The 60,221-nt window shown below is 38.5% G+C and overlaps 1 protein-coding gene across 1 annotated transcript; it reads right to left on the reverse strand.

Moving 5' to 3' along the window:
- Window positions 1-17,107: 17,107 nt before the first annotated feature.
- LOC104617215 (calcium-dependent secretion activator 2-like) lies at window positions 17,108-55,053 on the reverse strand (the record flags this gene model as incomplete). Its single annotated transcript, XM_010282469.1, has 6 exons — window positions 54,973-55,053; window positions 54,090-54,194; window positions 49,247-49,483; window positions 44,987-45,108; window positions 27,296-27,407; window positions 17,108-17,247 (listed from the first exon to the last, which is right to left on the reverse strand). Coding segments are annotated over exons 1-6 (797 nt in total), but the record flags the coding sequence as incomplete, so codon positions are not given.
- Between the last annotated feature and the right edge of the window lie 5,168 nt (window positions 55,054-60,221).

Genomic DNA, 60,221 nt, shown 5'->3' on the forward strand with positions numbered 1-60,221 from the left:
GAAATATATAAAATTACATAGAGATATAAATATAAATAAAAGATTTACATAAATATATATCTTTTTTGATCAGCTACATTTCCATAAAGTCTCTGTTCTAATATGCTCTGTGACTATTTAACTGGAAGTTAATATTATACGCTAAAAGATTTATATAATTTGAGCTCATCTGTACTGTTACAGTTGTCAGATTTGTAAATCATTGGTTTAAAACAGATCAGTAAGGAACAGATACCAAACCCAGAAAGGTACAATAGCTGAGTGACACAACATTGCTGTTTTAATTCTAGGCTAAATTTGTAAATGCTGAGAAGTTATGTCTACAGTCCTAATGATTAAGAATGCTTAAAAATACACTTCTCATTCTGAGGAACGACCGAAATTTCTAAATGTTACAAAAAGTAGAGTGATGCTTTCTGATTCTAAAATATAAGGTTAAGAAGTAAACACTTCAGAATCTTTTTTGTCTTTAACTTGGAAATAAAAATGAAAAGTGAAATGCTAAATTTTAAATCAAGCCACCCCCTGCCAAAATATTTTATATATTCTTGAAAAGACTGTGAAGTAAATAAAAAGTCTCAGGGAGTGAAAAACTGTAGAGAAATTATTTTGGACAAGATAAGACATTTAGTACAGTCACATGCTATTTTGTGCCAATTAGTGAAGTTGCTAACATGCCATATCAATAAAAAATAATTGACCTAAGTAGTGGGGCTAATTAAATGAAATAAGATAATTAAATGCTTCTCAATAAATAATAAGAAATTATGGCTGAAAGTGTTTCATAATGTTGTCTTTTTGTTTTCCTATTATCTGCTTTTTGGTCGAGTTTTAATCAGTGTATCCATATGCACAGAAGACAGATAGTGTCCAGATGTTAATGTGTTGGTGGCAGGAATCAGGTGTTCAATTAAAATTTATTGAATGTGCAAGGAAAAAACCTAAGCCTTCCATTAAGTAGAATACATACAGCTCAATTAAAAATGAATGTAGCAGTTGTGAGTAAATTGAACACTCACATTCTATAACGCCAATAAAATTTTACATGACATATGAATACTTTATTAATTTAATCTTAATCATGCAATACTAATCTAAGGATGAGAGTTATCTTGTTTGTAAATGGATCCCTTGCTTCTCAATATACAAAATAATGGTAAAGCTGCATTTACACAAATTGTTTGTTCCTCTCCTCTGATGCATTTTTTTTGGGCATAAGTAGTGAATGAAAGAAAAGCAACTGCAATGGTTTTGGTGATTTTAGTCTAGCACATGTTTGCAGCTACTGGCAATATTTGTTATACTTAATACCAGCCCTGGTTGTGTTGCTTGCACAACAACTCCAGTTTTGTTTGCATGCATTCATTACTCAGAATGTGTTTCTAAATGGTTTGACTGAAAGACCCTTAAGATGACATCTCATGCCCACATAACGTGGTACCGGTTTCCAGCCTACCGCCCTTAACCTAAAATTATTCCGTAGTCTAAGTCTTCAGACCCTTGCTTCAGACTCCAGCTTGCCCTTCAAAGCTAAGACTTAGGCCAGATGAAAAGGGCTAGAGAGCCGCAAACATTCAGTTTTAGAAAGGAGACTGGCTGTCAGGAGTCCAGCTGTGAGGGGAGCGCACCCTCAGGTAGACTGCTCCATGCCAGCACTAGAACGCAGCCAGCCAAGTTTCTTATTCTCTTCTACTTGTTCAACGGCATGGTGCATTCCACTTAAAACACTGAAGTTAAAATGATTTCAAAATTGAAATCAGTGGCCAAAATCACAAATGGAGGAACACGATAAAAACAGTAACTTCTAAGCCCCCAATTTACTGAGCAAGGTTTACTAGTTTTGTATTTAGGATTGTGTTCACTTCTCGCACCAGAACCATACAGCTTTTCATGTTTGGAACAAACTTTGAAGAAACGCAGATGGCAGTTTTGGGTTGGCAATCTTCTAACGTTATCAGAGGAGCTCTCCATCTGCTACAGCAAGGGAAGTTGGTCTGATCCTGATGGAGATTTAGCAATGGAACTCAAACCTACACCTACCAGAGCACCTCTCCTGCCAATTTGTCCCCAGTTTACAAGCAGCATGATAGATAATCTAACAGGTCTTTTCTGTCTCTTGCTCCAAAGATAAACCAGCACAGGATTTAACAGACATACATTTTTCACTTACCTGCTCTTTTTTACCATTTATGCATAAATTGAAAAAAAAAAATCCCACACATTATGAAAAGACAAAGCGATACTACATTCCTGAACAGACACAAAGTTAATTGAGATGGGATTAGATTAAAACAGATTTGTGACAGTAAGCACACTAAAAAATTATTTGTATTGCAGGCTGAACTCTTCATTACAGTTTTTATTTAAATAAAAAGAAAGAGTGAGCTAATCGTGCAGAACTCTGTGTGAAAACACTGCTACACTGACGACATCGCAGAAACCACCAGCCTACTAAGGTGATGCTGTCATGTGTGAGGTGTACTCAAGGACCCTGTACAGTATGGAACTGCCAACACAATTGTGTTGACATTTAAGAGGTTGTTTACTATTTAAAGGGAGCTGGCTGTGATGAATATAATATTTGGGCAAAACAACAGTACTGCAGAGCCATGGGGACTCTGTTACTATGCCAAAATTAAATGCAATATTGTAATAATTTAAATTATACTACCGTGGAAAAAAACCCAAAACACTGAATTTAATTTATAAAGTTATCTACCTCTGCCTCTAAGCCTCATGTATACTAATATAAAGTTGCAGATAAGAAATTTATTAGTCACATGCAGTATTGTGTTAAAATTATTTTTGCCATACAGAATAGTGTATTATGAATTGAAATCCACCCTCAGACACAGTGCAGCACAACTGACCCTACAGTATCTGAGACAGCATTCTGGCACACAGAGAAGATTAGATTTGCTGTCGGAAGTGCCTTTAATTTTGTAAGAGTTCATATTCCAAAAGACAAAAATTAGGTGAATTTTACCTTCCTACAAGTAACAGATGGACAGCACAAGTGACGGAAGGACATAACAGGCAGGTGGCATGCCCCCATCCTTGCAGTTAATAGTACTGGCACACTCTGTATAGAAATAATGCCAGGCCATGCCAGACCACATGCAATGTCAATGTATGTCAGGTGGAAATAACTCCTTCTTAAATTCCATGTCACGGCTTAGAGTACGGTACCAAGAAACAAGTCAGATCACCTGACGAGAAAGGCTAATAAATAAACCGCATCTTTCACCTGCATGATACGTGTGCTATGCCGATTTATAGTAGAATAAAGCAATATAAACAAAATCTAAAACAATTACTTCAATGATGCTTGGTCCTGCAGTCTGGAAAAATAAGAATATTGCTTAGGCGACTATGTACAGTAATGTTACGAATATCACAATCAGCTACATCTTCATTACTACAGACTCACGCACATAGGGGAAGTTTCCAGACAACTTTCAAAAGGAACTTAGATAGCAAAAATGTTAAAAAGTATAATAAAAAATAAGTAAAAAAAATTACAAAATACATACATATACTCTACTATATATAATTCAGGAATAGGTTATGAAGCAGGGATATTTGCATGCGATTTCATGCTATGCTCAGCAATATTTTGGGTGTATTTATAGAGCAATATTTTTTTTTCTCAAGTTTTAAGCAAAACTAAGAGTGAGATGTTGTTCTGAATGATACTTTTCCAAAGCTATAGGAACTGTGTAACAAAAGCTTAAAGAAAATTAAGCTAAAGAAGCCAATCTGAATATTCCAGTCAGACCAGAGTCTCCTCAATTCGAATGTAGCATTTACTGGGAAGTTCCCACTACTCTGAACTTAGCACTGCAAATTTTAGAACACCTCTCATGTGACAAATTTTTTTTAACTGTTCATTATTTATTGTAGTAAAAATAAGCAGCCTACTCTATGCTTTCATTTTAATAAGGCACAGGAAAAAAACCTGACCTGTCTATATTTCACTTCATGTACATGTAGTTGACTAAACAGTTCAGATTATTATCTTCGGTGTGAGGACCTAATAAGACACATATTGTGCTACAACATAACAACATTTTTTTTTTTTAAAACTACCTTCAATCCACATAGCACTGAATGTCAACCCATCCATTCTTCCTGTCTCATATATGAAAACACCTATATGCAAATTAAACTTAAAAGAAGTTATTACTCAGTGATTTAGAACAAAAGTCAGTTACAAATCACAATAAACTTTAGATTTTCTCAATTCCTCACCTACAGTTTTATGAACTTAAGGTCTATTTTCAGTTAAATATTAGACCATTGTTTGGCTGCCTTAGTTACTAGCAACTTTGTTATTTTAGTGAAAATATAGAAAAATTCATTTTTACACATTAATAGCTTTCTGAAGTTGTGATTTGAGCTTTAGCAATAACAGGCAAAGCTCTGTTTATAAACATTTTGTATTTTTAAAAAATCCAACAAAGCAAACGTTTACAAACATGTGTAAGGTTTCAGAGGAGCATGTAATTAACATATTTTCAGGATTGAACCTTCCCTTCTATACTTGCAGTAGTTCTGCAAGGAAGAACTTCAACCATTCATCTGCTTCCATTTCTGAGGAGATGCAGACTGTGAGGATGGACTCTGACAGGATGGGCACCTCTGCAGACACCTCCTTGACTTGGGCATCAATAGAAGCTATTGCCCAGTTTTGCCCACCTGCTTTTAGGTACTTAAATGAAGTACCTAAACAAAAAAAGATGCCTCTACGTTGGTAACTTAGTTTGAATAAGGAGTGTGCTTTTGAAGAAAATCTCTCCATTGCTTCCAGTTGCAGCACTTGGTTTACGTTGAGGAATGGATTCTGAGCATGTGAACTGGACCTGTCTTGCATGAAATGGAATCAGATGCGGTGCTCAGCTAGTGCATCTCACATATTCTACCCACTAAAGGGCAGTCAGTCTAGGACAAGACCAGGCAGAAACTGAACTAAATCCCCAGAAATGCGTGTAGAGCGATTATCAGGTCCTCAGCAACCACTGAGTCACTTTACAGATCTGTTTGGGCACACTTCACACTTGGCTCCCTTTGTAGTCAAGAAGGAGGCACTGCCAAGCACAGTTCAGGTCTTCCAGATTTCCATCTCTTTCTATTGCATAGTATTATTTTGGTAGCCATCAGTGGTTAAAAATACTTCATAGGTACCTCAGTTACACAAGTCTGGATTACTGCTCTTTGTACCATTCATCCTTTAATTCTTCTCTCTCCATGGTAGGACCATGACATGCAATCTGCCATCTGGGTATAGGTTTTAATCTCATCCCACTGCTGCAACAAGTGGCTGTTGCTAGGAGGTACTCAGTCAACCACTCTTTCTCATGCAGTGATGCTGCATTCAAATATGCTCAAGTGGAGTAGCCACAAATTAGGAGTCAGCCACATAAACGACGATGACAAGTCCTCAGTGATGCTGCAGCACAGCTCACCACCGTATTTATGGTCTGAAAGTAACCTCTTCTCTAACATGAGAAACTGAAAGTTGCTGCCGAGCCTTTTTTCCACTTTTTTCCTCACACATGCACCCAAAGACCAGGAAGGTTAGATGGGGAGAGATTTAAAGTTGAGAAATGCTGACAGAAATCTGATAGTATAGACTAGAGAAGTCTACCTAGCTGTTCTATGGGTCAGTTATAGGTCCTGAGATCTCACATGGTAAGAAGAAAAAATTGGCATTTATATCTGAATACAAGGCACCATTAAGGTAAGCCATAAGAGATAATCCATGCTGAAAGAATAAGAGTTTAGGACCCAGTGAGACTGCAACATAACTGCATTAAAGAATGCTGAGGAGAGAACATACAAAAACCAGTACGCAGGAAACGGACCGGTGCCAACACGACCAGCTCACTCCAGTTGACTATTCGGTGAGCCTGAATAAAGATTTTAGCAAAGATGAAACAAAGAAGGATTTGACACACATGCAGTATTGATTATGGGCATTCTCCATACCTAAGCAATGGTGTATACTCAATCCCAGTGAAGGCAGGAAGATATCGAACAAGTGTTGTTAAAGTTATGATCTAAAGACCATAGATATGAAACTGAACTTGCACCACTTTGCTCATCACAGAGCTGAAGAAAACTCAACATTTTCAGAGGCATGTCGCTTTTCAGTGAAACATAAGAAAAAAGAACACTCTATGTAATAAGGCGTTTTAATGATTTTTTAAATGAGAATAGAATCATGATTTAAATATAAATTACATAAAGTTCTGAAACCTATTCTCAGTTATTTTACTTCATGTTTTACAAAGTTATGGGTAAAAACAAAGCAATTTATTTTTAAGAAAAAAAATATATTTTAAGTTTTCTGACTATTAACCTTGATCTTTTTCACATAAAGTCTGCTGTGGTTAAACTAAGTGAGTTTGGATCTAAATTTATATCTCAGCTTTTACAAATATTTCAGATTAATTACTGTGGAATGAATGAAGAATGACACCTTAATTAGTAATGCTTCTCCTGGTAATTAGGACTTTCTTAGCTTCTTTTAGCAATTAAAGTGGCAGTGGCATATCATTAAGGTCTTCAAGATTCCCCATGCCTCCTCAGAAGCAATTACTGTGGGAAGCACTGAAAATCAGGCTCACAGTTATAATCTGTTCTCTAAGGATCTAGCAGCAGGATAAACACTTTTGCTTCTTTCTTCCATAATAATTTTGCATTAACCCATCATCATTATCCAATCAATCATTAATGTAATTTTAACGTGTCATTTTTCATGAAGTTAAATTTTCATTTTTAAAAAGCAACTGATTACACTCAATTGATTTTGCAAAAGTGTATAATATTCTAGTAATTTAAATGAAGACAGTTAACACACTAGCACTTTTCTCCATGGCAAAATGCTAGCATTCATTTAGCACAACGAAATACTAGCATTTAGCACAATTTAAACTAGCATAACAGAAAATACTGCTATGAGACACCTTGGAATAATAATAATAAGGCATCCACACATCACTAAAAGTGAATTAAAATCAAGCCATTCTACCATGTTGCTTATAATGTACACAGGAAATTTTTATCTTAGTACCTACAAGCGCATGTTGCCTTCTGAATGTAAAAATGAGGAGATGTTTGTTAGAATTTAGCAAGAAATATAAGATAAATATAGCTAAATGAATGACACTTTTGACCCTCTGACTAAATAGAAAAATATACACCATTGCTATTGGGTCCAAATTTAAAAATGTTGATTAGTTATGGGCTAAAATTTGACCAATATTTCTGCTGAATATAAATGTAAAGTCACTGTTTTAGTTCTCAAATTTTGTGTTCATTTCTCAGTAGTCTCATTCCTTCAGCTGGACATTCCACGTGTCAGATGTTCTTGAAACACTTGGGTTTACTCTGTGCTGAGTTACATTGTCTTGAGGGTCTTGGATCTCTGGAGTCAGCAACTGCCTGAAAGTTACTCTTGAAAAGAAAGATAAACCCCTCTTCCTACGTTTTAATAAAAGGCTCTTATGATTTCAAAACAATCTGGTAACTTCAGGCAGCAGAAAGAGTAGTTAAGTTACAGATCAACAATGCCAGTCCTTTCCAGTTCAAGGTATTCAGCAATGACTACATTTCATGAAGTATTCTGAAGTTCACAGCCAGGATACTTTTCATAGTAGCTTCTGACATACCCTTCTGCAGGATCATCACTGAAGAGAGGAAACATGCTCTACGCATATAAATATGTGGTGCTGGATGTTTGATGACATTTTGTCACACCTTGGTGTAAAAAGAAGAGCAGACATGTATACCAGCAGTGGTATTTGCTGTGCTGTATACCTCTGTTGCTTCTTACATTTTGTTCTAAAACCCACTTTTTCTTCAACAGTCAACTGTGTGTGAAATTCAAGCAAAGCCTATTTCATCAGCTATACGACACATCTTCTGTAAGAGGTGTTAGGTAAAGCACTGGCATTAATACAGTTTGCTTCATCACTGCAGAACTACATACAGCTACTGCACTTGTCTTAATCAGTCCTAAGATTTTGGATTGTCATGGTAGATCTAGGTTCAATATGGATTGGAAAGTGAAGCTTTGCAGTTCACACCCCTTCTGTCTTCAAAGCCAATGAAATGTGAAACTCTTCTTTATGCCTTCCTGTCAGAGACTACAATGAAACCTTTCATCCAGTGTCTCAAAGATCCTCTGTATATGGCAAGCAAATATGAGGTCACATTGTCCATGCTTTGAGTCTGAGATATGAGCCAACTCTAATGCAAAAATGCTGTGACCATGTTGGTGACCCCAACAATTCTGCAGTGCAGGTGCCAGCAGCACATTGTCAGATGGTTTTTGGTTAGGGTGGAGGGCTGGCCAAGTACAACTTTGCATGCATCTGCCCTCTTACACACACACACATACATGGACATCTCCTTAAATGTATGCACCATGGCATGCAGTACCAACAGCCTTGGTGATCTCAGTGTCTGCTGTCTGCCAAGTCTCATGCTTTGATCTCCTCAAATTTCAAAGTATTTGAAATACTTTGTTAGAATAGGAAGAAATCTCTAATTCACTTTTGCTTGATAAATAAAGTTTCTTTACTAGAGAATCCCCTTTAGATTTCTGTTCATCTTCCATATTACTGACATCCCCATTAGCTTATAATGAACTCTTCGGAAACATCAGTAGACGAGAACGAGGTTCTTCGGACAACTTGGGGACTAATTTTGAGGCCAACTACACTTAGCAAACATTGTCCCATTTGCCAGTAACAGGAGAGGCAGGAAAACCTTGTGCACACTATAACATCATAGCTAGAGGGAGTGACTAAGTTTTGTCCAGACCCATCTGACTTGAATACACACTTGACTCCTGCGATGGGATCCGCTTGCAGCAGACTGCTGCATCCCAGTGTTTCAACATGTTATAGCAAGTTTTCACATGGTAACAACTCAGGAAACAGGAGCATTTTTGGTTATGTGGTTAGCGAATCAAGACTCAGGGGAAGATCAAGGCTCTCCTTCATGGCAGGCACCCTTTACCCACACATGAGGAATGAGTGGCAGAGGATTATCTTGTCATCAATGGCACAAAGGTAGTTTAAAAACCTCTAGTTTGTACATGGATCACAGGTCATCCCAAAATACTGGAAGCCCTGATATTGTAAACGGCAGTGGGCAATCTCTGTCAGATATTTGCAGAAAGATTTAACTTCTAAATTTATTTGAGACTAATTAGGACTAATTGTAATAGAAATTGTAATAGGAATTATAAAGAGTGCTGATATACTCCAGCCATATTTCTTACAACTCTGTTGTTCTTATGTTAGGATAAGAAGGTACTCTGAACAAAACTGCAGATGTTAAAAACACAAATCAAGAATGACTGCTACCAAATAGAACAAGCTATATGTGTCAGAGGATATCACAAACCCTAAACTCACACCAGTGCAAGCAAAAAATCTTCAGAAGAATTAACTGAAGTGACATTTATTTCACATAAAATATCTATTTAATTTCATTCATCTTCATAAGAGTATATACATAGACACTATTTTATCTATAAAGATCAAAATGTATAGCTAGTAAGAAAAACAAGAAGTATCAGTAAAAGTGAAGATACTTCTCTGAACTGTAGGGACATCTGTAGTGAAATTGTCTTACTATCTATCAAAGTACCCTAAGTTTCATTTAAAATAAAAGGAGACTTAGGTTTTAAAAATCACTTAGGCACCTGACATGACTGAAGTCCACCTGTTGCTCTGGTACTTCATCTTTCAAAGCTTTTTTGTTCGGTGATTAGGCATTTATTTTAATTTAGTAGAGAATCTGTACTTCTGAATGCAATATATACAGAGAAAAGTTTACCTTACCAACTCCAGTGTACCTTTCTTTTCTTTTTCCTATAATCAGCATCTTAGCATTGATAAACAACCCTGTCAAGGTATTCCTCCCTACCTAGTGACTTTCGAGAGAACTTAGACAACTCTGACATAGTTTAAATTTCTAAATTTTGGGCTGCAATAGTAAGGTCATATGACTTAACAATGAGAAAACGATTCCAAACTATCTGATGCTAGTTTGCAAAATTCAAAGAAACTCAACAGTTCCTTCCATTTGACTTTGTTTACGCTTCCCAGTCTTGACGTTCACAAACTGAAAAATAAGCCTTCTCTACCAAAGGACAGCGAGAACCTTGCTCTTTGAAGCAGCAGCTGAAGTTGGCACGCTGTTACCCCTTTTTAAGCTGGAAGAAAAAGTGCAATAGCAACAAACAGGAAGCTAGATGGTGCTAATATATTGACTATGGTTTCAGTTAGATGTGCTATGTACCAACTTGGAAAGACAAATTAAATGTTATAAACAGATACAGAAGAGTTTACATATGCTATAGTTAGACAAAAACCTACTTACCTTGCTTCAGGCAATTATGGTGTGTTGATAACAAATTAAAAAGAGGAACTGGAATCTCTCAGATAGCCCCCTCTCCCTTTCATAAGAGAAAAATGTTACAGTCTTCACTAATGAGAAAAGTATTTCCAGTGACTGCTGAAAATTCATGTAGAAAGTTCTTGTTTTTATCTAACGGAAAATACTACTAATTGAAGAAGTCTATGTGCATATCACCATATCATAAAAAGTATTAGGAAGGATTTTCTAAGATGTTGAATACATACAGGTTTCCAATGCTTTTCTTCACTTTGAAGCCACTGTATACCTACTGGTTCTAACAGAAACTAAGCTTGACATTTTAGCTTCGCTGAAATCTGGTTTTATTTCATTTTTTTTCATGTTGGTATAGCAAATTATTTAGAATTATTCTGACGGATCTACGTGTTTTGGCTCAGAGGAAGGTCTGAAACCAGTTGCAAATTCATTATATACAACACAAAGACCTATCTGTGACAGAGATCACGCAGCACTTGCTAAGAGAAGCATGACTGTATTCCTGCACATCTTACTTTCTCTGTAAAAGTAATGCAGAATTGAAACAGACTAATTTCAATGTGGTCACCTTGCAAATTTCTCTGAAATAATGATACTGGGAGCAGATCTCATCTTCAGATAAGCCTTCAGAATACACACCTTGAAGTTACAAAGCTAATTCTGTTCCTGCTCCTGCCCTTCCTTGCCAGGTGACCATGGACAAGCAGCATGTAAGAGGTGGTACTACCATTATTCTGGCTAACTTCAGCGTCCCCCTGGCTCTTCTCGGTTGACTTATGAGCTCACCAGTGGCTATGACGATGGTTTATCCAGGTGACAGTCACACACTGCAACCCTGCCCACTGAGAAGCCAGCAGAGCCCAGTGTATCCTCAGCTCAGTCACTGAACTGCCTGTGACCTTGGGTGATCTCTGCGCATTCCTGTGCTTCACTTCTCTCATCCGTAAAACAGCGATAATCATACTCACCTTCCTCTCCAATGAATTCTTTTGTCAATGGGAGACAAGTGTCACAAAAATGAGAGGGGAAAATTACTTATCCTCTAATTCTGCGTCTTGGAAGGCTGCTAACCAGGGCATTCATCTCACAGACTCCCTTTAGCTCTAAAACTACAGCAGCAGGGGGAGAAATGTGATACTTCAGTCACATACAGGAACCGGTAGCTAGCTATATTGTTTATAAATGCCCTCCTAAGAACATTTCAATCAATTCCAAGTGCATAAGAGAAGATTTTTTTAAAAGGTTAGCAAACTCATGGTGATCTTTATATTCTGAAAATACACCCATAGAAAAATATTAATAATTAAAAGAAGCTGTGAGAGAAAAATTGTATCACACAGATTCCTTACAGTTTTGGAGAGTACAAGTTTGAAAAAGTCACCAAAATAAGTACTTTACAGGGGAGAGACAGATAAAATCTGGGCATGTACTATTCAAGTGCTTGTAGAATGTATATTCCAAACACAAAAGTTCAAGAAATTAAAGGTATAACATTTCTATTTGCAGTATGTTGTAGCAGAAAGCAGAACAGAACTTATAAAAATGAATTTTCCCTTTCACATCTTGGAAACTTTGTGGACAAGAGCTATGCTGAAATGTTTTTCTTCAGAAGCCAAACCCAAATAAGAGTACTTTGTAATATTGTCCTGTTCAGGCTGTTCAGTTTGTAAGAATTTCACTACATTATTATTTATTTTCCTTTTTTTGGTATGACCATTAAACGTTACTCATCCTTTTAAAGCAAGCTGTTTGAAAAAATCTCAGTATTCCTTTTTTATTTCTAGATCAGAAGCAATAGAATAATACCGCTCAGTAACCACTAGGCTATGCTAACAGACAACTCAACTGACACAAAATCTACTGTTAAAAATAATGCATGCTTTAAATGCACACAGATATGCAAAGGCACATTAAAAAAAACACATTAGGTATTTACAGTAACCCACGTATCATGAGTGGATTAACCTGTTCTCCTTGGGTTTTCAACCCTAATTTAATGATGCGTTAAGGAGAGCCAAGTGAGCCTTCCTGAAGCAAACAGTACCTCCCTAACACTGCTATTCTAACTCGACAGAAATCAACAGGCTTTTTGCATTTTATATAGGAAGTTTTTAGGCCAAATTTTGCTTATTTCCTCTGATGATTTGTTTTATATTCAAGATTGCAACAGAAAAAATTGATAGAAATGTTATAAAACTTCCTTTTGTATAGATGTTGGCTTTGCTACCTTAATATTGAAGACAAAAAAAAAATCTTGTATGAGCTCTGCATTTTGTATCAGGAAAAGGTTACCACATTCTATGAGAAGATGACAAATACATTACAAATTATGAGAAACAAATCTGAATTGTCATGAACTATCAGTACTCGGGACCGTTCTACAAATCCCCATTAATGAGTGACATTTATCTTGTCATCACTCGGTATTTCTAGCTGTGCATGATCCTCCTTGTAATCTATTGACAGGGTTTAGATAGCAAAGGATGATTATATATCCTTCAGGTTGTTTCATACTTTGAGAGCCCTTCATGCAAGAATTAAAAAAACCCAACTACAATAAAGAGTAAGATTATGTTTACTATACGACATGCATGAGTATTACTTATTTTTTAAGCACATAACAGAATGCATGGAAAAATCATTGAGTCTTTCCTTGATCAAGTGTTTTTTTTTTTTAAAAATCACATTAGTGGAGTAACGCTATACTAGCTGGATGAAGGTGGCACCATAAACACTAGTGTAAAAATAACGTGGTTAGCAAAGCTACCTCTTTATCACCGAGGTACAGACGAACTCCAATTCATACTCATAGTAGTGTTGTCATAAGGATTTTAATTTCTTGCCCTTACAAAGGTTACAATTTGTATTGAAAAAAATCCCAAGTTTATAATTTTATTTGTAATATAATTATTTGTTATGACTGTGCAAATCCAAAGAAGGAACATAACCTGAAGGTGCTGCAGTCCATACTACTTGTGAATTAAAAATCTCAGTTTAAGTAAAAGACAGTATAATTTGTAAAACTGCATATTCTTGAAGCATAAATGTGAGACAGGTTTTGAAGTCTTTCAGCACATCCCCTGTGTCAATAAGCAAAGCCAGTCTTAAATAGGAGAAACTTTAGTAAAGGAGCGAAATTGTAAACCCACAATTAGCTTGGGCCTGTGGGTTTTGCTGACCCTGCAGAAATTGAAATATTTGAGCATAGCTCCTCTATCTGCAAGAACGGTTTCTTAGTACCAGCATTACTATTTTTAATGATAGATAATTAATCTAATAAACCCGCTCTTTCCGCAGTTTGCTGTGGGGTAAAATTTGAATTCAGCTTTGAATAAATTTTGAGATTCTTAGCTGAAGGGCATTACCCATATGCCAACAGATTGCCTTTTTCTCCTGTGAGACAAATACGAATCTTGTATGTTAGCTTGTTGACACACACCGACCCACAAACCTTGTCTAGTTCAAAGACTGGGCAAAGATAAAGCATGAGATGTTTCTGGAAAATAAACTGAAGAACTAGAACTGGGATAATCACACTAACTACATTAAAAGTCTCTTACTAATATTTTAAAATTCAAGTTGCTAACATGACAAAATTCCAGCAGTAAGGACGATCACATCCTTTCATCCTTTTATTTCCCCTCGTTTTGTGTACTCTGTGACACCCTGCTTAAATATCTGACTACATACTAAAAATAAAATAACATAGAATAAAACAACATAAAACCCCAAAACCTCCCAGCCCTTTTCACTATTCAGGATAGCAGCAGCTGCTTTCCAGCTCCTCAACAATTTATTTTCTCTTGTGCCCTGTTTCGTTGCCTGTTAATGCAAACACTGCTTTGTAGAGAGCACCAAGTTATTTGCTTTTCTACCTTCTGCAGGTTTACCAGGGAGCTGCAGAGCCTGGCACCGCAATAACGCTGCCCGGCAGGGCATAAGCCTTTGGCCACCTGTTAAAGTGACCATGCCCTGCTTCCCCCAGCTCGTGAGGTTCGCAGGAACCTTTTGTACCAGTTGCTTCCCAAAATTTACTTTCAAATCTCTATGACGCTTGGAGGTGGTATTATTCTCACTTCGTAACGGGAGAACTGAAGTACTAAAAATTTCAGGCTGCAGATATTAAGATGAAGATCTAATTTTTAGGATATTCAGACTCTCCAAGCACAATGTATATTTACAGCCCAGTTTCCATTGATTTCAGCTAGTAGCTGTGTCGGGCACCTCTATGAAATCAGGTTCCAGTTTACCAAGCTGGGCACTGGGAACAAATAACATACCAGTGGTTACTATAGGTGGAGAAGCTCGTTGTCAGGCTCTTATTGACAGGTCCTTCTGTGCAGCCCAAACAGGAATAAAAGCCAGGTCTTTGAGGCATCCCTCAACTAACTGCAAAGTACTCCCTTGCCTTCCTGTAACATGGTCCATCATCCACCGCGTGTTTTCAGCCTCTTCACAACTGAGGATTTCTCTGATAACGCAGTATCAGTTCAGAACCAGAACAGCTTTAATCTGTGTGTTGAAGCAGGTGGGAATCCCTCTTGAAAAAATAGCAAATGACCACTGAAAACTTATACTCATCCAGAAAGAAGAGAGAAGGCTGTGGAGAGTGCCTGGACGATGGCTTTTCATAACATTAATGGTTCCTGACTGTACACATTAATAGCAATTCTAGCAGGTGTTTTTTTTCCTCCAAACAAACACACTCCTCCTTCCTCTCACTGCAACTCCAGTGCTATCACACAGTAGTTTGTCAACCTTTTCAAAGGTTATTAGAGGAATTAGCCTTTTATTTAATTTCACATATATTTATGGTGGAGTCCATACAGCCCTCCCTCAATGCTCTAACTTCTCTAGACAAATGTGTAGGTAGTAATCGTTATAGCTACTGGCTATAAAGAAAGGGAAATGATGACGGACCTTGAGCAGTTTTGGTGGGAAGAACAACAATATTTGCCTGGACAATAGTGACAGCAGTGACCCTGAGGTAAATGAAGAAGTAAACAACTGTGCCAGGAGATTAGGATTCAAAATCAGCACGAGGAAGTAACCAGCAGCAGCAGATGAAAGAGATAATGATTGAATTAAATTACTGAAAGTCATATTTGATTGGGCAATCCATTTAATGCTCATACAAGAAGAATAATGACATAAACCAGTATGAAAAAGCAAACTGGGGAGTTAGGAAGACCCTCTGAAGACTGCAGAAAAACAGCTCCCAGCCAAGAAAGCCTCTGGGGAAACCCAGGAGCATGACGGGAAGAAGCATTGGAGCCTTGCCCTTGTTTCCGGACCCAGGTCAAAATAAATTGCATGTTACACCCTAACTGGGGTTGCAGACAGCACAACCCCAGCATTATCAGTGATGGGATGAAAAATGGGGACACAATTACCAAACCATTCCAGAGGTGTTTGGTGAGTGCAAATGAATAGGGCGGGGGGTGGGGACTGGCAGAAAAGCATCATGCTTTAGTCCAGACAAACACTTTTCTCTCCTCCTTTGGTCTTCTCCACCCCAACTTACTCACGTCAGCCCAGTCTTCCTGCTCTCTCCTGCCACATTATCCCATTTCCCTTATGTATTTGCAGCCCTACTTCTTAAGTCTTCTCATTGCAACCCCAGTGTCCAAGCACAGCAGCTCCAGTTCCCCCACTGGCTCCGTGACTGGTTTCCTTCTCTTTCCTCCCAGATCCTGGTCACCAGCCACAGGTCTCCAGCCAGCAAATCTCATTGTTACAGTCCTGATCATTTGTGTCAAATTTTCCCAAAACCAAAATGAGGGCTGAAGTTGATACCTTGGATATTTCAGTCCAACCAATTACAGCTTTGCCAAAACTTAAATAAGTTTGGGGTTTTTTTTAAAGTATTGAATATAGGAAATTTTGGCTATTACTGTCTGTATACAACAAGCAGATATTAACAGGAGATTAAAAAGAAATCTAAATAGTATGGCCACTACATTAATTCTACATTAACATGTTGAAATGTCCTCTTTTTTTGAAATGTACCTGTGCTTAATTTAGAAGAAGTCAGAAGGATGGAAAACAGCCCTGGTGATTGCTTTATAACAACAGATACAGCCTTGCTTACTGCTGGTGACACTACCTGTTTTTGCAGTTGGGATGAGGAATAGTGGTGGCAGCTGGCTACGGGAGCTGTCTTCATGAATAATCTATTCCATATAGTTTCAGTGTTAGACAGAGAAACATCTTTAAACTGGTATCAGTACATAAATTCCCTTCAAGTGAAACACCATACAGCAGACAGAGAAAGAAAAGGGGAGACTACGTTGCACGTACCATCACATTCAGGTATAGAATTAATCCTATTTTAAAGGAAAAATATGTTTCTCCTGGATATCAACTTTGTTTTCCAAAGTGCTATAAATTGTAACATTCAAAACCAGTTTCTAAGTGACACTGTACTCTTAGTTCTGCATTTCAGAGTTAGCTCATCATCTGTCTTTACACATCACTGAACATCTGAAATGAATGTTATTCCTGACTATTCCAAATTTTATGTATAAAGCACGGATATAACACAATGCCATACTATAGGAACTGTTGTACACATTTATAGTATTTTACAAACTTTATGTTTTTAGCTACCTATGGTTAAACATGGGCACAGCGAGACAAAATAATAAACACAGCCAGCCAGAAAATGGACACTTACCCACAGTGCTTCATGTGAGGTGGTTTATCCATTCTCACCGCCAGTTTAATTTTCAAGTCACTGTCCTGGCTGTTTTTGGGGACTATCATTTTATGCAGATCGGGTGACTTTGGGCTATTGGATGTTGGATACAACACTACCTGCAAGTCATAAAATAAAAACTTCAACGAGTTGATACAAAAGAAAATCTGCTAGTCTTCAATGGAAACTTCTAAGCAGTGAAGATTCTTGTTGCAATCTCCTCCAATCTGAAAGATGACTAAAAAAGATTCCATAAATCTAATAAACCAGTTGACTCAATCTTATTGTAATAGACAAATTTCCAAAATGAACTCATTCATTTTCTTACAAATGGGAATCTTCATATTATGAGTTAATAAAATTTCCTCCTGTTAGTTCACTGTGAACTAACAGTTTTAAACAAAAAGGAACAGTGGAGACCTGAAAATGGTCATGTACAATTATGCAAGAACCTAAACTTTTACATTACTCTGTGCTCTGCTGGAAACATCCTGTTGAAACAATTTGCCGTAGTGTTATGTAACAGATTGCCCCTCCAGCAGTGACATTGCTTGAGTGAAGAAAAACAAAATACGCTCTTTCTTACCAACTCCATTTTTTTATCCTTAGCATTAATAAAAGCCAATTATAGTAAACATTGCAGAAACGAGATTAATTCCAAAGCATCTTTGCTGCAAATGGAGTATATTAAATGACATACTATGTCCAGTTCACATGCGACATGACACAAACCTTTTGTTTAATCTACAGTGGTAGACATATAAAAAAATAAGAAATACACTGAATTTTAAATATTTAATTTAAAAAACACTCATATAAATTTCTTGTTCGTTTCACTAGCTAACCATTAATTTTAGATTAATATTAGTCACAAGCTGTTAAATAGTTATTTATTAGCATCCAGAAAGTTTATCCATTTATATCCAGTACAATTAAATATGACTACTTCATGAAATCCTTACCCACAGTCACACATTTAGCAGTTAAATGCTGCTGAAACATAATTTTCTTTCATTCTTATTATAAGCACTACTTTTGAAACAATTTAGGCTCTAAAATACTCTAAACACACTATTTGCGAGACTTCCGTAACATTCAGTGAGTTCTGAATTACCATTATCACGAAGCGGTATTTCAAAATTAACAACACTCTAAAAAGCAGTGTTCTTCACATCTTTCATTTCTTGAAAACTAAAATTAATCAGAATGTTAACCATCAAGTTAATTTGTTATACATAGTACTTGCGCCTTGTGTCACATACATAAAACACAACATATTCTCCTCTGTGTTATTAGGAAAGTTAACTCAAGGATTGCAGTAAATATCTCCAAGCAAGCATAAATCTAACAGATATTATTAAGCCAAAAATATTACAATAGTGTCATTCAGATCTAATCATCTGAAAAATGACGTAAGCTGAAGGCCTTCAGCTTCTCATCTCGGAATTTTGCAGAAACATGTTCCTGCATCCAGTTAATATCAGGAGCTCTAGCGAAGCAGAGAAATATGATGCATCACCCCTAAGCAAGCGTGCAACCTTTATGACACCAGTGGGAGAAATAACCCGTCAGAACTATTGAGTACGTTCAGTACTTTTTAAAGAGCGAGCAGAAGAATCAGTATATTCTGGTGTTAATAAATCAGGAAGCTACTTTTTTTTTTCCTTTTTGCAAATGCATAGCTAACACTATTTATAACAGAACTTATTCCTTCTTTCCCAAGAAACAAGCCAATTTTCATTTTGAGTAAAAGCCATCCCTTAAAAAACACTTAAAAGCATTATGAGTATGGAAACCCTTGTGTTCTGATGCATCAAACAAAGAATGATTTTTAGTTTGTTAATCTTTTTAAGTGTGAGACTGTATAAACAGAATTATTACTCATTCCTTGCATTTAATCACTTGGCATTCACATAGGACTGTAGGTGACGTTACAAATTTTTCCTTTTCTACAGGCTGCAGTTTCTGTTGTCCTGTAACAGCTTATTACAGCTCATGCATCTCAAGTGACATCTTTCTCCTGTCAACTTCTTGAGTTTTTAGAATGCTGATGAAAATATAAGCAGACAAGCGTATAATTAATTCATAACTTCTGTACTGACAATTCCTTTTCTGAATTTTTAAAGAAGTATTTTGGAGCTTCGTTTTCGAAGCTCTCACAATGAATAGTATCTGGCAGAATATTTTAAAGTATGTACTGCGTTGTGTTTCTATTACACTTTGTCATGCTTTCCAGCTTTAAACAATGAGAGCTAAAAGAACTTTGTCATCAAACTTTTTATCATTACATATAAACACAGGTACACACATGCACACAAAGCATTTGACAGGCACAATAAACTTCATACTAATATTGCCCTTCAGGGCAATACTAACCATTGTGTACCATATCATCAGTGGCACAAAGTGTACCATGAAATCTCTGAAACCAAAACATAGGGCAAATGTTCCTTGATAGGAAAAATAAGAAGTTGCTGCAATTTGTATAAAAAGCATTCTCTCCATTATGGCACCCTGAATGCAACGTCATTGCCATCGTCCATGGAGAAACTTTCGAGGCTATTCTGTCTTAGATTTCCTTTCAGCACTGCTTAAGGGATTTTAATCTTTTCGTTGTTGTTCTATAATCTACTTTCAAAAATAAAATGGTATCAATTCATATGTCTTATCTGGTGGATATAAAATTCACCTACAGGATACGATACTCTTTCACTGTGCGTAAAACTTCTAAAGGTTTCATAAAATTCCTACTACATCATACATTTCTGAATTATTTTTAATTTATTTTTATTTTAATTTATCTTATTGTTCTTACACCTGTGAATATCACCGTAGTATATTATTCAGCAGCAGCACAGAGAACTATGAGTTGTTAGTCTAGGACTGTGTTTACGATAAGTAAACTAATAGGTAAGCTGCATGAAAAAGTGTAATGAACTATTACTGACCAGAATGCTACACACCAAACATAGCTGCTGTGCATTGCATTGCTTCAGCTGATTTAAAGCAAATTAATTAGTATCAGAACAGTGTCGGTTGAGATAATTCCATAAATCCAATCATCTCATGATCATTAAAAGTACTTGACTATGTGCCCTGATTATACCTAGTATTCCATTTCCTCAGACCACACTGTAACTGAAAAAGTGGCAAGTTCACTTTATGCCTCTCCTCATTTGGATGTAAAATAAACACAGAATTCTTGAATATTACAGAGCAACACATTTATGGATTTGTGCAAGGTGACGTTCTCAAAACATTGTTTCTTAATGGCTGGAATGGCTGGAAATGTTTCTCTCCTGCACTTAAACTATGACAGGTTGAAAGACAGGAAGCCAATATCATTTCACAACTTAACTAACCATCATTTATTGTGAGTCAGTTGTGTCCAGGTGGATCACAGAGAAGAAGTTATTTGAAGTACACCTGAGCCAAACAGTCAATCCAGCCAAGCAGCTACTAACTCTCCTCTGTCTTTGGCACATTGATCATATCTTCTTTTAAAGGTATGAAAGAAAAGTTGAGTTGTCCAAAATACTCTCAAAGCTTGAACTAACCAAATTTAGAAGAATCTTGCTTTCTCAGAGCAGATAACCAAGCAGAAGGTTCAGAGTCAAAAGCGCTGTGCAGAAATACCTCCTATCGGTATTCCCATGTTTAGATAAAGCTCTCAAGCTAACCACCCCTGGCTGCAGTTGTCCTGTTGTCAAAAGAAAATGCAGCCTTCAAAAGGGACCAGCGAAGCTAAGGGGCAAGCAGACTGGCAAGTCATAAGCACACCTCAGAAAAATCAAAAGCCAAGATAAACTCTACTTTTTCCCCCATCCCACACTTGCAGCTGAGTTCAGTTTCAGCCAACTCATGTCCCTGCATGCCAGCTGCTCCCCCTCACCATTCCCTACTTCCAGCCAAACACAAGATATTCAGCAGTCGAACACAAGTGCTGGAATTACCCACTCTTTTGACCCAAGTATTTGAAATGAGATAGATAGATTTTACAAGTTGGGGTGGTCTAAGACACATTTTGAGATCTCAGACCTTGGGCACTGGACACTGTTCATCATGGTAATTCTGTGCAGACTATGCTGAGTTTTGCCTCACTGTGAAGATGAAAGTGAAAAAGATCTGCAGCTGCTCCTTAATGCCCTGGCTGAGAGGCAGGTGACACTTAACATGCTATTACAGAAAACCCTTATCTCACCTTCAGTACAGCTCACACCACACAACCTTACAGAAAATAAAGATGCAGCCCATCAACAGTCTCTTCTTTGTAACACAGCCTGGGCCACCTTGAAAAAGCAGACCAAACCCTCAACCTCCACCCCAGGGAGGTGCCTGATGCTTGGGGCTGCCCTGGCATCCCCCACCCTGCCCTGCTCCCTGCCAGCCCAGGGAGCCCCTGCTGCTTCTGGCACCCAGCTTCCTGGCCCTTCTTCGAACTGCACGGTCCCCAGCAAGAAAACCAGAAGATTATATGAGACAAAAGAAGTTCTCATGCCTGATGGGCTCTTCCAGAGCACAAATGGTGCTACAAATGATTTGCCGTTAACCAAATTCACATTTTCTTTTCACCTTATTCCATACCTAGGATAAAAAATCTTAGCCTCAACACTTAAGGTCTGACTAAGTTACAAGCCACTGAGAACTGAATCTTATGTCACATGGCCTTAATCATAAGCAGCATGGCCAGCTCTGCTCAGAATAAACAATACACTCGTGGTGATGCAAGAAGCCCCACAATGAACTGGAGAAACCAAGTTCTCTAACTGCCAGAGACACTTCTAACTCAATTTGTGATTATTTAGAAGTATGAAAAACAGTGAGTGCCCGACACATAAGATCGTATGTTCCCTCAACTGCATTTGTTGAAGCTTTCATCATGCAACAGGACTAATTCATTCTATGGAAGGCTTTTTCTTTCGTATTTTAAAATGAAGTGATCTGAAAAGGTGCCAGTGCAAGCAGAGAGGACAGGCAAGTTTTACATTGTGAAATAAGCACCCATTATTATTTGGCTCATGCAAATTTATGCTTCTGGGCATTGCCTGAGCAAAGATATACAAAAATTTCCTAGTTAAATACACTGTTTTACTGATTTGAAAATAGTGTTATAGACCAAAAATTATGGAAGCTGGTTTGGGATAGGAAATAGGTGACTAGGAAAAGTGTAGAGACCTTTTAACCAGAGGTTGTTTGTGTAACTCTGGCCCCAGCCTTACTTAGGGGACACTTACCTGTTTTCAATAGAAATGTCTACTGACTCCTCTTAAGTCACCTTCTCCCCTAACTTCAAAGTTTGGAGCTGTTCTGAGTTACGCCAGGCCCTTGTCCAAAGACAGGTTAATGTCAGAAAGCCAGAAGCTGCTGACAAGAAGTGAAGCTCCCTGGAATGCCCCAGCAGCAGCCTGCCAAGCACAGCACCGCGCTCGCGTCCTCCGAGCGCCAAGTCACGATGTGCTGCTGCCGGGAGGATGAAGCAAAAGCAGCTGAAGGGAAGGGACAAGAGTGGAGGTAGAAATGGGAACAGGAGATGGCTCTCGTGAAAGTAACTCCCTTAGAGAAGTCCGCACCTAGGGAACCCCTAAAGAAAGGGTTACTAAGTTCTTGATCACCAAGGGAGCTTATCAGTGTTTTAGACAAGCTCCATCATCTCACCTATTGAGTGACCTCTCACTTTTCAGCTATGGTTGTATTACAGCTGAAACACTGAGGCAAGGCTTCAGGAAACAGGTGGTTAAAAAGGAACAAAAGTCAAACAGAAAAACTGAACAGGTACACCGTGAGCGAGCTATCTAAAACACTGCTGCTGACAAAGAACCGGGAAGCCTTTGCAATTTATGCAATCAATGGGCCTCTGCCGATGCTGCCAGCTGAACCACTTACCTTAATAGATCTTAGCAACTGATAAAAGTTGCCTTTAAGTCCTTCCCAAACAGCCTCTCCCCCAAACCTACGAGACAGAATGCCTGAACACAAAACATCTCAAGAATTTCTGGCGAGAGGCATTCTCAGAGGAGCTGCAGAGAAAACCCCTGTTAGCACGGAACCAGTAACAGCCAGCCAGACACAGCAGGCCGCCGGCAGGCAGGCTGCTTGGGGAGCAAGCGAAAAAGGGGGAGCGGAAGCAATCTCCTACCGTTTTCCAAAACTGAAGAAAAGGCAGAAAAACTCAGACCTGCAAGACCTCAGTCATTTCAAAATGTGATGGACAAACACATTCCCCAGGATGGCAGGCTTTAAATTAACACACTCACAGTACGAAACCGCCTCTGCTCTGTGGCCCTTCGAACGCAGCGCAGAAGGTAACGAACATGCCTGGTGCAGTCGGCATTCAGAAACTAGGCAATCATGCGAGTATGCGAGTACTCTCTCGCCAGTAGAGCTATTTTATAATGTTTTTAAATCAAATGCAAAGTAACAGCACCAATGAAAAAAACCATAACTGCACAGCTGATTATGGCTGGCTGCAGCTGACTATGACAAGCAGGTTGTGAGACAACAGTTCCCTTTTCACTGAATAGTCAAAGCGACAAGGCTGAAATATTCTTGTATTCAAAAAGTATCAGCAATCAAACACCACCTGCTGCTCTCACGTTGTATTCACCTGCGTGCTAAGCAAGCACAATGGCTGTCACTCTGAATTACTAGGTTTGAACATCTTCGTACACAAAGTACCGAACAAGGAAAAGTGGTGTCAGACAGATCCCTGAGTTTCAGAACCACCAGGCTGATTTTTCAGAAGTGTTTACTCCAAACTCTGAAGGCTTCTTCAGCTTCCTCAGTTGTTGCACATACAAATGCAAACATCAGTTCTGCCTTCTGTGTGCACGTACAAAAACTACTAAAGCGGCCAGATCAGTGTCAGTCACACAAACACTGTGCCACACATTTCAAAGATACTTGAATAAAGTAAGTTCTTAACATTTCCTCATTAGAAGAAACTTCAGTGATGCAGCCTGCCTCACTTGCTAGAAGTTAAATTCAGGGGTTCACTGCATGTGGAGGTCCACACAGCCACAGCCTGTGACTCCAGAAGCTCATGTTCTCCCAAATCCAAACAACATCCTTTCCTCCTGGGCTCCTGTGCAGCACATGTGTCCATTTTTTCTTTCAGTTGAAAACTGAGTTTGTCCAACTGTCTGCCAATTCACGTAGATCAGAGTATATAAGACTTGGGTTTTGTTTGAAGACACTTAAAGCAGACAGCAGGGAGCCAGAAGAATATCCCCCAGCAAGCAAAATCTTCTCTTGGTATTCACGACTGGATTTATTTGGGGGTTTTTAGAGGAAGAAAGCAATGTCAGACAAGCAGCATAGTAAGTACTACTTCCTGTCAGTTAAGCACATCTTAAATGCCTTCAAGAGAGAAGATGCTAAGTACAGACAACAACCCTTCTGCCACTTGCTGCTCACCTGGTGACTTCTGCAGCAGAGGCTGAGCAGCCCCCAGCCTCTGCTTCCCAAAACGGAGAATATAAAGCTGTAAGTATGGACTGTCCTCTCTACTGAAAGCATGAGCCTGCATCCCTTCTTCTCTGACATGAGCTAGTTATTCTCCTCCTTAAACTGAGGAGCTGCAGTGCTGTCATACTAAGATCAGGGCCTACATCTTAAGTTCCTAAGTGTGACAGGGTCGATGGAAATGCCTTCTCCTCTGCAGCTCTGGGGAAAACTTTGTTGGCTCCACATTTCACACCTTAGATCCGTTTTCATAAGAAGCTAATCCCTTGGTGGCTGAAGAAACCCTTTGGTATGTGATGGAAGTTCAAAATTCAAATCGTGTACTTTGATGCCGTCTTCTATTTCTAATTATAGATTAAAGAGGACAAAACCTTCACAGTAACTGCAGGTTATAGGAAATGCAAACTTCAATAATGTAGAAAAGTGGTATCAGGTCAAGACACATGCTTTGAAGAAAGTACTTGACAGATGAGAATTAATGTCCACAGCAAGCCTACCTCAGGAGGGCCAGGTTTGAATTGAATTTTTAAGTACAGAAAAAATACCAGCAGAAGTATCGTCAGGCCTTTTCAGAGTGTAACAAACCTACCTGAATTAGCTGCACTCCTGCAAGTGAATTTGCAGGCTACCTGAATTTAAATCTCTTAAAACTGAAAACTAAGACATCGACAACAAAACAAAAGCTAAAAACATATACCATGTTGAAATTTTTAGTAGTTTTAGTTGTAATATTTTAGTTGAAAGCTAAAACATATACCATGAGTGTACATGGTACCTTAAAATTATTGTGTAAAAATTCTGTCAAATATTTTCCCAATCTCCCCTGAAGCTAGCAACCGCCACTCTCAAGTACTCTGGTTAAACCAGAGGGGTAAGTTGGCAGATTCCACCTTCTCCACCAGCTGGAAGGTGTCTGCCAGCAGCCCCGGGTGTTGCCAGACCTGGGAGGTGCAGGAGGACACATCAGATGCCCAAACAGGCTGATGGCTACCACAGCCAACATGCCCTTTCTCATGTTCCTTTCCGCTGTTAAGGACTGTGCACTGCACCTAATGTCCTGGTGGGGGGTTTATCTGGTATAGACTTATCTTTTACAGAAGGTATTTTTTGGGCAAGGACGGAGGCTGGATATTTTTGGTAAATCAGGAATGGATTATAAATTGTAAAATCAGTATCCAAGCATCTCTCAAGTACTTCTATTTGCTATGCCCAATCTCAGCACAAGAAAGGGGAAAAAAAGGTGTTGGCTTTTGTCCTTTGTGACAACCCAGCAAAAAGCGATGATTTTTAATAGCCTAATTCTGGTACAAACTGCCAAACCTCAGAGCATCTGGCAACAGCACGCAGACTGCGCCAAAGAACAACAGGACAGTAAGAATGGGCAAGAGAAACAAAAGATTGCTCTTCCCTCCCTCACCTTTTACAGATCTTGCTTTGTCTCAGGGAAAGCTGGGTCAGACTCTGACAACAGGGCAGTCAGCTCAGCTCTAGCCCCTCTCAATTACCTGTTTTTATTTTGCCTTCCTCCCCTCGCCACTCCCAACCAAGAAAGGAAAAGTTATTACCTTCTTTAAACTGTTTTGACCTGCTGACAAATACAGATGTGTCAGAAGGCAGCCAGGAGTGGGAGAGGAGACAGGGAAAAAAACACAAAACCATCCATCTGGGGCCACGGGATATAGTTAAGGCGAAAGTTATATTCAATATTTTACATTTGAAATATTTCCACTACTTAAATTAATTTAAATTTAAAAGCTTTTTAATCTCCTGTCCCAGAAACTCAGCCAAGCTGCAGCGTATGGAAGCAGACCAAGGCCTATACCTGTACTTTGGCTACTTAAGGTTGCAGAGCAAGAGAATCCTGTTCACATCTGTAATCCTCAGCCCCTTTATTCTGTTAATGTTTCGTTTCTTCTCTGGCTCCTTGGCAGTGACTATGCTGGCTACTGTTCACAATGGCCACACAGTTCCTTCTCCACTGCCCTACACCTTTGCATTGACTTTCCGTTTGCGTCCGAATGCCAAACAGCCATGACTCTGACCGCAGAACTGAGCATTAAAACGTGAGCTATCTTCCACGCCTTACATGTCAGAGGGGAGAGTTTCAACGGGAGATGGGGGGGACGAGATTTGCAGACCCTCTCTGCCGTGTTCACACTACCCTCCTCTTTCTACGATACAATGCACTCTCTAGCCCCTGATTCTGGCTTAAGAAGGATAAATGATCCTGTCAAGATAGGGAAAATGTGAAAAGGGAAGGGAAGCTCATACAGTGCAAGAATGAAGAACTCTTATTTTAGTCTGACATATTATCTCCGTCACTCCTTTTCCTCCCTGCATCCTTCTACCACTTATGACCTTCCCTCCCTTTCCCCAGTTGTTTGCTCTATTTATTACAGGCCAAGTCTTCTTTCTCTCCTCTTCACTCCTAATCTGAATAGCTACAAGCATCGGTAGGCCACCTAGGAATTAAAAAGAAGTTTTAAACAAGGCAAAGAGAACAGTCACAGATCCCTGACGCCAAGTTTCTGAAAGGTAATCCAAGTCAACGTATCATGTTTTGAACACTGGGAAAAGTTACCCTTAAAAGAAAAAGCACTGTTTGGTACAGCTGCAGCAGAGCAGGTGCTGCACTGAACACCTTATACTGTCACATTTCTATCCATAATTTCTCATATATTTCTTGTTTCTATACATAATACTCACTCTTCCCAGTTCTTTATCTTCAAGTGCCAGCACCCCAGTGCTTTCTGTAAAGAGTTTTACTTTGACAACAGGCCGAGGGTGAGTAGTGGTGAAATCTCCTTGAGTTCCCCATCTGCAATAAATAAAAGAACAGAATTTAACTGGGGCAGAGGACAGGCTTGACAGTGACAGGACTGTAATCTTTTGTACAGAATATTTATTAATGCACTCCTAGAACTTAATTTCCAAACTTTTAGGGGGAGAGAGTGGGTGAGAGAGGGAAGGTACAATTTTGATCATCCAAGATTAAATATCTACATGGGAAAATTGGCTTTCCTCTGTGATAAGACAAACCAGGGTATTCTGTATGACTTTTGTCGTTAATAATGGCAAAACCCAAACTGAAATTATATCCTCATAGGGAAAAATAGAACCAAGCAAGACAGGAAAAAAAAAGAAAAAGGTATCTTTTTTCTATTACATATATTATGTTCACTGTCTTGTGCATACAAGTTAAATTAATTCAGCAAAGAATCGTGTCTCAATTCTAAAAAAATTATTTGTATTTTTAACTTTAGGTGATCAAACTATGCAGAAATTAAGAGCCTTGATCAGAGAAAACCTTATGTTTTATGAGATGTTACAACTTAGTATAAGCTTGTAGGAAAGATGTAAGCACAAATGCAAAAAGTGGAAAAAAAATGTTATTTATCAGAGTGACTATAGCTCTGCAAGATAATTACTGCCATAAGGCTTCACGCTTTTAGAGAAGCTAAATTAGGCAGACAAACTTCTGGTTGTTATCTCTTATCTCAGTTAAGACACTTTGTTTGTCAGCCGTTTCCCCACCTCTGTGTGCCAGTGGTACAAAAAAAAGAGTTACATGAATTAGATTGCAACTTTCTCTGACAAGCTATTCCATTTTCCTAAACAATTGCACGGTACTTATTGCATCGATGATACTTATTCTGATTATGCTACTAGACACAACCAAAATGCAGAAAGTAAGCACAGCTCCAGTCTCTCTTCATTTTTTCCACTACTTGAGCTATTACAATCAGCAGAAGCTGAAGAAATAGATAGGTGACCTTAAGAGTATGCTCTAGAGAAGGATGTCCACAAGCTAAAATCTTAGAGGGCCTCATTTACAAAAAGTAGTATTCTCATTTTACGTTCAAGAATAATGTACATGGACTGTCCGTTGCTGGAAAATGAACATAGAGTAGTAATCTTCCAGCAAAGGGATCTGACAGGTAAAAGAAAATCCTTCAACTAGCAGTAGTTACAGACTTCAAGAAAAAGCCTAGAAAGTAATATGCAACCACAAGGCTTTAAGAAAGCAGTGGTTCTGTATCAGCCAGTCCTACAGGTGGCTGAATACAGGCCAGTCTACAAAAGTGAGGTTCACTGAAAATTAATCGAATCTCACGTCACATTCTGTCTGCTTTGTCTGGATTAGATAGATGCTCGCTCGCGCTGTCTGTGGTGGACACAGCGTTAGCCTCAGCTAAAGTGGTAATTGAAACAGGGACTCTGATGAGAAATTACTTTCCTGAGAAGGAAAAAAAACCTGTTTTGTCATGTGATGATAGGTGCTGCAGTCGCAGGACGAGACAATGCCTAGCACTGCTGCTCGTCCCGGCGCGGCCCCAGGGATAGGTTTTGTCACAATACAGAAATGGGATTTCCAAGGAGAAAGCACCTTCATAGAAGATGAGACATTCCTATCCTCAGTCTCCCCCCTCAGATCTCGCTATTCAGGCAGAAGGCTGCCTTGCCATCGCAAACACAGTCTAAGCACTTTGTTAGTTGCTCTCTCTCTCTCTCAAGCATCCGGATAATTTATCCCTGAGCTTCCAGCCTTGAACTGTGCCCATCACAATGGATAGGACCACCCAAATAATCAAGAGAAACTCCTATTAAAATAGTGAAACAAAACAAAAGCCCCTCTACAGAGATCTAGTGCCAGTATTAACACACAGACAGAAGAAAAGAAACCAGAAGTCACGCTGACTAAAGGGCAGAGAAGAGACTCAGCCTGTTCAACGAAGACAGCATTACCAGCGGCGGCTCAGCTTCTGCAAGCGGAGCAGCAGGTACACGCTGTGGCAAGTAGTACCCCAGCATCTGGCTCCAGGGCCCCCCCAGAACGTGGTATAGCTTTCTCCAGAGGCTTCCAGGCTCCATTTCTGCAGGTCACAGCAGGGAGGGATGGGGCACACAGTCTTGCCCAGGGAGCCTGGCAGAATTTGTTTTTTCTCTAATTTAGATGCACAATGATTGACTGACGTGGATGGGTCTAACACTGGGTCATCCACCTGTTGTTGACACTAGTGTAGTACTGGAAATCATCTTTAACATCAGATCTGATCACTACACTTGACGGACATCTTTCTCCCACCCCTTTTTCCATCTGCAGAAGTAAATGAAAATCCCGGGCTGAAAAGCAACGGTCTGAATCTATTCCTAAAGCTTAATGTTCGTGGTGGAAACAGTCCACCCATTGACCTTCATAGTCTTTACTGATCAGGACTTCAGCTAACTCTCACAGCCTCTTCAGACCATCTCTTTGGACGTGAATTATCTGGTAGAGCAGATGATCACAGATTTTACTGCCTAGACTTTAACATCATTCCTCATGAAAGAGCATGTGAGAAAATCGTGTTGTTAGAAAAGGCACATCCGAGGTTGTATTCTTCAGCATTACGCTTTCTTGTGGGCATCTGACATTCCTCTCAGCTGCCAGTACCACAGCAAACCCCATAAGGCTCATAGCTCATCTTCCTTATTGTTCCTTGTGGATTCCTAGAACACAAGCTCTGTTTCTTTGGAGCTTTGTATTGTTGCAGAGGTATCCTTCTTCCTACCACCTGAAGTCAGACGTTGGGAAAAGGCAGCCCAAATAAAAGTGGTATCACGTTCATTTCAGTTTGCTGCTTCTAAGAATAAACATGGGTATAAGACCTCCAGTAATCCAGACATAAATTGACTTTATCTATATGCGGTACATTTAAAAGCACTTTATGATGTTATTCTGGATGCTATTAATGCATCAGGCATTAACAGAAGTTAGAAATTACAGTGTTAACCAAAATGAGTAATATTGAACTCCCAGCTGTAGGTTAACCCACATGAACGTTGCTGCTAATGACAATTCACAATTTGCATTTTTCTGTTTTGTCAGTATAAAACGAAGTGCAGTAATAAGAATGGCCTTACTGTCTGTATTTTGTACTGTCAGCACCCACTAATAAACTTTGTTCTTGTTAAAAATAAAATTCTGAGCTGTAAGGATTGTGCCATGAATATAACAAGATAGCGGGCACTCAATATTTATGAAGGGTGACTCAAAACAAGGGATAGACTAAGTAAAGCATGCAGGTGTGCATAAGCTGTTTTCAAATACATGAAGTGTACTTTCAAATACACTTTACTGTGTTGAAATTAAATGATATTGGTGCTCAAGGTTTGACAGCTTTCAACATTTTTTTTCCTGGCTATTTGTTTTATGACACTTGGTCCATTCCACAAATTAACTATGTGTTTATTCTTCCTGTTTATGAATAATACTTCATTTTAACAAAATTCCATTGAAATGGATATCACAATTTCAGCCTGTATCTGAGAAGATAAAAATGGTATCAGATTTTTGGTGTACATATCATCTTAAAATTACCTATAACAACAACTTTGAGGAAGCTACTATCCCATCATCATCTGTGACAAAGAACTGTGCAAGTAAATTGCATCAACCCTATATATAAAGCCAAGATCATAAATATAGCCTTCCTAACCAATAAATACGAATTTACTGAATCACTTGTTATTTCCACTGCAAAATTCTGTTAACTTTCTCCATACTTTTGGCTATTTATTCTATAATTATATGTCTGTTCAAGGAGCTGTTAAGTTTAATGGTGAAAAATAGGTTTGGAGGATACCTAAAAGTCCATGGAATCAATACCCAAACTAATTATCATTATGCAAATCTTGACCACCATTAATGTAATTTCTTATTTCAATTTATAGATTTTATGTGCTAATGTAATTATATCCACTTGGCTTCTCAAAAACTTAACATTTTTCTTCCAAAACACATTTGTCTTCTGTCAAATACATTTATTAATACCTACTGAAGCACTAACATTTCCTGTTCTCACATCTGCTTAATCGCATTGGAGTAGCTGTAGGAAACATGTAAAGGAACATTTCCTTTAAATTTAAAAGCTAAGCTGGTGGGTATAGGTTAGAAAAACCTGTGTTTTTCTTTTAAGGCTGGGCTTGCATCCTGATGTTTCCTGCAGAAAATACAGTACTTCTCACCACAGATTAAAAGTTGGCCACCATACAAAGGATTGTTCATATTATTCATAAGGCTGAGTAACTTTTTAGTTGTTTAATTGAACAACTTTTTGACTGTTTAAAAATAAGAACCAACAATGTGGCTTCCAAAATTTGAGCACTGAATAAAGAAAAGTTACTTTTCTTTGTATTTTAACTCTCAACAGCAGTAACAGTGAATTTTTTTCTGCAAGAAAAGAAATCCTACAGCTGACTTTTACTTTTCATACAGGGGAGCAGGTGAACTTGTAGGTTGTAACTTGGTTTTCGAAATTGTATGTGCCACTTTGATCTCATTTGAGTCAAAATATGTTAATTTATTTGAAGCTTACCCTGCTATGGAGATACTGAACTATGGAAGGAAGAGTGAGAAGGAAGAACAGGTAAATTAATTCACTTAATTTCTGAAACTGCTATTCACAAAAGCTATATCTTTAATAACTCTTAACACAAAAATGCAATGCGAAGGAGGCGTTGATTTATTAATACCCGTCCAATGATTTTTGCTAATGTGAACAATTTTGGTGCTGAATGTGTCTAGATGGGAAGTGCAAAATTTTTGTCAAAACAAGTGTGGATCTCATGCAGTATTCATATTAAGTTAAAAAATTCCCCCCCCTTTTTTTTTTAATCTTGCTAGAAAAGTAGTCAAAAGTAACAATAATTTCCATGCTAAATGCTGCAGTGTCGCTCGCTGCACTGCCAGCTGCAGCCTGTCTGGCACACTTTAGACATCTAAAATCACCAACTTTAAGTCAAAAAAACCCCCAAATCCTGCCTCTTCAGGCTTTCATTTTACCACATAATTCTCCCTTGTAGACATAATTTTTCTGCTTTCACCTACTCATTCTTTTTACCAGAGAAACTGCAATGAATTTATGTTTGATCATCTTCAACCATAAGCCCCAGTCTTCTCACCGTATTTACGCTGCTGTCAGAGATACATAGGCTGATACAATTAAAGACAGAGTCTTTTGCCAAAGTTTATTTCCCTTCACTGCAAAAGTACCTGCTACCAGCAAAGAGGTGGATACTTATTTCAGGTAAAGATTTATCACTGTGTCACAGACAGTGCCTCCCCCACCCCAAAATTTATTTTTCTATTTCATTTGGAACATATTTCATATACTGAAAAAAGCAGCAAATTTCTCTCTCAGGTTTTCCACTCCAATGATGGTCTCTGTTAGTCAAAACTTTTCTTTATGAGAACTTAAATCTCCAGTCTCACATTGAAGTGAATGTTATAAAAGTTATTATTCTAAGCAAACATTGGAAATTTTATTTTAGCACTATTTATTGGAACATTTTGTTTCTGACAAAATATTAAGTCTACAGAATTTTGCACCATCAGGCATTGATTTTCCACAGCAATTAGGAAATCTTCTCCTTTCTGAAACCACTACCAGAGTGCACTGGTCTCCTTGATGCCTCCTTTTGCATCTTTCCAGGTTTGATTCTTGGTTTAAATCTACCTCGGCAGGTTTCTTTATTCTTAATTAAATCACCTTAAGTGGTCTTCTGAAAGAGTTTTCTTACTCCCTATCCATACAGGGATGTGCTACAGAGCTGGAATGAGCAGGAAGACCCACCAAAACCATTTTTTAGGCAGCAGACCACTCCACAGGACTAAGAGATTTACCAGCACTTCATCTTCGCACATCGCAGAGCTGGGCTTGAAATACAACGTTCGGGTCCCCGTAACATCTCCGTGTCTCAACTGTTTCAGGAATCTACACAAATTTTGTTGTTTCTACTTCGTTTATAAACATACTTTAACTGTAGAAAAGCAGGTATCTGTAATCTTCAGGTTAGAAATCATACGCGCAGTGCAAGTCACGAGATGAAAGGCCAGAGAACACAGATGAGACTCACAGCAGCTCCCTGACACGTCTGACTATGCTGGTACTTTAGCTCAAAACACCTTGAATCCAGGTCTAACAAACACTCTGTTGTCAGTGAAGCTTTGTGTCAATGTGGAATTCATGAAATGTTGCATATTACTAACTACAACTGCATATATACAGACAGAGAGAGAAAAAAATGTGAGAGAGCAAACAAGCTGCTGTACCAGCAAGTCACCCCACAGCGATCTGACAATAAACCTTTAATTTGATGAAGAGGCTCCATTAAGCCAAACAAAAATGGAGTTAAATCCATCCTTATCCAGTTCTGGCTTTTTTACTGAGACTCCCAAAGAGGGTATTAGCTGGTACTAATTGCTGCTAGTTCTTCTACACTAATAATTGGACACATACCATAAGCATTTCCTTTTCTCTTAGGAGCACAGAAATACCCATCCATTCAGGTATGACTGACACCAGGATGCCACACTAGCAATCATGGCCTTACTGCTAACAGCTGTCTCATGCAACCCAAAAGCATGTTTATTTTATGTCTTTCGCACAACTTATAAAGTAATACAAATATTCCAGCTTCTCTCCTTCACGAAAGTTTTTGGAAAAGGATGTTGAACTCTTACTGCACAACTGACAAATTTATGCAGCATCAAGGATTTAATAGGGTAATGATTATTCCTTATATGCAACATTAAAACCACTATTTTATTCAAAATATATTTATGTATATATTCTCCATTACATCAGTGGGATCTGGAATACAAGTTTGAAACCACAAGGGGAAGAGTTTCTATGTTTGCACCTTTCTAGAATGATTATAATGTGGTTTAGGTTGCAAATATTTGGGGGGGAGTCTACATTTTCTTATTTCTCTACTTGAAAATTACTCGTTTATTTTGATGAGTGCAAGGAGCATAATTTCCTCCATCAGAACAAGCTTAAATTGCAGCTGAAGGGCAACGCATAAAGAAGATTCTGAACAAATCATAATGTCCTTTTACAGTAGAAGCACAGACGAGCCCTGCACTCAAGCAAACTAAACTGTGAGCTTGGCCAATTATCTTGTCCCTTCATCACTAACCTCATCTAATCTTTTACGTGTCTTGACTGTGTTCTTTCTTGTGTTACTGTGATTCCCCTATTGTATGCAGGAATCTTGCTGAGAGCTACAGATTCATTGTTTTACAATCCCTACTACAGAAACACTGGCACTTTGCATAAATACTTTCACGGCTGTCAGCTAGTGAAGGAGCACTACAACAGTAATGATTTTAACCCTGAGGTTCCTGTCTAAATCTTCCTAAAACTCCAAAATATAGATATGAGAAAGATAATTTGTTCTACAGAGATGGATGACAGTAGGAAGGAGAGGTACAGAAAAAAGGGAAATTTTGGTATAAGGATGGAAAGTCATACAATTGCCTTTAAGTGTCACCTTTGATTCCACATACGTAAGGTCTACACTACTGTCCCTTTTTCCATTTTTCATTTATTTCAATTTATATGGGAACTTTTGACTTGGCACACTAGCCATTTGAAATGCAGACTAACAAGCCATCTCTTCAGCACCTCCCTTACAGAAAAGTTGGGTGTTCAGCACCTGTAGCTGCATACACAAAGTAGCCTGGAATTCAATTTCTGAATGCATTGTCAAGTCACTATCTAGTGTAGTCACTCAGAAAGACTGAAAGTTTTTGGTTTCTTTTTTTCCATGTGGGTTCAGCAACAAAATTAAAGGCTTTTAGGCTGGTTGTTACAAAACATTGGCAATCCCTCCTCGGAACTCTGCTCTGAAGAACTGAAAGCTCCGAATCAGATCCTTACATCGGCAACAGCAAGGATACAGTGTTTTGATGGATACGCTATATTGTAAAGCCCCTTTACACAACTAGACTAATATGAAAGGGAGAAAAGAATAATCTGAACATATGGTGTTTTTTTCAGAGTTTGCTTTTGATAAAAATAGTAACTGTTTTAAATAAAGGAATTAACAGAGTTCAAAATTACTAACCATTTATCACAGAGCTAATAATGAGCTAGACACAATCATGTATTTCTTTTTAAACAAAACCCATTATTAATATCTGAAAAAAATTGCTTCTAATAAAAAGACGAAACTGTGCATAGTTTTTCTTTAAAACAAAAAAGTGTCTAATACAAATCAGAAAGGAAAACCAGAAGAGGGGTTCAATGCATAGTAAGCAATTAAGTAAAACCACTCATTTAGGCTTTCTCCAGTGAAAACGAGAACAGTGCATCCTAACACTACTGAATTCTATTAGGACAAGTATTTTCATCACAAACATAAACCAGTATGAATAAATTATTGCTTAGACTTGCTTTGCCATCTCACTTTCAATACAGGCAACCAAGACAAATCAGGGTGAAGATCTTCTAGGGTATGTAACAAGACTGACACACTGCCAGGCACTGGGAACCATTGCTACATACTATATGAAGAGTTCATGAGAGGCATTAACTCCTGTTTCCCATCAAGTTTCAAACCCAGCTAGGGGCTGGAGATGAACACAAAGGCATGACATGGTCATTTATTCCCTAGAAATTCCTATATGCATATTTAATTCACTTTTGCCTTGAAAAAGATAATTATGAATCCATCACAACATTGTTATAAGTTGAAAAGCCTATTTATTTCATGTTATTTAGCATTTGTGTGACACTTTAAACCTTCAAAATGTTGTACAAAAGTTGATAAACTGACATTACTTTGATGAAGCAGATAGATGTTGTCATCTCAGTCTAAAGATGTGGGAAAACAAATCACAAAAGAGACTGACCTATCTGAGCCTGCACAGTTTATCAGGGAAGACCCAGGAATCAAATCAGAAAATTTCAGTATTCCATCTGGCATCACATCACTTCTCTCTTATTCTGAAACACTTTTTACTCCTCTTTCTGACTCCTACTGTTCTTATCAGCTGTCCACATTATTCGGCCTTTGTTTCTGCTGTCCTCCTACTCTCAATATGCTGATGTTGCTTTCAAGTAGGCACGTTAACCTGTAGACTCATACCTTATATGCTCAGTAGTCAAGAAATTTCAAAATCTAGAAATTTTTTTCTTCATCTGTTCAGTGGACTATTCTGTATTTTTAATGTATTAGACCTCGACACCTCTGAGGATCAATGCACATACTAACAACAGTGACAGCAAAGAAGAGTCTGCCCCTGGTGGGGTGAAAAACAGTTTTCTGAGTGTCATGAGCATTTGAGATGTACAAAGTATTCTTAAGTGCAAATAGGGCTCAAAAGTAAAAACTTCTTTCTTTCAAAGCCTTTTCCTCAACCTTTCTCATCACCAAAAACAAGAAACCAAAAGAAAACAAAACCATAACATTTGTTCCAATTCAAACACCGTATCTAGCCAAATTTTTAGAAATTGTTTTTAAGGTACCCATATTATATTGCTTACAACAAATATAAGCATATTTTTGAAAGGTCACGTCAAACCAAGATAGAACAACAGTATACTCTGCAAATGTAAAATGGGACATTCTGATCACGTCAAAATTTAAGAGAAATCCAAAGGAACTGTTTTAACATCAACTATTGCCCACAGTTTCAATAATTCAGTTTTCCAAAGGTGAGGCAAGTGCAGACGACTTTGAAAGACAAATTTCAAATCCACTCTACCAGAGTATACCAGAGGCAGACTGGAGGTAAAGTTCGAGGTAATGCTTCTCTCCCTCTCCTCTTTTTTGACAGACCTTCATTCCTCTACATGATACTTTACAGGCAGATGTAAAGGTCTTTGCCTTCACTTTGACCCAGCCAGGGACCATGTAGCTATATTACGATCCAATACATTTTTCTTCTAAGCAGGATTTAATTGGCTTTGGCTCAATACCATAGCTAAACTTCTTCCAGTTTGAAGCTGGATCATGCACCTATAGATACTTAAGCACAATGTTAGAGAAAGCTTATGTCTGTCTGCAAAATATTAGTCACATTTGCTGCGGATCAGGTGGGAATGAGAATGGAAACAGATATATCAGGTACATTAAGCAGTGTGTAAACAGTCTTTCTCCAAGTCCTGATTATTATAGTGAAAGGGCTAACAGTGGAACATGTATCTTCAAGGCCCAAGGTTTCCAAAAAGCACTATGAAATACAACTGGGATCAGTCTTACAAAAGATATGTAATGTCATTATACACTGTAAAAGGAGAGAGTCACCCCAAAACAGCTATTCTTCCCAGCAGCGAGAGTAGGTGAGGAGGGTTAATATCCCAACTCTGAACAGAGAGCCTATTAACCGTAAAGCCCTCATCCCACCGGCTTTCTGCCCGGGGTCTAAGCGCTGCAGCAGAAGGCGGTGCACCAAAACCGCAGTCTTCAGAAGTGGAAACATCATGCCAGGGCAGAAATCCTGGCTGCTTTCAGTCAATTATTAGCATGCTGAGCACAGAGGAGCAAGGAGAACAACCAGGATTTAGCCAGAACAATCAAAAAGATTAAGGCAAAGAAAATTAAAAAAAGATATGCCCTGGTGGCAGGAGGATTATGTTTATTGCTAACTATCAATATAGAGTAGAGATTACAACCAACTTTAATTAGCTCCCTCCTCCTCTCATCCCAATTTCTTCCATGCCACCCTTGTCTTGACCTGACAAATGAATATTCCCTTCTAACAGCAGTGGTTTTCACAAGTCCCTTAGGTAGACAGACTCACGAGAGAATATTCTGGGAGTTAATCATAGAATCACTGCAAAATTTAGGCTGGAAGGAACCTCTGGAGGTCATCTAGTTCAAACCCTGCTCAGAGCAAGGCCAGTTAAAATCAGGTAGTTCAGGTTATTATCCAGTTGAGTTTCAAATTTCTTTTAATATTAAGAGCCTGTATGTAATTAATATTCCTCTGCAATAAGAGAGGTCAAAAATCTCTTAGGCAATATAAAATATTAATCAGTGACAGAACAAAACATAGAAACTTACTTATTTTAGAAAATACATACCTTTTTCATGTGGATATCGCTCTTTATATTTGAGCTGATTAGGTATTATTTCCTTTCTTTAAAGAAGCAAGCAACTGATCAGGCATCAAGACTAACTGCATAAAATTGTCATGTAAATTTTCATCTGAATCCATATTCCTTTTGTGAAACTCTTCCATTATTAATCTGCAACACAGGCTGGGACAAATGTGTAATTTTTTCTTCTCCATCTTTTCCTTTGCAGAACCAAGTAAACATCAGATAATTTCCTACTGGCAATTTCTTTTTTCCTGTTCACAGCTGGATACTAGACTGACATATATGGTATTCGCTCATAGCATCCAATTTTTTGAAAGGTAATTTCTTCCATCCTATTTTGTGAATTGTTCCAATCATGATAATCCAAAAAAGAAAGACTTACTAACATATGACAAGATGAAAGCCATGATGAAATTTAGCCTTTAAAGATATAAAGATGAATCTTAGAGCAAATGGTAATATTCATTACACAGCTCAGTCAAACCTAGTTTATGAAAGCAGACACACTGTTACCTGTCATGATCCTCCTCCCAGTGGCCTCCCTAAAATTGCAAAATACTTATTAAAGGCTCATGCTCACCTTCACCAAGTTTTCAGCATTGTCCACATCAATATAATTGTGTCTCTCAGGTTTTAGCCTTTCAAATGACCTTACTAGTAACACACAAAGGTTCTCTTAACATACAACCTCGCTTTTGTAGATGTTGCATAAAATATATTTATGTTTTAAAGAAAGTAAGTCTGGATGCCAAAAGTAGGCTGAATAGTTGTACTTTGTTATCCTTATGTAAGATCAATGCTGGATTTCACTGCACTTATCTGTAAGTATAAAACTTCCAGAGTTAATAGTCAAAAGAACAGATGAAATCCACCGAGTTAAAAAAAAAAAAAAGGCTCTGTTCAAGAAGCTAAATCCTAAAGAGGCTGCATCCTCAGAAGATGTAATAGGAAGCATATGAACAACAAGCTAAGCATGGTTAGATCAGGCACTATGAAATTGCAGTCCCATTATCCCTTTGTAAAAATCCCATGTGCAAATATACCCATTTCAACAAAAAAGCACCCAGACAAATACTGGAAAAAACCCACACCCTAAGGAGAGTTATCGGCTTGCCAGCAACAGACTAGTTTGACTATGGCCTGTCTGAGCAGCAAACACTTGCGCTTCTGTCCCTCATTTCTTCCCACATTTAGTCTCTAGTTTTATACTTAGGACTCGAAGCAATATGAGGTAGGGACAACTTTTTCATCCTACATTTTCTCCTGTGCAAGAGCAGGAACATGGATTCCTACATGTGTAAGCAATATAAGGAATTATTACTGAGAACTAACGGTATAATTAAAGCATTACTGAGCAAAATTAATCTCATTTATACAGATTCATCAGACACAGAGCAGTAGCAGGTGGTAAAAAAAAAGTAGGTGTGCCTTCTCTTTCCTTAAATACTCTACATCTGTGTCATGTAACCACAAGTTAGGTGACAGTTGTAGGTATGATCATCTCTTTGTTTCCCTTAATTAAAAATAAAAATTAGAATTCAGAAATGTCACCTGAGGCCATATCCTCATTCTATTCAAAAAGTATTATTTTTTTCATGAGCAACCACATTGATTAAGGAAGTTCTAAATTTTAGAAATTAAGCCTTTTTTCTCTTTTTAATCTGTTCTATAATTTTTTTCCACAAGTACTGATACTTCAAATACTTTATGTAATTAACGATGGTGGATTATTGCATGAAAATAATGTGAACAGCGTTTACTGTATTTGTGCACTCTTGACCGAGATTCTCTGCCTTATCTGGTCAGATAGTTAATCATGCGTTCTTCATGTATTCCTAATATATAATAGCCCTTTTTATAAGGTTATGCAATCCTTGTCAGCAAAATACGATCATCTTATATGTCTTGTTTACATGAAGAATATGCTGGCTCCATTAAAATTTTCTCATCATGCAAGATAAGATCTTCTTCTATTGTATAATGATGTGACAACAGAATGTCACTTGTAGTGACAAAAGATAGCATATTCCCATCTTTTATCTTTACACATGATTATACATACCCAAAAGTCAATACACTCAAGAAACCACATTATTTAATATTCAGAATGAATAAAAGTCAATGATAAGAAAGCATGTGGACACCAGACTCCTCCATAAGACTAAAAACTAAGCCACATCAGTAACGTTTGAAAAACGGAATTAGCACTGGATTTTGCAAGATGACTCCCTGTGGCGTCACAGCAACAAAGTTATGCAAAGCATCATGCAACCGAAGGGCTCCTCTGAAGGCTCTGCTTACTGATCTCTGGCAGAAAAGGTCACAGGCTGTGTTGGAGGGATTTTCAGCAGTGCTAAAAGGCAGGAAACAGTTGGAAGGAATGAAGAAATATTTCACAGGCAAGTAATAAAAATTTTATAGGGTTTGCATGTGAAACTGTGGAACTGATCTGTTTGTAAAATTGCCCAAGACTTAAGCTCAGTCAAACAATATCGTTCTATAATATTTGCATTTTAGAATGACCATTAGCTACTCTGTAATATACATATAAACAGTGCTCTATTTAGCTTGTTAAAGGAGGAAATGAAACACTTCAATATAAACTCATAAAATTATTATTCAAAGAGAGAAAGCAGACAGGGGTTAAAAGTAATAACAAACCAGAGAATATTTCTTACTGATAAACTGTCAGGATAAAACTGTGCTCTCCTCTCTGGGACTCTAATTAGGCCTTTAAGAAAGGCCTCTTTAAGAAAGAACATTGTTTCTAGTTGCCTTATTACTCTTATGGTAGCATTCAGGGATTCAGAGGAATACTTAAATATTCATAAAAATAATTGAGAAAATATTCAGCACTTTGGAATAGTGGATAAATCCTGAATTAAGTCTCCACTTGACTCGTGCTTCCATTAATCTCCACTCTAAGGTCACACTGGCTTGCACTCCATTTTGAAGCATTCATCTGAGCATCTCATTTTCTCCTTTTCACTGTCAAAGCTTTTGAAACTTCTGACCGAGTAGTAGCATTGCACTGCATACACTGATGTTTCACAGATGAAAAAAATAGGCATAAATAATTCTCTATACTGCTTCTCTTCACAAATGTAGCTACCAGTTCAAAACGAAAAACCAGCTACAGAAAATGTGTGACAAGCATATGATTTGGAGCTCTTGCCAGCAGTCTCCCACAGCAGGCTGGTGGTAATCATTCACTTTTCATCACAGTTTCATTCTACGCTTAGTATGAGTGCTTTGCTACCCTTTTCTAGCTGCACGTCCTATAAAAAAAAAAATCTGAAGTTATGTCCTCATTTATCTGGAATTTGTCAGTGCAAATATGTTACTGCTAGTGATTTGAAGAGTCGAGCTGAACTACAGTTGTTCTCAATTCTCTGTTTTCAGGTTGTTTTTTTGTTTTTTGGGGTTTTTTTGCAATGTTTTTTGTGTTTTTTCCTCCAGCCTCACGGATTATTTTCCTTCATATCAGAATGACAGTACTGAAAATTATCCCAGTAAGGAGCCAGCTCCAGCAGCAGGCAAAGCAGGCAGTAGCCTAGGGCAGCTGACAGTTTGTTTTCTTCTGTATCGGAAAAGAGATGGACCGGCTGTGCTTGCCCAGCTGGTCACTTGGCCTCTACTTGCATGACTTTGCCCACCGCTGCCAAAGGACTGAGGGGGAAAGGAGCCATCTCTCCTCCCAGTAGTAAACATCAGCAGGAGCAGAAAATCACTTTGTTTTCCACTCTTCTCATATCTCCTCTTTGCAGAACATCCAACCCTTCCCCCAGTGACTGACCCTCCCCATCACCCTGGCAGGTCCCTGTCAGAGAACAGTGGTGAGTGCCGGTAGAGGCAGTGGGGCAAGAGGAGGTAAGTGACTGCATGGGGCAAGGGATGCGTTGGTCGTAACAGTGAGAAAGGTCTTAGAAGGACTGGACACAGGCTGGGATAGGAGAGAGGAAAGAGACATACTTCTGAAACTTGGGGACTCCTCCCTGCCTATAACAGTATTTCCTAGGCTCTCTTCCACCAGCCTGATTTTCTGGTTAAACTCTGCCAAGCCCTCTTAGCTCCCTCTGGCATCAACCAAAACAAGCAATATTGCTAGTGTCAAGAAAACCTGATTTGGCTCTAACAGAAAAATTAAACTGTGCAACAAAGGATCTCCCATTCCATAGGTATCCTCCTCCATCTTCTTTGCTGTTAGCCTATAATTTGCCAATTTCATGCTTGTCTAATTTAATATCCTCCTCCGTTGCCTCAAACTACATCTCTATATATGCTCACAAACTGCATATCTCTATATGCTCATAATCATACTGTATGCCAATGCCTCATAATTACTCTTGCCAGAAATGGAAAACAGTACAACTCAGAAGAGCACAAGAACTAGACATATTTTAGAGCTCTATCAGCTGTGCCCCTTCAAGTTACACTGTTTTGTAGGACAGCAGGTCAACAGCACCAATAATGCCCATGCTTGTCCTTCCAGTGTACACTTTATGGCATCTCTCAATCATCCACTTCCTGAAGTTGCATAATTTTTTCCCTTCAAATCCATATGACTTTAGTTCATACAACATCACTTTTATGGAGTAGCCTATAATTTGTCTTTCTCCCATATGCAATCAACTCATGCCTACTGAGCCTGAAATCCACTAAATCAGTCTACAAGCTCAGAGCAGGTCCTAACATCGTCCCTTTTCTAGAAACACTCCAGTTCTACTATTGACTCCATCTATTCTGGAACTTCCTTTTCACAAAGTTTCTACTTTGACAGGTAGGCAAATCAACTAATTTGTTATTAACTTTAACGGGATGTATCTATACACAGTGTACACCTTCTGATTGGTTTTACATTTACTGTAACCCGCAGCCCTCAGTATGTAATAAGTAAACCATGAACTGACCATGAACCATCCCTACTATGTTTTGTCCACCATATCTGGAAACACCTAGAGAGAAACAAAACCCTTAACATCTACAAACTGTTTTCTGGAGGAAGAATGACTATGCCCAAGATTCGAGAATTTGTGTATTCTAGTTGATTTAGGAAGATTTGAAGACCTGTAATCAATAGCGTCAGCGGTTAATTGAACATTTAAAACAGAAGCTAACAAGTTCAAGGGTGAAGAAAAAGACATACATCAGAAGACATGGGAACCTTGACTGTGACAGTAGGCAAAAGGTTGGAGGCACTTGTTGCAGGGAACAGAGCAACTCTTGAGTTTGAAGAGAAAGCACAGTTTGGAGATGTGCCCTCCATGAGAAAGCCTTGCAACTCTTATGGGACCCAGAGCCACCAGAGAATGCCCCATCAGGTCCACGAATGAGCAGGGGATGTTGCATGCCCACTTATGACCTTGCTTGAATGTGTGTATCTGTGTGCCTTTTACGCTATCGTTGCTTTTAGAAGTTCCTCATGTACAACATGTAAATGCTAAGACTGATTATTCCTATGCCCTGGAGAAGGAACACAGCCAGGGACTGCGACAAGTGAATTTTCTATCTTGTCCCACATCCTTAGAATTCTGCAAAACTGTCTGACTATGTTACTAGAGTAGGCTGCTGGCTTACTTGCCAAGGAAATTTGCTGCAACTAGGAGAAAGTCCACCAGATTAGATTTTCTCCTCCTCCCAACGCCAGAAGAGGCAGATAAAACGTTGTTTTTATTATTTTCCCTAACAGAATTCTGTATTTGTAGTCTGAATGGAATAGAAACTACCATCCCAATTCCTTTGAAGGTATTTTCTCAGATACTGTAACAACTGCAATTTTTAAATTGTCTTTCACAAGGCACACTATGGTGCCAGTAAAACTCCAACATGCTGCCTGGAAAGTTATCTACAAAAGATTCCAAATGACATTTTAAAAGAGAGAAAAGTGTCTGAAGTCAGTGCGTAGGTCAAACAAATCAACCAAAAAACACACTTAATTTTCTTTCTCTCTGCCACTCTGACTGGTTCACCTACAGATGGCATGATGTTATCCCCCTCCAAGTCAGTTTGCTGACTGCCTTCCTCAAAAATTAATTGAAAGAAGTGGTTTCTATAATTTAAAATGAAATAGGCTCAGCAGGTGAGTAAGCTTTGTCAAGATTGATTACTGAGTATTGATTTTCCACCAATTGTACAAGTCACACTCCACAAGGCCACCTGCACATTAACTGAGAATACATAAGATCACCTCGGGCTAACATCTATTGAGAGGTTTGTATTTTCAGAGGATGCAGGTAAGAACACTACACCGCAGTCTCTAGCTCTTTTCCTCACACATAGATTCAATGGCATCTATTTGGACAGCATTCACACTTCGTACTTACTTCACCATAAATAACTACTATTTGTATTTTCATTTTTCAGAAAGAATTTAAGGTAACTACCCAGGAAAAAACTTCATATAACCTAGCGCTTACTGTAACTTATTGTAACTGAATTGCAAAAATTGTAAAGATACTCCGTTAGGTTCTCCCATGATATGGAGGAAAGAAATGCTGGATGCAGTGACAGCACAGCAGCTTACTGTGGCCTGGAAGCTTCTGCTTGGTCCGTCTGAAGCTTCTCACCCCCTTCCACTTCCATGGTGCAGTAGACAATTCGATTGGGAGCGACTGACTTTAAACCTTGCACCTCCATTATAACAATCTGAGGAAAAGAAAACAAATAGTTTATCCTTCACAAAATATTACATAGCACAGCTATTGCAGTACTAAGCTTCAGGCAGGTAAAAAGAAAGAAAAAAAAAAAAAGAGAGAGAAAAAAAATCCTCAAACCCCAATCATTCAAATCTTCACAAACAGAGAAGAGTTTTAATTTTGTCCTCCTTCCCACTTTCAACAACATATAGTAGGAATTGAAATTTTTGCTCTGTTTCTACTTGGACAACAACCAAAAACTCACTCCAACCATAATTTAAATGCTAGTAGTTTTTGAGACTAATCTAAAGAAATTTGAGACTAATGTCTAAATATAGTTCTAAACGTTAATACATAAGAAAATGTATCTTTTAAGCAGTCCCTTAAAGAAGTATTTATAGAATGGATAGGTTACTAAGTTAGACAGTAACCAAGACTAGTAAGTACACTCATCACGTCTCGAAAGGTTCATCGTGGTGCTGTGACACTGGAGGCTGCAACCCTTGAATCTCAGAAGCGATGTGGGGTTGTGCTGGGCATGAGGCACGTCAGAGCATCGCTATCGGCTGCCGCAATTTGTTTCTCCTGCTACCTACACCCTTTTCCCTCTTCCAGCTCCGTACTTGCAGTCAGGTTTGGCATGCACGTGGGGATGTAGCGGGGAAAGAGAAAGGAAAAAAGCCACCTTTCCCAGCTGTGCCTGGATAAATTTCCTCACCAGGGAAATTCTGAGCTTGGCAGATCCTCTGAGCTACTCAGTTATAGCTTAGCAGAGCCAAACGCCATCCTGCTTCAAACGCTTTCTGCCTTTTATAAACCTTAGGGTTTGTCACTGTGTGGAATTACTGCAATTTTTACACTTCAGATGTTTCTAATTCAGAGAAGATTTGAGAGGAAAGTTGGGTTTCCCTGCTTGCTTTGGAAAAGCTGCTTTCCTTCAGCCCCATTTGGGCCTATGAGAAGAAAGTGGGAAAAATGTCCATTTAACCAGCAGAGAAGCTGTCCTCAACTGCACTATACATAACAACCAGTATTTGTTTGATCGTTTTAAAGGTGACAAAAGTCATGGCTACTTTTGGTCTCATTGGAAGCAATTGGTTTCTCAGGTCAGCAAGCAACTATTAAAATACTTTGCTCTTTAAACCGTTTGCATATTTCCCAATTCATTTCAGTTCAAGTACATTAAAGCCAGACTTCACCCCTATCTGTAAAATCCCTTGTACTTTAAAACTTCCAGAACCTTAGTAATAGATATCTTGTAAAATTGCTAGTTTGGTCATACTACATTGAGATTACACTCATTGATAATTTTGAACATTTTTACATTACCCATAAATTATCAACATTGCCTATTACACTTTACAAATAACAGCAGCAATTCAGGGAGAATGACATAATCATCTCTTCTTTCTCTTTTGCGGTTCAGGAATTCAAGTAGTTGAAGTGATCAATGACCACTGAAAGACTGCACTGGGGATCCTTCTAGCTAATACTGCCTATGCGGTCTTTCCACATGTCAATCATACGTCCTTGTTGAATGGAGATTTCATGTTTATATGTTTTTGCGTTGATACTTCTTTTCCTTGAGTGTCCAATTTAATTGCACAGTACATTTGTCTCTGATAGCACTTCTGGATTCCAGCAATGGAAAAAAGTTGCATTTCATTAGGAAGGAAACTGTCACTAGCTGATTTACTAGCTCATTAGCTGATAAACAGCTTCCTAAATATTGCTTGTCTTTTTCTTAAACTGTCCCACAGCTGAAGAACATAAATGATTAAGTCTTCTACTACTTTGATGTTTTATTTATTTGTTTCACAAATGTAAGCAAATAAGCTATTTGAGAAAATATCCAACTTGCAAAAATAGTCACCATTTTGTAGTGATGTGCAGGGTTTTTCCTATCTTAGAGAGCAAGTTCCATCCCCACCAGAATATTATAAATGTTACATCTTTTGCTGTTCTGTCTTAATACCGACACGCAGTTGCAGCATGAACCCCAGACACTTTGGCCCCTACCAAGAATTTTTCATTGAGGTTTTTTTTCTTGACCTAACGTTTAGACATGTTACAGATCTCCTGTACATTCCTGTTCCTGTGCAGCAGTCCTTACTGGGGATTTTAATGGTTACCCTATAATTTAGTTGTCACACCCTAAAAGACATTAAATGGATATATTTATGTGTTATTCAAGAGATGTGAAATTGTGCACATATAACCTCACGTTTTCAAAAAATAATGTGTTCTGTCTCCACGGAAATGCAATCAGCTTTTCTTACTTGCCCATTTGCATCGAAAAAGAGAACTTCCATGTTTCAGTCTAAACGAATATCAGTTCAGCTGTTTCCTTTTGCCCTTATATCCTTTGAGATTTAGCTTCCCAAGAGTAAGATATGCACATACTTGCCCAGCAAGAAACTCAACTTACGTGGTTAACTCCATGTTTAAAATGAAAATTTGCCCTACTGAAAACCGCTGCATGTAGAGTAACACTTTAATTCTTTGCCTTGCGCAGGATGAACTGCAGGTAACTAACCTTGCAGAACATCTGTATATTTTTTTTATCAGTGATGGAGGAAAAAAAAGCGCCAAGTTTACCAGACCTAATAGTCATACCGTTTCTGGTATGAGAGGAGAAGGGCTGTAAACAACACAAAGCTGTGCCAAATTTACCAGAAATTATATCTCCTGTCATTTTTCATTCCATGATTGTTTCAATCTTTTACTTTGCTTTTCCCCTCTACATAATTTCTAGTACACACTTAATACTTCTCTCTAGAGGCACAGAGAAAGCTTTTCTTCTTACATCCTTCACCAAGCAAACTCTCTTGAAGATAGACAAGATTATCAACAAACTTTTTCAGGTACTTTTAAGGTGCTTCAGAACTACTCTTTGTCATTGCTATTTGTGGACCACTCCAGGCTTGGTATTCCACTTGAGGCAGACATAGCACACGTTACGGAGACGCACAGGATTCAGCACAGGAGTTATAAAACTACTTCATCGTTTCATATACTTCAGTACAAAGGGCTGCACTCCAGTTTTACATGCTTGATGAATTAATACTTTTTGGCATAGAGAATGATGGATCTTACTACTCTTTGAAAGCTGATGTAGGGCTTTTACATTATTAGCTAGTAATATTAAAATTGCATAAAGTGGGGTAAGTAATTTCTCTGTTATACAAAGGATCTGAACTTTTCCATCTGTCCACTTCTGACATTTTTTAAATTCTACGTGTATATTGATGACATGGGAAAGAAAAATTGATCTGAATTTTCAACATTAGATGAAAAAAGCAGATGCTCATTTCACTTAAGAATAAACATTGTTTAAAAGATAAACAATTTTTTGTTTGTTTGTTTGAAACCATTTAACAATTTAAGTGTTATTCTGTAACATTATCCATTGTCTTTAACAAACTAAAGCCACTTCAAGTGCATAACACAAGCATGGCACCTTCTAACAAATACACAATACAGACTCTGGAAATATTTTGATTCTATTATTATAGAGATCATAATTTCCTGTTATGCACATTTGCAGAATTGGACATGAGCTATGATGCTGTCATCAGATATGTTTAAGTAACTAGCTGCATTTGTGGTTTCCTCTTGAAGCCAGTTGAGCTCTGTATGGATTAGGACTGCATCCCTATACACCAGACTTCCTGCATAATCTCAGTAAACGTGAGCTAGTTTCTTGAGGAAAATGCAGAAATTTATAAAAATCTGCTATGACCACCAGTAAAAAAAAAAAAGTTGTTTATTATCTAAACACTTTCAGCGAGAAAACACAACTCGTTTGCAAAATTCTATGCATGAGTTCCCAATAACAATAGTGTTTGTTTATTACGTTCAAAAGTATACTCGGCTATTTAATGTACCAGAATTCATTTAAAGTTAATTTGTGTGGGAGATCAACTGCCCACATTGCTGTGTGGGGCCCAAATGCAACTTCTGCTGCAAGAGGAAAGTGCATCCTACAGCTGTCTTCTAACTCCTAATTATCAAAGAGACAAAGAATAATTTACTACTTTGACATAAAACTTCAAAATTACCAAGGAGGACTAGTAACAAAAAAGTATCAAGACAGATATTCTAGTAATTCAAACTGTCAATAAGCTTTCTGTGAAATATGTAATTACCTCTAATGTGAATGAGAGAACCACATCAGACTTCGACAGCTGAACCTCATTTTCATCTCCTATGTCCAAGAATGCAGAATTTTGTGATCGCTTTAACTTCTGCAGCTTAAATTCTGGCCCACCTTTAGACACTGGAAGACTTTCCAAATTTGCCATCAACAAATTCACCGAAGACCGCAACTCTTCTATGTACATGTTCTCCATCTCTCTGGTTATAAATTTTGGGAATTTTCTTTCCTTGGAAGATATATTTTAAAAGTTAGGGAGGAAAAAAAATCAACCCACTTTATATGTCATGCTAATTTACTGATTTTTCTCTTCAGTTAAGAGATATTTAAAAAAATAAAAGTCTTAATTCCAGTGCTTATCTATTTTTACATCTTCAAAACAGGAATGGGAAGGCTAGTCCTATTGCATAAATACAGTTAATTTTGACAAGAAGAAAGGTAATTTGAATTGAGAATTCCATCATTTTTCTCAAATACAGTCTCTTCGAATAAGTCAAAAAAATAGAGGCATTTGTAAAAACGGCACCTCTCGCTCCCCCTGAATCATTTAACCATAAACCCAGGTTGAATATATACTCATTAGATATTTCTAATACATGTGATTTAAGCGTACCAGTTGACAATATACCCTTAATGTCACCTTCAAATATTCTATAAATTGACGAAATGAAGTGTCCACTACTAATTTTCTTAGTTCATCCATTACCCATGCTATGAAAAATAAGTCAACCACATTCATGCTCATTCAAGCAAGTTGACTGTGACCCAGAACACCTCCAGCAAGTCCAGTGGTCTGACTCATTACAGCATTAGAGAGCCATTATATGAAAAACTGAGAAAGAAAAAACAACAACAACCACCAAGTTATTCATAGTTACAAACTAAAAACACAGGGTAAGGTTCAGGGTGCTCTAGCCAAAACAACCCCCACTTTAGAGTATTTTTCAAACTGTACCTTATGCTGTGAGGATCATTCAAATAATAAAATGACAACACAGAAAACAGAGGAGACAGACTGTTATTATGTTGTTAAAAGATCTTTACTCTTAACATGCTTTTTCCATCCCAATGTAAAAACCGAGGAAACTTTTTACAATGTCTTTTGCTGTATATTTTTTATCACTACAATCTTCCATGATTTAAGGCAGCACTATCAGAATATACAGAGACCTTTATTTCTGTGAAACCTGAATGTTTGTAGCCACTTCTCTCCCTCACCAAACAAGGGTGAGGATCCTCCATAAAGACTCTGCGGTCCACAGATTTCACCCCTCCCAGTCCCCTTCACCTTTTATTTGCTTTTTTTAAGACAGTGAATTGTAACAAATTAGCAATAGCGCAATTTAGAGACACAAGAACAGTGGGCTTTTCCTACTATTTTTTAGTGCATATGCACAGGAATGTAATTTCGTTGATTTGAAAAGCCTGGATTGTCTGAAGAACACGTCCCCGAGCACGTGGGGGGAGTCCAGCACAGGACTCGAATTTTGGGAATTCTGATTGCAACATACTGGAATTTATCCTGAAACAAAGACCCTGGGGACAGATGCGAGACACTTATCAGGCTGATGTACACAATAGCCTTTAGGTCTGGTTTCTGAAGGTGCTAAAATGGATTTTCAGAATGCATTTCTCAAGGAGAAAAGACACTGGGTAGTCTCTTCACAGGATCCCACAGAATTTTCTCTTAGAAAAGCATAGCACCAGTTACAACAGGTAGAAAATCCCATTAGGTCATACATACTTCGATTTCAACTGCTTTAAATTTATTCATACGAAGAAACAGATGGGCAAATAGATGCACAAATTCCCCACTGAGTTTATGCTGTCATTGATGTACGTTTCTAAGGTTCTTGCCTCCATTAAATAGGCTAAATTATCTTTTCTGCTAAAATAAACTTCTCATTAATAATTAACAACTTGTAAAATCAGCAAGTAAAGTGTTATAGGAGCCAGGAACGACACAACAACAACAACAACAACAAAGCTATATGCAGAGATTTCTCTTGAGCTGTGCCGATCTTCTGATACTGCAGTTTAATAAGTCTCTTACAGGCAAGTAATCTCCGAAAACCCTTTTCTTTACCAACAAAGATGCTAGAATACCTAATCCAGTATCAAAAACCTTTTTACCTTCTTTTTGAGCTCTGAGAATATAGTTCATAATTTGCAACATTTGATTGCTTAGGCTTAAATGATCTTAATTCTCACAGCTGCTAGAATTAGGACTAGCTCTCAAAGGCCCTCACAAAAAATTCTGCATTTTACATAGTTTAAAAGAGATGTATGAGAAATCTGTTTTCTGATCTGGATATACCATGTAAGACATGAAGTTCCTTATTCTGTGCAAAACTGTGCAGTAAATACTGTGGCAACCATGAAAATTTTCAAGTTATGGTTCCGGTAAAAAAAAGCAACAATAAATAATTTTTTCTTTTAAAAATCTGCAGATATGCAGTGTATGCATATACTTTACAGAATCACGGAATCATTAAGGCTGGAAAAGACCTTTAAGATCATCAAGTCCAACCATCATGCAACACCATCATGCCCATGAAACCATATCCTGAAGTGCCACGTCTACGCGTTTTTTGAACACTTCCAGTGACTCCACCATCTCCCTGGGCAGCCTGTTCCAATGCTGACCACTCTCTCAGTAAAGAATTTTTCCTAATATCTAGTCTAAATGAGATGGAATAAACAAGATTTACAGAGTTTAAATAGTGCTCATCATTTTCACTTGCTTTTAAATTAATTTAAAACTTTTATGGACAGCATTTTGCTTTTTAGGAAATTACACCTCCAAGTAGTTATTTATGACCTTCATAGACCTAAATGGTAATTTTCTTCTTTTAAAGAAACCAAGCAAATCTTAACTGCTTTACAATCACTATCATATTCATATAATACACTTTCTTCCGCACACACAGAGTACAGCATACATGCTTCCAGTATTTTGTAACTCCTGGAGTGAAAAGCAAGAAGGCAACAGAGCAAACAGGATTATTGGACAACTTTGATTATGGGCTGTATTGGGTTTGTGGGTTTTGGTTGCGGGGGTGCTGCAGGGGTGGCTTCTGTGAGAAGCTGCCAGAAGCTTCCTCCATGTCTGATAGAGCCAATGCAGCCGGCTCCAAGACAGACCTGCCACTGGCCAAGGCTGATTGCGAAAGGCCCAACCCCCCCCGCCCACAAGCCGCCCCTGCCACTGGCCAAGGCTGAGCCCATCAGTGACGCTGGTAGCACCTCTGGGGTAACGGAGTTAAGAAAAGGGGGCAAAAAAAGGCACAATGGCAACTTCAGACCGAAGAGAGGAGTGAGACTATGTGAGAGGAACAGCCCTGCAGACCCCAGGTCAGAGCAGCAGGAGGGGCAGGAGGGGCTCCAGGTGCCGGAGCAGAGGGTCCCCGGCAGCCCCTGGGGAAGCCCATGGTGAGGCCGGCTGTGCCCCGGCAGCCATGGAGCTCCACGGGGGAGCAGATCTCCACCTGCACCCAGGGAGCACCCCACGCCAGAGCAGGGGGATGCCCGATGGAGGCCGTGACCCCGTGGGAAGCCCACGCTGGAGCCGGCTCCTGGCAGGACCTGTGGCCCTGTGGAGAGAGGAGCCCCGGCTGGAGCATGTTTGCTGGCAGCACTTGTGACCCCACGGGGGACTCAGGCTGGAGCAGTTCGTGAAGAACTGCAGCCTGTGGGAAGGACTCACGTTGGAGAAGTCGGTGGAGGACTGTCTCCTGTGGGAGGGACCCCATGCTGGAGCAGGGGAGGAGTGTGAGGAGTCCTGCCCCTGAGGAGGAAGGAGCGGCAGAGACAACATGTGATGAGCTGACCACAACCCCCATTCCCCGTCCCCCTGTGCCACCGGAGGGGGAAGAGGTGGAGAATTCAGGAGTAAAGTTAAGCCCGGGAAGAAGGGAGGGGTGTGGGGAAGGTGTTTTTCAGATTTGGTTTTGGTTCTCATTGTCCTACTCTGATTTGATTGGTAATAAACTGATTTCCCCAAGTTGAGTCTGGTTTTGCCCATGACAGTAACTGGTGAGCTTTGGTGGGCACCTGGAGTCCAGCCAGTGTCAACTCACAAAATAAGTCCAGGCTTCACAGAAGATTGAAGAGACTTGAGATTGTCTTTATGTGAAAAAGAAGTCTTTCCCCAAAATTTCATAAGATATGTCTAGGGACAATGCCAATCCCACCTGTGATACTTAATATAGAAGGGAATAATCCTGTATAGTGAAATAAAATACAAGGTATAGGAAAGAAAAACAGGCTTAGCCTTTTAAAATTTACTAAAGTAAGTTTTAATTTACTCAGCCACCACTAATTTGACAGGACTCACTCATAGTTTTGTTACTTGCCATACTAACATAACCATTATGAATTTAGACTTAATCTATAAATGTAAGCTATATTATATATACTTAAAAAGTATATCACGTATAACCTGTAGTAAGACAGAAACATTATGGTTATACCCTAAACACAGTATAATGCACTTCTGTATATAGAAGATGACTTGTTTTAGTTCTGAAAAACATATATGTGCAAATAATATATCCATATGTGCAATTAATATACTCTTTGTTTCACCACTGGACTTGCTGATGAAGGAAAGGTAGGAGCACTCAGCATATGACTTTCCAAAAACAAATTTTCCTTTCTCCCCACCCCTGCTGACACGTAAGCTCCAGAGCAGAAAGTCTGGCATGCATCTGCCAGACTGTTATCTTTTCAAATGATTTTCTGCTTAATTTTAGAATTAGAAACTGGAAACATGCACTATGTATCGTCCCACTCAATCTGTTACATGGTTTTGGTACATGAAATCAACCGCTTACCCTCGCCATTTGTTCTGCCAATTGAAGTCGTCCATCTAGTTCACGTCTGATCTGGGCTGCTTGCTCATCTCCATTATCCAGCTTGGATAAAGAACAACAATAAAGCTAATAGTGAGAAATACACAGTACATTTTAACTTTAGAGCAAGTAATGTAGTTAAAAACAAAATAGAAATGAATTGCTTCCTTTTCATCTTAAAAGCAGCATGGCTTTGCGTCTTACCACGATGAAAGAGATGTAATGGCCACCCACTCCCACCCAGCCATGGGAGTTACCCATGGCAGTCAGAGTCTCTGAAGGGTAGCCAGCATTCCCTTGAGTTTTTAATACTCAGGCTAAACAGAAGCAGTATTATCTCCTTATGAAAGTAACAGCTGAAAACATTTCTCCATGAAGCAGAAAACGGGACTGACAGAATGGCTTACAAAATGTTTGCAAGGAAATCCGCTGCTTGGTGCCCTAAGTTGCTGGATAGGAACATATAGGTATAGGGAAAGAAAACTGAGTGGCTGTACCTTCTAAGTATGGTATTATTTCACTCACATAGCTCTTTTCCCCAAGTATTGGCCAAGTTCTCACACCAAGGCATATCTAGTTTTTGAGCCTCCAGTATTTTCATACCTAGGGAATAGTCATGACTAAAGGCCCGACTTCAGTCACGGAGGTAAAGGGGAAGGACGCATCTCTTCACCTCAACAGAACAGCAGGGTCTCAACAGAAAAGAGACTCCCCAACTCACCTTTCACCTGTTTATTTGCTAAGTGCAGTGTGGGGGGAGTGCAGGTGAAGTGGCACTTCACCTCAACGCACGGACCTGCGCGGATGGTTAAGAGGAAAAAGCGTGAAGCATCTGGAAAAGATCAGGCACGATTTGTCTTCTTACCTGAATAAAGGCCAAACAAGGACAAAGACGGAGTCTCAGTGGTGGGCTCTCTCTGTCCCTGGGGCTAACCTCCCCAGACATGATGCGACATGCTGATATGACCTTAGTGCATTTAGTATGCAGCTAAGGTTTAAGGATACGTGCATTGCTCTTCACTAAAAAAACTTAAATTGATTCAGGACATAAATTGGTAAAAATTTGTTCTCTAATTAAATTATAGCTTCAGCTAAAGAACACACAATTACTTTGGTAAACGACTGATTATGTTATCGTACAATGGTTTGCGTTGGAAGGGACCTTAAAAGATCATCCAGTTCCAACCCCCCTGCCATGGGCAGGAACACTTTCCACTAGACTAAGTTGCTCAAAGCCCCATCCAACCTGGCGCCATCCCACACTACAGCAAGCTTTTAAAGTAAGACCACTGCATCAGGCCAAATACGTAACACCATCTCCTTTGCAATGCTCCTCAGCTAAATCCAGTAGATCTTATTGAACCAAGGCACTCTTGAAAATCAGGCATTTCTTCTTTCAAAATCCCATTTAAAATAAAGGAATAGTTAAAAATACACTACCAAGTGCTTAAAGGTCAATTACAGCATTATGTATAAATGCAAATCTGGCCACATTTAGCAACAGGATAAGAAGTTTTCCACTGCTAGTACGGAAGTGATCTGTCACCTGTGCAATCTGGCGTCTCACAAGATCCTTGCAGGAACTGATCCAGACTACCAGAAAGCAAGAGAACAACACCTGATGGCATCCCTAAAAGAGGCTCAAATTTAAACTAAAGAGAAGAGGATGGATCATGTTCCAGACTGGAAGGGTCCTCTCGCTAAGTGTGTCCGTAAATCTGTACCTAGTTTGACTGTGAGCATAAATGGCAAGAGCATTCTCGATGAAAGCAAATATTTTAGGTTTTCAGAATAAAATTACAATTTTCAAATAAGTTCCCAAATTTGTATTCTTCCATTTCTTAACAGAGTAGGAGACTGCTTATTGAACTTGTCACCAAGAGTATTTCTAACTTCTATTTTCCTTTGTATTATAACCACATAGTTTTTGCAATTATTTTTGTTTAATCAGTACAAAAGTCAGTCTAATATGAAAAACAATTTTGTTTTCCTTTTTGGGCTAAGAAAAGGTCAAGATTATTTTAATAATATATCCCATGACAGGCAATTGCTTGAAAAACATGTGCTTGAAGGTAATTTTGATGACTGAATTTTGATTTCTGCAAAAAGGAGGGTGTGGGAGAGCAGAATGAAGCTAAAATTTTCTTCTGTGTCAAGGCACAACTTAAATGACTGCCTCTATTATTAACTCATCTGAAGAGCTGAACACTTTTGTTTAAAGGCTTATATTTAGTTATTTTTCCATTTAACAAACACATTAAATGATCGTTTAAGTTAATGAAGGTGTAACCTGGTTTTGTAAATCTTAACATTATGCATTGCTTTCCATTATGTGTTTGTACTTGAGTACTTAGAAATGTGCTGATTTCACTACTTACTTATTTTTAAACTTCAGTCTTCTTCCTGCAATACATTTTAATGATTTTGTTAATGTATATAACGATGTTTTGTAAGGTATGGAAAGCAGCTGAAGAGATGAAACACCAAAGAACGCTGCTTTACTTATAGAAAAAAGCCAAGGTAATAATGACTGGTAGGTTATTCACAGCTGTCCTAATAAGAAGTAAAGTTATTGATAGTAGTATTTTTGCAGGATGCAAAATGAAGTGGCAATGAGAAAAACAGTAGCTCTGGTATCACATTCCATGCAAGGTCATTCTACTTGTTTTTATTCTAAATTCAACAAAATGCATGAAAAACAACTTTGCAAGCAAAGCAGTCAGCTATTATGAATGTGTAATTAATCCTTCTTTACATATCTACTGAATCTGAAGTGACAACAACAGTAAGACTGAGTAGATTCTAAAAATGCAGGTGGCATTTGGAATTTGTGAGTTATGTTCACTTTTTTACGTAGGGAAGACACTTCGATACAACCCACCGTACGGGTGGGAAGTGGTGACAAGGGTTAACATTAAGTGTACACTTTTCCTTAATTCCTTATTCATGGATGAAACCTGTACCCAAGACATCTGTGGAATACACAGTTATGACAATAATTGCAGTAACTTTCAAACTGTTAAACAAAAAAAGAGAAAAGCATATGACACCACGCACAGGAACATTACAGAATAGCAACTCAGATTCTTCTCAGTATTGCAAGTGAAATTTGGTTAAAAAAAAATCACTAATTGGTAATCACTTAAAATTCAAACAAAAGGGTTTTGTTGTTTGTTGGGTGTTCTTTTAAAAGAATAATTGGCATTTACATGGCATCACATAATACTTCCCACCTTTAAATATGAAGGCATGTTTTTAAAAAAAAAAGTACAGCCTTAAAGATTATTTTAAATCCATTTAATAAGAACATTTCAGCTTTCTGCAATGGTAGTAATTATAGACCATAGCTATTTACTGACTGCACCAACACTAGAGATGCTCCTCATGTCGCTTACACCTCACATAACCAATTAGTCAGTATATCTGCTGCAGGGGACCTCACTACAGAACTCTACAGACACGAGAGACCTGTTTTCCATATAGAATACACTAGAAGTCCTGACCAAACAAACCAAAATGTCATATATCTGGTCCCCAAAACTTGTAAAACTTGTAAAACCTAGGCAAAGACACTGACTTCCCTTCTGAGGGCTAGTTAATTCAGCAGGAAAATTCCCAACTGAGGAAGAGTATGAATAAGACAGCTGTGTCACTTGTGCCCTTTCTTTTTGCAAAGATGGTAATTTGAATTTTAAAAGCTTCTTCAGAAAAATCAGTACTTACAAATGACTACATTTGGGTGAATAAGGAAATACTTGTTATTTAAAAAAAAAAAGTGGTAGCTCATCATCTTTTTTTTTCCCAATGGTGTTATATAAAAGAGCTTTCTAAAATAAACCGGCCACCGTTAGACATCAAGCTATTTATTAATTCAAAAATGTTTTTATTCATTAGTGCCTGAAATTGCCTTTATTCTTCCTCTGAAAAGGGCAATCATTTTTATTATAAACTTCTTTATTAGTAGAGATGGAGTGGGAACATCCTCAATATGCAAGTTGACCAACAATTCTTATTAGAGGATGTTTTCAGTTGCTTATGCAAGTGTCAACTTCTAAAAGACAAGACTGAAGTTTTCTCCTCCAACTTTCTGCTTTAACAGTTTCAAGCAAAACACTCCATTGCTTCTGAAGAGGCCAGAGAAGGCAATACACTGCCTTATCCATAATAAAAAAATGGTGACCATCTTGTCAAAGAACTCTAGCACCATCTTGCTTTGAAGTAAGGATCTGAAATTTAGCAGGGCCTCATCTGTGAAAATCAGCTCAACCCTGTCCAAGTTAGGCACCTTTGAAAAATTGGAGTTTTCAGCAGTAAGGCTGCAAACAGCCACTATCAAAGGCTAAATCAGATTCAGCATTCAGACTCATCTTCAGGTCGTGCTGCTCTCTGTCTTGAATATGCATGAAGTCTATGCTCCTGAGATTATTTGCTCATGTAAGAAAGACTGTAAGCTTACCAGAGTTAAAAATCACGATTTGGATCAACAGCATGGTATCTTGCCTGGCAAACTCTTGTTTAATTTGTGTGCCTAAACAGCACAGAACAGAAATGCATCTGAAAGAATTAATGTTTACATATTTTAGCAGGATGGAAAAGACTGCATACTTTGTGATTCCTATTTCAATAACAACTTTTTTAGAAAACTATTACTTAAAAGGCTGGTGCAAAAGAAAAATGGTACACTGGCAAAAAATCTGGTTAATGTGCAAGAGCAACTCAGGGTAAAAAAAAAAAGGTACTAATACTGCCATGAAGTACTGCAATAAAGCCATGGCACTCATCTGCATTCCTCTACGTACGAAGTCAGTCAGATATCCTTTGCCAAAGAAACAGGACCAGTTTGAGTATGGATAAGTACTGACCTGCTGCAAGTTGTTGTTCTTTCCATTCACAAGTGCTCAAACTAACTGAGAGCTCCCGTTGGTGACTATTACATTAACGTATGGTTAGCTCCCCTGTGGCTTTCTAATTTCTAACATCAACGTGAAATTACGTTTACCCATCCACAGCGATAGAAATTTCGCTACATTTAATGACTAAATTGACAGTTCACCTGTCGTAGGACTTGCTCTTATTTCTGCAACACAAAATCCAAAGTCTTTTTACTCATGATAGTAACGGTCATTTTTTTTCTTTACAGCCACTTTTTGCCACACGTAACCAAGCCTGGGTCCTGCTGAGCTGACAGGTTATTTGTGGATGTCCACGTGAGGTACCTGCAGGGTCCATCCCTGACTACTGCCTGACAGCTAAGGCAAAAACTGTCAACATACACCAAAGGGAGTAAAGGGCTTGGATCAAAAATGTTGTCATTATACAATGCTGAAAAAAAGGGATTTCTGGAAGTTACTAATGGCATTCAGCAGCAAAGTTGGAAGAGAAGACGAAAGCCAGAGAAGTCCTAGTGCTCAATTTTGGTTGTCAAGCAAGCAAGCAGCAAGCAGGTAGTAGGTGTAGCAGATGCAAATATCGACATTTTTCAGAGCGTTGTCCTTGCTACTCTTATCTCTGCCTCTAAAAAAAGGAGTTTTGCTTCAGACAGACCTGCTGCCTCTGAGACCCACCGGATTTATTCCTGTTCTTATCTTTGCACAGATGGAGTTGCTCTAAAGGAACAGACTGGGAAGAGATTAAAGGTGTCTGCAGCGCTAAGGAGCTGAACACAAACAGCCTGTAGAGGTTCCCAAGCTTGCGAACCAAGATTAGTAGCTACATATGTAAAAGGAAAAGGATCAACAACTTCCAAGTCAGGCCAAAACCAGAGCACCCATCTCCAGCCTACCACAGCAGACACTTTTGGACATGAATTCAACAGGACTTAACTTCTGAAGAACAAAATCATGACAGAAGTAAATTGTTTTCACTTCCTATAGGAAGGAAAACAACAGGTTTGATTAAAGGGTAGGACGTGTGAAGCCGCCTGAACGGCTTCTGCTGGGCCTTTTCATAAACCTTCTGCCTCCTGTTTCACAGGAAGAAAGACACAAATGTTAAAGGAAAGACTACGCAGTCACTCCTCTATTTCAGAGGAGGCTATACAATTTAAAAATATTAAAAATATAAAAAATATTATATAATATTTTATCGATATTAATATTTTAATATATAAAACAT

The sequence above is a fragment of the Phaethon lepturus genome, unplaced genomic scaffold (genome assembly GCF_000687285.1).
Source record: "Phaethon lepturus isolate BGI_N335 unplaced genomic scaffold, ASM68728v1 scaffold25282, whole genome shotgun sequence".
In the NCBI taxonomy this organism is placed as follows: Eukaryota; Metazoa; Chordata; class Aves; order Phaethontiformes; family Phaethontidae; genus Phaethon; species Phaethon lepturus.